Source organism: Nymphalis io, chromosome 4, assembly GCF_905147045.1.
Source record: "Nymphalis io chromosome 4, ilAglIoxx1.1, whole genome shotgun sequence".
NCBI lineage: Eukaryota > Metazoa > Arthropoda > Insecta > Lepidoptera > Nymphalidae > Nymphalis > Nymphalis io.
In genome coordinates this window covers 10779300-10838001 of record NC_065891.1, presented here as the reverse complement: position 1 = coordinate 10838001, position 58702 = coordinate 10779300, and the positions used below count along the sequence as shown (strand labels likewise).

At 31.9% G+C, this 58702-nt stretch overlaps 3 protein-coding genes across 4 annotated transcripts; all 3 read right to left on the bottom strand.

The window, feature by feature from the left end:
• Positions 1–16914: 16914 nt before the first annotated feature.
• Positions 16915–24390, bottom strand: LOC126781836 (cytochrome P450 CYP12A2-like). Its single transcript, XM_050506917.1, has 10 exons — positions 24155–24390; positions 23634–23758; positions 21002–21141; positions 20771–20889; positions 19482–19598; positions 19116–19394; positions 18875–19031; positions 18182–18394; positions 17931–18102; positions 16915–17591 (listed from the first exon to the last, which is right to left on the bottom strand). Exons 1-10 carry the CDS (start codon positions 24211–24213, stop codon positions 17434–17436), a joined length of 1539 nt encoding a protein of 512 aa, XP_050362874.1. The 5' UTR covers positions 24214–24390; the 3' UTR covers positions 16915–17433.
• Positions 24391–27805: 3415 nt separating this feature from the next.
• LOC126781839 (cytochrome P450 CYP12A2-like) lies at positions 27806–41801 on the bottom strand. 2 transcript variants are annotated; one of them, XM_050506939.1, is made up of 11 exons: positions 41600–41672; positions 37977–38039; positions 36874–36992; positions 35152–35282; positions 34619–34740; positions 30101–30217; positions 29686–29964; positions 29226–29382; positions 28871–29083; positions 28278–28449; positions 27806–28012 (listed from the first exon to the last, which is right to left on the bottom strand). In XM_050506939.1, exons 2-11 carry the CDS (start codon positions 37994–37996, stop codon positions 27861–27863), a joined length of 1482 nt encoding a protein of 493 aa, XP_050362896.1. In that variant the 5' UTR covers positions 37997–38039; positions 41600–41672; the 3' UTR covers positions 27806–27860. The 2 variants fall into 2 exon arrangements, with proteins under 2 accessions (XP_050362896.1, XP_050362895.1); XM_050506938.1 differs by lacking the exon at positions 37977–38039 and having other exon boundaries at positions 41600–41801.
• An 8556-nt stretch (positions 41802–50357) lies between these two features.
• On the bottom strand, positions 50358–52224 carry LOC126781844 (carboxypeptidase Q-like). Its single transcript, XM_050506949.1, has 3 exons — positions 51928–52224; positions 51662–51791; positions 50358–51594 (listed from the first exon to the last, which is right to left on the bottom strand). Exons 1-3 carry the CDS (start codon positions 52137–52139, stop codon positions 50512–50514), a joined length of 1425 nt encoding a protein of 474 aa, XP_050362906.1. The 5' UTR covers positions 52140–52224; the 3' UTR covers positions 50358–50511.
• Between the last annotated feature and the right edge of the window lie 6478 nt (positions 52225–58702).

Sequence of the window (58702 nt, the reverse complement as noted above, 5' to 3'; positions counted from 1 at the left end):
TATTCCTTGTTATTACTTTGGCTCAGTCAACCGTCAAATCGGTTATCGCAATATAAGGTATTTTTGTTAGGCTATAATATAAATATTATATAAGGTTCTTTACAAAGGGTGAGTGAGTCAGTGTAACTATATAACATTCCTTGTTATGTTAGGTCCTCGTTATGTTATGTCTCGCTCTCGGACATAGCATCAATTTAAGGTTGACGCATTGGCGATCTAAGAGAGAGCTTCTTAATATTACGTACAGTGCCAAAATCAATGGTTGGTGATGACAACATACCATCTTGTTTACTGGTGGTAGGGCTTTGTGCAAGCTCGTCTGGGTAGGTACCACCCACTCATCAGATATTCTACCGCAAAACAGCAATACTTGATATTGTTGTGTTCCGGTTTGAAGGGTGAGTGAGCCAGTGTAATTACAGGCACAAGGGACATAAAATCTTAGTTCCCAAGGTTGGTGGCGCATTGGCTATAAGCTATGGTTGACATTTCTTACAATGCCAATGTCTAAGGGCGTTTGGTGACCACTTACCATCGGGTGGCTCATATGCTCGTCCACCTTCCTATTCTATAAAAAAAAATCACGTGGCCATTTGCCCTTCTGCCTACCTATTATATATTCTATGAAATATATATTAAGTTGGACTCCTGTAAACTTTTGGAAGACTTTCGATTTAATAAACAACAATATACAACTAAATCACTTCAAAACTGCGTAATATTTAGGAGTTGTGGGTACTGTTTACAATTTACATCATCGATGTTTATTAGAATATATTTGATAAATACCTAGTGTATACACTAGTTTTGAAGTGTGCTTGAAAATTGTGTTAAGTGGACATTATAATAGCACTCCAGCGATGTTTTGTGATAACATTTTATTTTACATGATTCTGGCATATAGATATTGAGGAGGATATTAACGATAAAGAAATGTTGGATATTAACGAAAATGAATGAGGACTTTTCAAGACATGATACATACATGAGCTGTTTAGTTTTCAGAGCAGTTAGCACCATGTTTATAACTAGTTATGAAAGGATACAAACGAGTAGAGTATTCATCAGTTAGATTGAAGCGTTACATGATTTAGTTTTATATTTATAGATGGAAGACAGATTGGTAAATTTGTCAATTAATGGTACTCGTAAGTAGTCAAATACATTATGTTGTTAACCGTGAAATAAGAAGTTATTACTCTTGCGTTTATTTCGATATTTCAACTACCATAGTCACTTGATGTGTAAATTTGAATCCTACGTTAGAAAGAATATTACAACTTATTACATAATCGCTAAAATAATTTGAGGATCGTCTGGAAGAATCTTGCGACTATCTAGCCCGCCACTAGTAAGCCATCATCGTTATTGTTCCGTAATTGGTAATAAAGTTGTTCACATAAATATATTTATTTGACAAATATTATTAGGATATACACATACTTGTCATGGCTAAAAAAACAGTTGATTTTGTTTCGAAGAAAAAAAGATTTACTTCATTTGGTGGCAATGTGCAATCCCGTCTGGGTAGGTTATATAGCTCATTCTTTTTTTTTCTTAGATTATTTCGGATCATGTATTTTATCTTTACCCAAGATCTATTTGAGTCCGTTCTACCTATCGACGTAATTTTGCCAATTTTGCTCTTGATTTTAAGAAAGCGAAAAAAAAGAAATAGATTTTTCAAATGATTTCAATAACATTGGTAAACAACGCATATTTTCAAATCTTTTTTCGAAAATATACGACTTCATTTTTTAAATTTTAAATTCTGAGTTTGCTACTAATTTTATTCATCTTTAAGCGTAATTTGAATAGAGCTTATATTATATATGAAAAAATGATACATAGTAAATAAAAAGCAATATTAAATATGTTACTGAGCGCGCAAAACGGATCGCATCAGTGACTTCCCAGCGGACACGGATGAGGACGTATCACTGGATCATTAGCGCGTGACAGTTCTATGCAATTATTTCCTCGGAATATACTGCAACTTTGCAACTTCACCCGGTTTCTAATTGCTACATTATAATATCAAACCTGTAATTCCATGCACATACAGAAAGTACCTGTATGTATTGTAACTATGTGATTTCTTTATATATGCATGATATATGAAATATTTTATTGAGTAGGTAATAAGCCTTATTTCATTTTGTTTTTTTTAAAGAGGCTTCAATTTATTTGTATGTAACTAAGATTATCTGTGAGATTCTATTATATAATGAAATGTTTAAAAATGTGTGTGTTACTTTGCGGAGATGAAAATTGAGTGTTACAAGTTTGTCTTTAATTTGCATGTTTAAACAATGTTTGTAACAGGTTTTATCAAATGATTAGTACTGTGGATATACATAATCTTGTTGTAAAAATACTTTGATGCCAGTGAAAGTTTTTCAACTTTGTTAAAAACATCCCTAAGAGAATCTCAAGCTAAAAAAAATACAATTTCTTTGTCTGTGTGCTTCAAAGTAACCTTCTGTTAAAATAAACAAAGTATACTAATCGAGCAGTTGTCTGATTTTTCTTAATACGTATTATGCATGATGGATGACGAATGAGAATTATATTAGAGCTTTGAATCTAAAGTAGTAATAAAACTATATTATATAGTTATCGTTATCGCTGACATAATTGTCAAGATGATGTTAATTTAATGCCGGCCGATTTCCACTATGGTGGCCGTTCTTAAGCGAAATTAGCCAACTGCACAGAAGATATTGTAATGCACAAGTTTGTATGCATATACGGTTGCAAACTTTATTACCTAAAACTTCTAGTATCATAATATGTTAATTATACGGTTAATTAGAAAAATTAAATAAATATATCTGACAGGAACGGAAAGCGCTTTTCACAGCAAAACAGCGTAAAACTGTCAGCTTCTTAACCTATTAGGAAGTTAGTATTTTTTGTTTCAGCATTTTTTAGTGACCCACTACATTTTTACGTAAATCTTTAAATGATTGTGATGATAATGGGTGGGCCGAGATGACGCCTAAGTCGTCTCAACATGGACCTCTCTTCTCGTGCTCCTTTTAGAAATGACCATTTCACGGTACGGTACAGAATACAGTCATCAAAACTATATAAACGTAAGTCACCATGTTCGAACTTGACATAGAGTTATTTAATCATTTCAATGTTTTTAAAATTTGTACGATTACTGTTGTCGTCGTCTTTACCTTCTTAGTCGAGCAAGTTTTTTTTTCAATAAAACTATTTTCTTAACTTATGAAATAAAATAATTATAAATTGGAATAATTGTTGTATTTTGTAACAGTTTAATAAATATACTCCTGAAATACATTTTAATTTCTTCTGTGATTAATAGGCCAATATGTCAATCTAAACGATGTATTATATAATTAATTGTAGCCATTATGTATTTAATAGACCCATTATCCAGACGCTTCAATATATTATTTATATAATTGCGATAATTTCAATAAATAATTATGCAAATAGTAATTAAAACAACATTATCACTTTTGGTAATATTATTTTTTCTGTGTTTTGTCAAACGAGTATCACGGTTTAGTATTTGAATACTTTGAATCTTTCCGCAATCGTAATTAATTTTAATAATAAAATGAAATAAATAAAAGGTCTAAACTAAAACAAAAAGAGCACCCAAAAACATTATATAAAATATTAACTACAATAAATTATTTGCAATAAATTTGATAAAGATAATCGTTATAACGCAATATAATTGTATTATATTAAGCCTTGTTGAGAGATAAACAATACGAGAGTAGTTATTTCCCGTTTCTGATTCGGTCATTCGGCAAATACAATCTTGTTGCTAATGGATTTTCAAGGAGCTCTTGTAGGATCAGAGTGCAGAATGTTAAAATTTAGTATTATAGCAGATCGCGTCTCGAACTTAATGGACAAGGATCGAAAATGGAATGAACGTCGCCGATTTTAGTAGAAGCTTAGTATTGTATATTCTTAAAAGCGTAAATAGATTTATTTGACAATTATACATTGAGAATACTTTAAAGGATATGGAATTATTCACGTTTAAAATTTATATATCAATAATATGAGCCGAGATTTTCAGTGGTTAAAACGCGTGAATCTTAAATGATGATCGTGGGTTCAAAGACGGGCAAGCACCACTGAATTTTCATGTGTTTAATTTGTGTTTATATCCCGTCTCGTGCTTGACGGTGAAGGAAAACATCGTGAGGTAACCTGCATGTGTTTAGTTTTTCTGAAATTCTGCCACATGGGTATTCCACCAACCTGCATCATATTATATGTTTATTATTAGTGATACGACTAAAATTAACGGTTGATTGTAACGCTAAATTTTTTGATCAATTTGACGTTTGAATATATATTTGTATATATTTTAATGCTAAACAAGATTTTTTTTCAGAAATTGTTATAAAGTTGTATATTTTGTCAAAGTTCAAACGAAACCTTGGTGAACTAAGCTAAGTATTATAACAAGTGTAACATAAACAAACTATATGTAACTATATGAAGTACACTGTAATGCATAATCTTAGAAAGTGATCTATCAAGACTATACGGGCCGTTATTTTAACGAAGGAAAACCGCAAACGGTAATTAAGACTGTCTAGAACAAAAGCACGCGGTTGCTGAAACCGAGACATTTAAATTATGTTAATTTTCTTCAGGCTATTGTTTATTTCTTTATTGAGTTCATCAAATTATAGGCTATTGATAAATAAATACATTTTTTAGGTTATATAATATTTAAAAATAAAATATACAAACTATTTAATAAGTCTATTAAGAAAATAACAATCTTTTAAATAAACAATATTGTGATAATGAAGCGAACGCATAACGCCACGTCAGATTTCTAGTGACGTCATAATACAGTCAATAAAATTGAAAATCAATGACGTATAAAAATTTATATTGATTAATTAATTTTTATTATTTTCACCAGTACAAGTACATAACATTAAGAGAAACAAAACTTACGAATACCCAAGGCCTACTTCGCAAACCAGTTTTCTATGAATAGTATTATTTAGAATATTAAAAAAGTACATTTGCACTTGCATTCAGCAGATGTAATCCTCGATATATCTGGAGATTTTCTAAAGGAAGATAATCTTATAGGTTCTATTTGTAAAAGAAAAATCCTCTGAATGTATTCCGATATCTTCGAATCCGCGGATTGGAAACGAATTTAACGTTATTGCGGTAATTTTCAAATATATCACCAATATTTATTTTTGTCTATATGGTTCACCCCCTAAGTATTCTGAGGTTATAAATAACAAGAAAAACTTTTCTCTTAGAATATCAATGATGACAAATGAGGTACACAGGAACAGGAAAAAGAGGTCATCTCAGTAATACTTTGTTTTACGTTGTAATTGCTTGTCATCTGTTACGAATTTAGTATGTTTACGATACTCTGCCAGGATTCTTCATACAAGTCTCAACAATTAATGTATAAAGTTTTCTTTTAATCGGTCTTCATTTCTCGTGGTGTTAATGCTTTGTGCAAGCTCGTCTGGACTACCTACTCATTATACATTTTACCGCCAAGCTGCAATATATGGCATTGTATTCAGGTTTAAAGTGGGAACACTCTTTGTTACTTATACTTATACTTACGTATAATTGAAAAAAATATCTTAGTTTCTAAGGTTGGTGGCTCATTGGCGTAGTCCTTTATATCTGTTGTTAATATTTTTTAAATGCCAATGTATATAGGATATAATGACCACTTGTCATTAGGTGGCCCACATGCCAGTCTGCCTACCTAATACAATAAAAAAAGACTATGAAAAGCCGATCTGGTATTGGAAGACTTTTCACCACCAATTAAGTAAGATGGTTAATTATTTTAAGCGTTTAACGTGCTTATACGTTGATTAAATAGAATCGTTTAGGATGTATTTCATGTCTTTCGTCACCGACGTAGTAATATTCCATCTAAGTGAATATATTAATTCAGTTTTTTAGAAAAAGTTATTAAGAAGACCCGTTAAGAAAAGCATACAAATACATTTTGTTATACAGGTAAATATCAAATCAGCATTAAAATTACGTATTTACTATTGAGAAAAAATTATTACTGCTATAATACTTGTAAAATAATATAATATAAAAATATTGTTTTGATGTGGTTAATTCGATATTGTAGTTATCGTAGGTGTGAGTACTTCATAAAAACGTTCCTTTTTAGTCTTATATATTTCGAGGTGTTGTGCCGTCACTTGGATCTTTCAAAGCGTTTTAATAATACGAAAATGAGCAGCGAACCGCTATTTAATAAGGTCGGGAGGTTCCTTTCCTCGTGGTAAATTCTCCTACAGTTTAATAAATTGTGATTTCCATTCTTGGAAATCTTTATAGTTGATTGATGTTATTTGAGTAGCTAGAACGATGTCTGTTTTTATTACGCCTTGATCTGATATGATTATTAAGTTTTATACACAATACGTAACCTTAAATAGTTAATAGTTGCATAGCTTTTGTTTTTACTTATTATAAATACATTTTCACAAAGTAAATAAACCTACTATTGTGGAAAACCAATATATATATATATATATATTGCAATAAACCTATGAGGCTAAATAAATAAATTCATATGGGCAAGTATGACTTGCCCTCTGAGGGTTCTATAATAATAAATATTAATGATATTTGGATATTTTCCTTAACTATAAGAATCTCATTATGTTGAATTTTAAGTTTATTAGTCCATGCTAGTAGGCTGTAATGGTGAGTTAGATAATTAATAACAGGACGTGTGTCAGTTGTGGGACAGAGAGTTTTGTCCGTCCGTTGACAATTATTAAGTATCTATATTATATTTGTTTTAAATTATGTAAACATAAAAAAGGTTTATTTTTTATTTCAAAATATCGTTTCGTTTTGTATTGAATATTTGAAGTCTTATGTTATTATCTTAAAGCATAGTTTTTATGGATAAATTAAGTCATTCTTAAAAATTATACTAATAAAATTTTGTGGCAAATAAACTTCTATCGGTACTGATGATTGTTGAATATAGAAATAATTGAGAAATCTACAATTTATGTTTATTATACAAATATAAACGTTTAATGAGCGAGATCGATATCATTTTGTTTTTATTTAATTTGTTATTGCCATATTATTAACAAATTTGAAAGTTTTTTTAACAAAATTATATTCATCTGCTTTGGTTTTGAAATCTCATCTCATCATCTCAGTCATTGATTGAAGAAAAATGTTTATGTAACAGATGCTATCGTTCTCAATCTCAATGCAAATATTCCATGCACAAAGCTTGTTTGTGCAATGGCTACTGCGGGTATTTGCAATTTAAATTACACCTTCACTTCAGGACAAAAGGAGAAAACTGCGCTCAGCCCGCGGTCACATCCCATCTGCAAATCAGATCAACATTGCTTTGTATTCTGTTGCAATAGAAGTCAAATTACCGTTTAATTTCAAATGTACCACTGTTTTATTCTAGCAAGAAATAAATTGTACTGGGAAATGAGAAATCTCAATCCTACAACAAAGGAAAGTCAGACTAATCGGTACTATGTTCATGTTTTGAATATTTGTCTATTATTATTATTATTTAAATTATTCCCAGAAGATAGAATACGCCAATGTTAACCAATTTCTTGCTTTGCTTTGATTAATTATCATTTACCGTAACAGCCTGTGAATGTCCCACTGCTGGGCTAAAGGCCTCCTCTCCTCTTTTTGAGGAGAAGGTTTGGAGCTTATTCCACCACGCTGCTCCAATGCGGGTTGGTGGAATACACATGTGGCAGAATTTCAGTGAAATTAGACACATGCAGGTTTCCTCACGATGTTTTCCTTCACCGTAAATTATCATTTAACCTAGCAGTATGACATTTAAAAGCTGTCACTTTTATTTATACATTAATAAGCTAAGTGATTTTTTTTTCAAATTTCAATCGATTGAATAAAAAGTACTGTTGAAATTTTTACGAGTCAGCATAGCAGCATAGATTTTTAATACCACTGAAAGCCATGTTCAATATCGGTAATGATATCGCGTGCGCCAGTCACCACTTACTCCGGAAGGTGAACTTGCCCTTGACATAGGAATTACATCAATGTCAACATTAACTGGCGAATCATGGGCGATTTGATTCAATTCGACATATTGCTTGCGTGTCGTGAAGTAGCGTTTGTTCCGTGAGTCCTATTTTATTAAGACAGTTTCATGGTCGAGGCCAAAAAGCCAAGTTTATCGAATGTTTTTTTTTATCAATTAAATGACACTTGTGTAATAAATGTTGATGGGCTATACATATTGTTTAAAGAGTAAATAGTTAAACAATGTTTAGTCTTCTTCTTTCGAATGCCAAACATTGATGACAGAAAGAGATAAAAAACAGTTTTTATTATGTATAATACACTATTATGTATAATAACATTCGCACAAGATAACATTTAAAGTAACGCTAGAAATATTTAATTTTTAAATAATTATTGTGTAGAGTTTTTACGTTTCTATACTTAATTTTCTTGTTGTCCGGTAACAAATCCACTGTGAACACGACGGCTTTTGTACATATAATGTCAGTGTACACTTAGATCAAGTGATGAGTATTCATCTCGACAATTCGCCTTAGGATATTGTCGTATATTTTATCCGTAAATCTTGTTACGCTAGTATAACGCTAAGAAGACATATTTATTTTAATTCACTCTATCTTCCTGATAAATTTTTTTAAATACGTTATCTTTAAAAATATTGAAAATAAGTTCATATCAAAGTTTGTAAAACTCATCATACATTTTTTTTTCAATCTTTATTGTTTTTTAATAGGCCCTGTATAAACAGTTTCCTGGCATTGCGCCAAGTTTTGTCGTATTATTGTTATTACTTCAATCTAAATCTGATACATAAATCTTAATCTAAATCTAATAACTATAATTCACTATTTTTACATTAAATGATAATATCTAACAACCGCGAACCATTACTGAAAAACCACGACACAGAATTACCATTTAAAATAAAAAATATTTTTGTATCAATAGCTAATGTTTTACGTTTAATTGATTTTACAAACCCGGGCAAGCACTACAGAATTTTCATGTGCTTAATTTGTGATTATAATTCATCTCGTGCTTTACGGTCGGAGTTGTCATAATAGCAGTTTTTTTTAAATTTCTGTTTAAACGTTCAATTTAGTATTAGTGTCAGTGCCTTTAGAGAAAGATGCACCATCTTTTATTATATTGATTGAGTTTAGTAGTTTCAATTGCCTCGATATTTTCATTTTTTGTTTATTCCAAGCTGCATCGCAATCGAAAACAAAGTCATGAGGAAGAATCAAAAGCTAGTTCAATCTATTACAGTCTACTTACTTATATAAAAGCTAGACTGAAACTCACTAAAAATGAGTTTGTTGACCCACAGGGCGTTAGCACGTACTTTTACCGCTTTCCAATGTAGCTAGAACTTTAGCGACCCTTTTCTTTGAAGGCGTTAGAACACGTTGATTGAAAAATAATATATTATATAACTGTATGAAGTACTGGTATTTGTATAGTATTCTATTTAATGTTTGATTAAGCCCTTGAAGCACCATTATGTATAATCACAGCTTTACAAAGAGGCATGATATGTATGATTTGTTGGTAAGTGTCGATCTACTTATTTATTATATTGGATAAAAGTACAGTGGTTTAGCAAACGAATTGTTTTGAAAGTTTTATACTTCGTTTCGTTAGTTCTTGTCATTCGCTAGAATTATGAATAATGAGAACAATTCGCTGATTGTAATTGTTTACGCTGCATAAATTGGAAATAGGTCTTTAAAATGAGAAATTCCACGAATTACGAAAGGATGAATTATTGAGTGGGTGAATTTATAGATCTAAATTAAAATTTTGTTTACTCTTAGAAGTTATGAGTAAAAAGTAAATTTATATTGTTATTGTATTATTCTTTATTCGGGAAACACAAATAAAAACAGAATGGCCATGAATAATTGAAATTATTTAATTACAAAATTAAAAAGCCAATGAATTAAATATGTGGTAAATTTCATAATAAATTAAAACATTAAGTATATAAAACATAAAAGTAAAATTAATTCAATAATCGAGTAATATTTTATTTTATTACAGTTTTTCTTTTGGTTTGTATATCACACTTGTTACAAATTGAAAGTTTATACCTTTGGAAGAGGTTTATATACTTTTTGAGTTTACAGTTCTTGTTTAAGAATTCGCTGATTTAAATGTAAGCAAATTTTGAAACGTCAGAAAAAGAAATGATTAATTGTTTAAGTTTAAAAAATGATTAATACGAGTTATTGATTAGGACTTTTACCAAAAACCCCAAATTAAGTATAATAGCAATTAATAAAAAATATTGGAATTAAAATTTAAACTTATATTTTAAATTGCTTTATGTTAATCATATTAAAATTTGGATAAGTCCCGGCTCCTGCTTTCACCACGAACATCGCGCCAGAACTCTAAATTTCATCTTCAACGCCTTCATGTCTGGAAATTGACAACAGTGCGATTTTTTAGGTATTTCCTGCCTCGCACAACTACTCTGTGGAACCAGCTTTCACCGGCGATTTTTCGAACCGATATAATATAGAAACATTCAAGAAAAGAGCGTACTTATTCCTTAAAGGCCGGCAACGCACCTGCAAGCCCTCGGGTCTTGCAGTTGTCGTAGGGCGGTGGTAGTCATTTTCCATCAGGTGAGCCCTTTGCTCGTTGACCAACCTTAAATAAAAAAATTGACTCGCACGTCGTGTCAATAATAATAAAAAAACATATTTCTCATATTCGCTGCGTTTTTTTTTTCGGGAAAACTCCTAAGAAATAAATACATATCTAAAACTCTTTTTAATATCCTCTCTTAAAAACGTTATATCTTTTCTAAATATTTATGTTTTGAAGTGTAAACTTTAATAATATTGACGATATCCTTGAAAATAAAATGCTGAGTAAAATGAAATAATATAAACCCAAGAACATGTCTTCTTCTCTAACATGTCTGATTTATGAAATATATTTTTAAGGTGTCGAATAAGCGAGGAAAATAAAAATTAAGCATGAAACAATTTTATGAGAAGGCTATCCCATTTTATTTCTATTGTACCCATTGAAACGAAAGAGTGTTATATTGTATCACATTTCTATTGTAGTAACCGCACAAAAGGTTGGATATATCAAGTGTGACGTGAGAGAAAATTTAGGAGACTTTAAATATTACTGAGAGAGCCTTCTAAGTGTTCTGCTTTGATTATGCATTTTCTACAAATACTTATGTCATGTATATTCTCTATGTTATAATGGCTATTTTCACGCTAGCAAAACCAAAAGAACCATCTTTTTCATTTTAAACTACAATCAATCAATCAATCAATCAACAGCCAATCGTTGTCCACTGCTGAACATAGGCCTCTCCCAAGGTGCGCCAAAGCTCCCTGTCCTCCGCCTTCCGCATCCAGTTGGTGCCCGCCACCTTCTTAAGGTCGTCGGTCCACCTGGCTGGAGGGCGCCCTACGCTGCGCTTGCCGATTCGCGGTCTCCACTCTAGGACTCGTCTGCTCCAACGGCCATCGGTCCTACGACATACGTGACCAGCCCACTGCCACTTCAGCCTGCTAATTTTGCAAGCTATGTCGGTGACTCCGGTTCTTTTCCGGATAATCTCATTTCTGATCTTATCCTTCAAAGATACTCCGAGCATAGCTCGCTCCATAGCACGCTGAGCGACTTTGAATTTGTGGACTAGTCCCGAATAAAAATATAATAAAAACTACAGCTGCTAGCTAATCATTTCAAATTTTAATTATGACAATAATATTTAAATTTATGACAATAATATTTAAATTTATGACAATAATATTTAAATTTATGACAATAATATTTAAATTTATGACAATAATATTTAAATTTATGACAATAATTTAAATAGGTATTATGTACGTTAAAATGGCAGGTTGAAGGCGGTAAATTAAACATCTTGATGTGTTGATAAAATTATGCCACTTGTGTATTCACCACGGCGCATTTGTGCAGCGTTATGGACTAAGCTCCAGCCTCAGCTCTGGGACATTGACTCGCTGTTACTTACTATGAAATAACTATATCTGATTCTCGTTGTAATATTGTCATTAATCAACAAAATAACATGTTGAAACCATTTATATTGCTACTACTTTTTATGCAGTTGATTTTTATCATTTATAATCAACAGCATTCTCTTTGCTTCATTTAAAGTACGCGTTAACGTTATTTTATTTTTAAAATAAACAAAGATTGTCCAAGCAGTTTGCTTTGTTTATTAATTAAAAAATATTTAAATGAGACAAAGGCCATTTATTGATAAAGCGATTCTTGAGTATTCACAATTCAAACATAAAAGATGCTAAAACGAGTAAAATTACGGCGAGTTATGCTTTGTCCACAAATCGAGTTTTGAAGAATTAACAGTTAATATCAATCTTACTTTGTTACGATGGAGTTTAGATAAGAAATAAAATGATAAGTTATAATTATTATGTCTACAAATTCAATCGTTTGGTATTGACAGATCAAATGATTGGATTTAATACAATTATCGCCTCTGTATAGTTCAATTCGTTGCTGTGCATACAGAACGTTTTCACACTTGGCGAAGGGTTTAGTTCATATGACATATGTATGAATAAATCTGGAAGTTTGTTATAACTTACTTCTAATTGCAAGTTATCGTATTTGGATGGTAATATAATTTTATATACAATGAAAACATTCTTATATATTTTTTAAATCCATGCGTTCTCTCTCATTAATTGATTTTAGCCTATCTTTGTACTTTCACTGATTAATTTTAAATTATTTATCTTCAAGTGTTTCCATATATTTTTCTTTGTTAGGCAAAATATCTATAATTAAAAAAAAATCGGGAACAAACAATGATTATTAGACTGTCATCACTATATTTTAAGGGATTTAGTTTTGATTGGCTGGTGTGACCGAAATCGGTTGGGAAACCAAAATCACATATTATGAGACGTGTTTTGAATTAAAAATAGTACAATTGTTTCTCTGACATCTTTGTACTTACGATTACTATAATATTACTGGCTAAAGGGTCTTCGATTTAAATACTACGATTGTTGTTAACGAGTTTTCATTGTACATACTACATTTGAGGCAATATGCATAAATGCTTAACTGGTCTTGCCTCAACGTAAGCATGGGTGAAGCTATTCAAATTATGAAGCGAGAGAAACAAGGACGTGTAAATGGCAGGCTATTTTAATATAGGTTTATGAAAATTCAATATTCCACAACGGCTTTAACCTGATAAAGCACATCGATGTACAAAGGAAAATGCCAACTATGAAGGTTTCATTGTGACCATAGTATGATATTAAACATTATATTCAATATAAAATCTTAGATAGTTGTAAATATATACTATAGAAGAAATGAAATATTATATTCAGTACACGGGTAAGCTCGTAACGTATTTTTTATTTTTGTTTTTAAATTCACTTAAAAAATATTTCAGTTATAACATAGTGTGTTTCATAGCAGTAACCAATACAGCTATGGAATCTTTTTACAGTTCATTTCAACTTTGATTACATTATTTAGGATGATCTATATCTTGTTTTAGGTTTTAAATTTTATACCTTACTAGTTTTAGGGCGTGTGTGTGTGTGTATGTGGGAGTGTGTGGGAAGGTGGGGAAGTGCTAGGTACCCGATGTTATTTTGTGTACATCTGACGTGTACTTATGCAAAAACCTCAGCGATTGAGTTGTTAAGACGTGATAGCGTAACAAACAAACTCACTTTCTCATTTATAATATCAATATTTCATACAAACTGCCATTCCCTATTTAAACTAAGGTTGTGCATTTTCACTTCAAAAATGACAAACTTCTATTCGTTTTTTCCTCATTTAAATGTCGAATACGCTTATGTAAAACTCAATATGAGAGACTGAACAGAGAATCCCTTAGGGAATGTTTTTTCAAAAATCCTAAAGTAGTTAAATTTAATAGAAAACTTGTTTTGATGTCGAAACTGTCTTTTTTAAATAAAAACAAATTAAATTTAATTTTAAATTTACCGTCTCAAATATTCACAATGACAAATACATGCATTATCATGTAATCGTCTAGTCGCACGCATTTGGCTTGCGAAATGTTATTTCCGCACGCAATACTTTTCTTTAACAAGTACAAAAAAAGACGTTTGAAGACGTGTTCATATGTTCAATTTCTAAATACTTTTTATTTGAGTATTTAATTTCTATACATAAGCTTCAACTGCAATTACGTCTTAAACGTACTGAAAACTACGAAACTGCGTGTTAACTCGACGGTATACAAAGTTAGCTACATTCTCGCTTAAAAGGTCAATTTAAATAAGTTTTTTTATAGGTCAAATAGGCTTAATTACTGCCTTGTGAGGGCTAAAAATATTTTCTTAGAAAGCTGTTATAACTTTGCTTGAAATAAACGAATGGGTTTTTATGATAAAATAGTGACAAATCATATACAGAAAGCCACGCCAATGTACCTTGGCCTATGTTATTATAATAGCAGGATAAATAAAAAGTAACTATTTATGTAATCGAAACATGTTTAAATAATTAAATATATAATTTTTTACAATACCATATTGTATCAATATTGATTTAAAATTGACTATTTTTATAAAGGACCGTTGATGTTTTTGATTAACTGCAAGAAAATATAGTTTATCACAAAGTACCTACTGACTGTAATAAATATTTATAGTAAACTCTTGAAATGAACGTCACATTTCAAGAGTTTACTATACGTTCGTCAAGAAAATTATATAGAAAACAAAACACAATAACTTAAAGTAAATCCTAGATAAATAAGCACTGACAATTATTCAATACCAAACAAATGTGATAAAATAACAGGTCCTTATCTACACAAATATGCTTTATGGGCTACATCAAGAAGGATGCTGAGAGGAGCATAATTCTCCAATGTTACCGTATCAACGCCACCGAATAGATCGTTTGTTATAATGAGAGTCATTTTTTTTTGTTTGCTTCGAGTAGTTTCTTTAACACATTTATTTGATAGTTGGTACTTTACCCTTTTATCCGGTTTGTACTGTATGTACTCTGAATTGTGTGCAATATAATATCGTTACTTTTAGTATGTAAAATTTTAAGGTCCAATTTCAATTTACAATTTTTTTTTATAGTGTCGTTTTTTGCTTATAAATTGAATGCTATAAAAGCTAATTTATTCTTTATTTACAATCAAAGCAGAAGATGAAAATGTGTGATGATTAACTTGACTTGGTGGTAGGGCGTTGTGCAAGCTCATCTGGGTAGATACCACCCACTCATCAGATATTCTACTATTATTGTGTTTATCATATTCTGTTGTTGTTCATATTGTATTGTTTTATTCCGGTTTGAACATAAGATCTTAGTCCCTAAAGTCCCAAAGATGTCCTTATCGACACGATGATAAGATTATCGACATCGGCAAATATCAACACGATAGGTTTCAGAGCAAACAATATTAATTTATTGCAATTAGGAGCTCTTAAGCGTGGAGTTAGTAATTTTAGGTTTTCATATATGATGTATAAATTTATTTGATTATCAGATGACCATACATACATATATGTATGATAAATAAAACAACAAGGTATATAACATGGAAATACTTGTCGCTTACTCTCGGTAGAATTCCAAATGGTGGTAGTTTTGTCTTTAACTATTTAGTAAAATTACGATAAAAAATTGAATGTATGCATGTAATGTATGTATGTAATGTGTAAGTATAATTTTAATTTTCGTTAGAATAGTTTTATAAATAACGAATAAAAATATGTCAATATATTATTATATGTATTGCCAAAGTTTTCTTTGCTGCTAATATATGTAATGGTGGAGTTAAGAACAATGTATTGCGTGATCTGCTTACTCAAATTTCTTATAGACTTAAATGTTATTTATTATGTTATATTATGTTGTAGCCTACTTTTAATATAACTATAAAATCATTTGTCTGTTACATATTATGATAGAACAATGTCCTTGTAATTTTTTTAATGTATATATTAGAATGGTCTGAACGATAAATAAATTAAGTTTTTAAAACAGGTTATGTATCTAAAATATAAGCAGGTCTATCCGTGTAATGAATATTAATTTTATATTAGTAATAATTATGATATTGTCTTAGCCTTTGGTTAGCAATCTCGGAGGCAAGCTATCTGCACACGACGATTAGTTTGTGTAAGTGTATCAAATAATTACAAAACTTTGAATTTAAGTTATCGAGAAGTAGGCGTTGAAGTTATCAACATAATTAATTTATTACTATAAACGTTCTAACTACTAATGTTAATTTCTTGATAAAAAATTATCATTTTTTTATGGTTTCTTTCGAACGAAGGATCTACAACCAATCCAAACCAATAAGTCATTCGAAATAATTAAGTAATTTTTAAAGAGCATTTTATGCATGTTCGTGTTGTTAATTAAAAATTTTCATTAGAATGTTTATATTGGAATTTTATTTGAATATAATCTTGAAAATTTATAAAGTGAACCGAACGAAGGGTTACATTGACGTTGTTGGCAAAGTATTGCTTTATTGTTGATTTCGAGTCAACCGTATTTATAATTACTTCAATAGATATTGTTAAAAATTGTTTGAACTTCCTTCTTTTTCATCATTTCTTCTTTTCCAATAATTGTTATAATTGATATGATATATGTGTATACAGGTTATTTTGTTACAATTTTATGATTACATTTACGTACATAAAAGAATTTCTTGGATGTGTTTTAGGAAAAATAACTTTATCGCTCTTTTAGATTAAATATAACAGTTATCTGCTTAAACTTCGTCAAAATATTTACGAAATAAAATTTTGTAGAAAAATTAAAAATTGTGTAAAAAACACCGCTTTATTGAAAAAAATTACAATTAGAGTTATATATTTAATAACAAAAATAAAATATAATTAATATTTATATTACATTTAATAATATATCACAAATTATGTTTTTTGCGTTTATGGACATAAATGCCAAAAATTAATTGTATTTTTTAAAGAATAATGGCAGAGCTGATTTCAAGGCATTATTAATATTGCTTTATCATTAAGCGTAACTTGAATTAGGTACGACAATACTCCAAATGGTTAGGATCAAACATGCGATTTTTACATTGAGCTATGATGATTACATTGAGGTTTTATTAACTAATGCTCCAGCAAGAACATTATACTCTCCTTTATATTGCTCATTAGAGTGTGAGGGACAATACAATCAAGGAAATCATAACTCTGATTGTTTCTTTTGCAGCAAATTGGCAGTCTGGCTAATGCGTTTTATAATGACAATTTTTATTTGCTATAACGTTGCCTTTAGCGTTTTACATTACATAAGTAAGTAAATGCCATTGAAATATTACTTCTTAACATCCTTAAATACGAAGTTGAAGGGTCCAGTGATGTAGTTGAGAGTACTAGGCTTAACCTTCAGCGGTGGTCCGAACCATTCTATGTGGAAATTCTCAATGACCTTAGTTAGGAATATTTCTATTTCCAATTCAGCTATCCGACGACCTGCAACATTATATAGAATAAGTAACTGTAGTGCGGAAAGAAAACACATCATCTTACTTTACGTCAACAATAATGTACAAATACTACTAAATATTTAAAAATTAAAACATTGGAAGCGAATCAAATGAAATAAAACACTTGATTTGCAAATGGTTTGATCTGCACAAGATATTTTAACTCAACCACTGTTTAGAAAAGCCTCTAGTCAGAAAGTTAACAGGATTTTATATAATAATTATATTAATTATCTGTGAAGTAAAATCATTAATTAGTGTTCTTAGCACTCTTTAATAGGTAATTTTGAGTACATCATTGTAAACAATGAAAATCCTAATGTACCAATACAACTGCGTACTCCAAATCCGAATGGACTAAATGCAAATGGATGTGCGTTGCTGTGATGCAACGGGTCAGTTTTTTCAGTAATCCATCTTTCCGGTATAAATTCCTTTGCTCTTGGGAATTGCTCTTCCATTGACGATAAAAATTGATGACCAAACGACACATGCATCTGTAAATAGAGAAGAATACTTTCATTCTTCTGAATAAATATTCAGAAGAAGTAATAATAAAAATTGCCTTGTTCTTACATCTTTGGGTATTCTGTACCCCAAAATATCGTATTCTTTTGTTGTCTGTCTCATGTTTCCTGCTACTACTGGGAGCATCCTCATCGACTCTTTTATGCACGCTTTTAGGTACGATTGATCCTTTTTTTCGGACATAATTTTTTCTCTTAGTTTGTTTTGCTTTTCTGGATTTACAGCCAGTAAGTAAAGAATCGCTGTCATGGTGTTTGCTGCCTAAAATAAGTGTAAATTATTTAGGATTTCTGGTAACTACGGATATGTGAAAGAAAATATTTTCTTGTATTTACGATATACTCAACCGTATTCATAAACGAAACTTGGTCAGTGTGGAAGAAACGGTATGCTAAGGAGTAATAATTTCTTATAATGTAAGTTGTCCTTCGCATTCAATATTGATTTGCGGTCTGACTATTTTCGTTGTTAAGTTTACTTCGGTCTTTCTTGACAGATGTGCGTATGAAGTAAATATAATTTAATAGTGTACTGAATATCTAGAATTATAAACCGTGTATGATTATTTTTGTGATTTTGGTGAAGCTTCATAAAATGTCTGTCGAGTTACTTTACCTAAGTGTCACATTAATCCTAAATAGCGGACCTAATGCGTTCGGGTGCACTATGTCTTCTCATAGTAGTATATCATGGTTGTGATTATTATATGTTATATATAGTATATTATTTACAATAACTTACTGTGTCAACACCAGCAAACAACATGTCACTGGCCATGATTACTGCAACATTTTCGTCTATTTCCAGAAGTTTTTCCAAAATACCTTTCTCTTCGATTAAATTTTTATCTTTAGTTTGAAGTTGTTTTATCGCTTTTCCAATAAATAATTTACTTAATCTAAAGAGGATAAATTATAAAAAAAATTTCTATAAATGTATAAGCAATTATATGTAAAAAGAAAACATATTTAAAGATATTTACTCTAGTTGAGTTTCATACAACTTCATTGCCTTTTTAAAGGTTGGTGTTGAGATGTATCTCCAAAGGCTTGGCTTAAAATCAATTTCTTCTGACGTTTTAAATATGTCGTGTACTGTCTGTATTAATTTTTTTTCAGGAGAATCTTCTGGTAGATTACGGTCAAGGCAGTTAAGACGACCTCCAAGGGCTACAACAGCAATGGATTCCAAAGCCCACAAGTTCATCTCCTCATCGAATTTGCCTTCCAACATATTATTTTCATTTCGTATAAGCCTCATTCTAAAAAGTTTAAAAATATTTATACATACATGAATTAAGATTAAAGTAATAATTTTATGATGTAAAGTCAATATAATAATATTATACCTTTTAACCATATCTTCAGCAACTTCATTTAAGCTGTTGCCATATAGTTTTATAGTTTTAGTTTGTAACATAATAGGGTTGACAGTTGATCTGAACTTCTTCCACGGTTCAAGTTGCCTAAAAATAAAAAAAATATAGCGGTATTATTTCGCTGCAAATTCTTACTAATTAATATTAGTAATAATTAAATTGAACATAATTATAATTAAGTTGACATACGGTGCCGAAACGTGGACACTAACTGCGGGACTAGTCCACAAATTCAAAGTCGCTCAGCGTGCTATGGAGCGAGCTATGCTCGGAGTATCTTTGAAGGATAAGATCAGAAATGAGATTATCCGGAAAAGAACCGGAGTCACCGACATAGCTTGCAAAATTAGCAGGCTGAAGTAGCAGTGGGCTGGTCACGTATGTCGTAGGACCGATGGCCGTTGGAGCAGACGAGTCCTAGAGTGGAGACCGCGAATCGGCAAGCGCAGCGTAGGGCGCCCTCCAGCCAGTGGACCGACGACCTTAAGAAGGTAGCAGGCACTAACTGCATCCAGTTAGTGCGGAAGCGGAGGACAGGGAGCTTTGGCGCACCTTGGGAGAGGCCTATGTTCAGCAGTGGACAACGATTGGCTGTTGATTGATTGATTGATTGAATAATTAAATTTAATTATGCGTTTTTTCGTTGGTCAAAGTGTCTTCACGCAGCAACGGAACATCGGTTCGACGTCACTTTTTGCATGAACAATGAAATAATAATATTTCACTGTATGGAGGATATTATAGTTAGGTAAAATACGTAATAATCTATTTTATCCACGAACCAATGCAAGGTTTGATCAAGGTCGAAATTATAACATTTAAATTGTTTAAAAGTTGAGGTTTTGTTTTTTACATAGATATACGCTGTGAATTTATTTGCATATATTAAATCTCCACAGCAAAATTTTTTCTTGTATACGTATTGTTAAGACTTTAATATAGGAATTATAGTTTTAAGAGCATTTATATTGAAAGAAGTTAATTGCTATTAAATATATTCGATAATTAATGAGATATTGTTTTTTTATAATTGATGATATTTTTTTCCAGGTTACAAGTACAGGCAGGCTGGTTAATAAAAATTTTTATTTACACAAATAAACTACTAAAACGATAAAAGGTGAATTCATCTTAATATCTTTCAACTATAAATCAAATATTTGTATTGTCATTTGTCATCAGCAACTTTTCGAACAAGGTTGACCTGATAGTATATTTTTGTCATGATTAGACGTTTTTTTTGGCTATTGAAGACTTACTCAGTGATTAGACCTGATGATTTATTCGGGTTACGTTCGCTTTTCTTATAATACTTCCTGAAATATTCCAAGCTTTGAAAACTTATGCGAATTGGCATCCAATTCTCGTTACGAAGTATCTGAAAATTGATATTTTATTTAATATTATGATATGATACAACAATATAAGCTGTAGTTTACAGTAAAATATCTATTTTATATGGTAATAAGGCTTTGATATGAAGTACTTACATGAGCCGAGGATTCAGCGTCGAACAAAAATATTATAGTGGGCGAACCAAATGCTCCGTCTAGTTTAACAATTGGCCCAAAATCCTGGTATAATTTTTCGAGTATACTTATAGAGTTATCAACTGTAGAATGTAGTGACCCTAAAAATATTGACTTAGAATATTTATTTTTTTATTTTGAAATCCATATTACTTTTAAATTATTTAATCATTTATGAAGCTTATAAAGAATCTGAGTTATCGTGTGTTAAGTAGTGGTCAATGATTTTTTAATTAGTAATGTTGTCTTCTGAATGTGTAAAGTACTATCAAATATGTTTGTTTTTGCAATAATATAATTAATTTACATTTTTATATAACAGTAAACAGTAACAGCCTGTTAATGTCCCACTGCTGGGCTAAGGCCTCCTCTCCCTTTTGAGGAGAAGGTCGTGGAGCTTATTCCACCACGCTGCTCCAATGCGGGTTGGTAGAATACACATGTGGCAGAAATTCAATGAAATTAGACACATGCAGGTTTCCTCACGATGTTTTCCTTCACCGTTAAGCACGAGATGAATTATAACCACAAATTAAGCACATGAAAATACAGTGGTGCTTGCCCGGGTTTGAACCCACGATCATCGGATAAGATTCACGCGTTCTAACCACTGGGCCATCTCGGCTTTTTTATATTTTTATATATTTAAATAATAATAAGGAGGACCTTTTTTATAGTTTAATTAGATTAAAAGGGTTGAATTTTTTTCTATAACTTTTAAGTACATCTTTTATTTTTGTCATTAGTTATAAGGTTATCTTTTAGTTTTGAGTTTTCATTAATAGTTAGTTTGCATAAAGTATAGTAATAATAATGTCAGTAGCAGCCCAGAGTCTGAAAGTTGGAAGTATGTACATACTTCCAACTTCCAGACCCGTGCCTCGGAAAGCACATAAAGCCGTTGGTCCTGCGCCTGAACTCTTTCCGGTCGTGTCGGATTGCTGTCCAATCAGATTATGAGAGTTAGGAAATAGAGAGTGCACCTGTGTTTGCGCACACACTTGTGCACTATTATATCTCCTGCGTAGTTGGCTAATCTTTCTTGAGATTGGCCGCCGTGGCCGAAATTGGTCTGGAGGACATTATTACAAAAATTATCCATTCCAGCTTAGAATGAGATGTCAATTTCCTATTAATGTTTGTTTCGCAATGTCATTAAAAGTCACAAGGACAAACATTGAAGAAAGTAGGCATTGATTTAAATAAGAGCTGCGTTACACATGGGCAACATACGTAGCGTGTTCACGTGTAAGTCATACCAAATATATCGTTGTCCTAGCAAATCGAAATACTATATCTAATGTAGTATAAAAGTATGTATTACAATAATTCAGTATATCAATTTTTTTTTAATTACAAGAATAAGAATAATCACATTAATATTATAAATACGAAATGTTGAGTGTATTGAAAATATTTTTACTTCTTCACGCTTCATCACAGCTAAAATATGATACAAGTATAAATTATATATTTTGGTCTTATTATCCTGTTTAATCAGATTTTCGATAAAGATGCGGGCGATGCCGCAGGCAAAGTTTAATAATAAAAACATTTAATAAATTATAACGAAAGGAAATGCACGATATCTTAAAATAACTTATTGCTATATTCACGGTCACGATTAGTTTTTGTAGAATAGGAATGGAATATTTAAAACATTTATATATTTATAAGATTTAAAATGACGATTTTTTTTTTTGTTTTACAACTTCTTAACATGTCGATGCAATTAAGCATTTTAAATGCAAATCTGTTTGAATATGAATGATTTTGTTAGTTTTGCTAAACTAAAATATAATGTTTTTTTGTGAGATTAATATTCGCGCGTCTTGGGTGTAGTCTGACTCGTATAGCGTGACGGCAAACGGAATGTCGTTTTATTTTGCCGCCATTTTTTACCCTATCAGCCGCTGCTCTCTACTTCCTTTTATGTAAGTATCACGTAAAGTATAATCCCACAAAAACATAAATGTGAATTAAGAGCCAAGTTCAATATTATGATATACGCCTTGTTATTGACTTCAACGACAAAAGAAGTGAGTTCAAAAGGGTGCCAAGTTCAATGGTCAGTCTCGAAATTTATTTATAACAACATAAAATATCATTTCTTCTTATAACTTAAGAAAATATATTGAAGACTAAGATCTGATTTGGCTAGTTCTCATATATAAATTATTATTAAGTACCTACTAAAACAGTCATGGAAAAGCCTTATGTTTGATGGCTAGTTTCTACCAACAAGCCAAATTTGCGGAAGAATAAAATATGAAATTACAGCTTTAGAACTTCCAAAGGCAAAATAATATTTTGAGGGGGTCAAAAGCGACTCCAAATGGGTCGTGTAAATTACACACGGTGCTGCTTGCCAGTTCTGTTAGCTTGAATTTGGCTTGTCACGCTACCAGTGTCTAGATATTGTTTTAAATGTATTAAAATATACAGAAAAATATATTTAGTCTATTAACTAAATTATTTATTCTACTCAATATTTAGTTATTGGTTTTCTTTAATGATTTAAATAACCATAAATTTACATGTATCAAAATTGCAGTGCGTCCCGTGACCGAGTACGTTTTCATCTCAAACATACCTCCAGGAAGAAAATGATGTATTTGTCCAATCAGGGGTAGAGAAGAAGGGCCAGGTATTTCTTGCCATGATTTTAGTTCCAAGCTATTCTCGTTACTAACGGCTGTATTATTTACCGTCACTGACCTTTAAAATATATTTAGCTTTGAGTATTTTTATAAACACATAAATTTATAATTTTTATACACAGATAAACCAATAAGATATAATACAAATACAATGTTTAGTTTTCTAGATAAAACAATAATATTAAATATGTTTTACTACACTTATTAGAACAAAATGAATATTTTAATTATCAATTTCCCTTTTAATTTGATTAAAAAATATACATATCAAAAATATTTATTTATACGTATATTTTAATATAATATTCATGTTTATTTACATTCTTATTATATATATTTATATTTATATAGTCATTTATTTTTAAAATATAAATACATAGCGTATACTTATCTTAATCAGACTATATAGTTTGATTTAAAATTTTATAAGGAGAATTAATGAATTATAACTTACCTTACGAATTGCTTATTTATCACAGCCAAATTTATAGTCGATCTCCTAATTGATTGCATGTTTTATCACTATTTATAAAATTACACTACTACTCCTTACAGTAAATGAAACACAATGTAAAATTTTTATCTCTTATTATCTTTTAATCAAGAAATATCAACATATCTACATCTAGTTACATGTGGATGTTTAATGGTACGAACAGGTCGACGTATACAAAGCGATTATTATTGTTATCGACCTTGGTCGTCAATTTGTATCAAAATAGTTATGTTCAGTGTTACCAGATCATCGTCAGGAAAATGCAGTGTTGTCACTTCTAAAATACAGTGTTTATGAAAAAATACAGCGATCTTTGAAATAAAAAATACAGTGTTTTAAAACTTTTAATTTTATCAGTATTCAGGTAGATTTTAGTTGCTATCACCGTCATCTAGAGCTATATCAATAGCCCTCTTTTTCATTATTAAACATATTATCAGTAAGATAAAAGTTAATGCAACTGGCACTCTGGCGTTTGATAACTTGATTTGCCAACATGCTTGTCCTTTAATTGTACTTTTTACGAGCCAGTTGCGTTTTTTAGCTTTTATATCATTAATTTCTACACAGCAGCTATATTTATTTAGAAAAATAAAAACTAAAATGCAAAAACTGAACAAGTATTAATTACCTACTAACAAAAATAAAAAGTCGGTACCTATATTATGTAACCAATTCGAATTTAAACATTCTGGAATGTTAAATATAACATCTTAAAAATCTCCACAATTTGGTCGTCTTACATTTAACATTCACTGGACCACTGAATAAATAACTATAGGTGCGTTCCGTCCGTCGAACAACTAAGTAGCAGAACTTTTACCAATTCGCGTTCCATTAGCTTTTCGTAGCAAAATCTGACTGATGTTAATATTTAGCGTTTAAAATTATTATAATAATATAATAATAATAATATTCTGGGACATTTTTCACACACGGCCATCTGATCCCAAATTAAGCTTGTACAGAGCTTGTGCTATGGAAACCAGACAACTGATATACTACATATACTACTTTTCTTTTGTAAATACATACTTATATAGATAATTACACCCAGACTCAGGACAAACAGACATGTTCATACACACAAATGTCTGTCCTGGGTGGGAATCGAACCCACAACCTCCGGCGTGAAAGGCAAGTATCTACCAACTACGCCAACCGGCTCGTCAATATAATATAATTATCAATACTGTCAATTGTGTTTTTTAAAAAACAGTGCTCTTTGTACGTTATATTTTTGTTAATACAGTGTACAGTAGGTCGCGAGAAAATAAACTGGATCAACTGTAATTACAGTGCATCTGGTAACATTGGTAATGCTTGTTTGCTTCGGTAATATAAATCGCCGTGATAATAATACTAGCGTGCGTGATGTAACATCTAAAGCGCAGACAGTGAATTTTTCTTTTGTTTGTTTATGTTACTACGGAAAATGAGTTTACATTAACCAAGTACTATTTATAAACAACCCGTATTAATAGACTATAATTATGATTTAATGTGAAAAATATTTGCGACCAAGATAACAAATTTAAAAAACAGTCGCTTGCAATAATTTTGGAGACTGTTTGAGTCGTATCTCCAGATACGTAGATATATATATATATATATATATATATATATATATATATATATATGTATACGTATATGTATAATGCGATACATTCGCCTGATCCAGCAATCCAGTGACAGGTAGGCGACGGTTTTGGAACCGGTCCTCGACTACTCTCTTTTAGAGAATAAGGTTTGAGCATATCCCACAATGCTGCGCAAGGAGGTTATAAAACTATTATTGAGATAGTGGTTTTTCAGTCATTGTAAGAAACACGATTGATTGCTGTTTTTTTTACAACAAAAAATAAATATCGTCTTTGAAAATCAGAATCAAGCCATAAAAACAAAGCCAGGCCGTTATAAAAGAAATAGGAGAATAATCAAAACATTGAGCGAAAGCAATAAGTGATAAAGGATAAGAATTGAGGAGAAAAATTATATATCACACTAGTTCATATGTACATTGTAATAGCAATGTCATATGTGCATTGTTTTATTTATTGCAATCGGTAAAACATGTCGGTAGATAAATCATAATTACGCTGAAAAGACTTTCAATAAAAAAAATATTGTACAAAATATCGTGTATAACATTGGCGCTTATTTAAATGTATACAGTAACAGCCTGTAAATGTCCCACTGCTGGGCTAAGGCCTCCTCTCCCTTTTTGAGGAGAAGGTTTGGAGCTTATTCCACCACGCTGCTCCAATGCGGGTTGGTGGAATACACATGTGGCAGAATTTCGATGAAATTAGACACATGCAGGTTTCCTCACGATGTTTTCTTTCACCGAAAAGCACGAGATGAATTATAACAGAAATTAAGTACATGAAAATTCAGAGGTGCTTGCCCGGGTTTGAACCCACGTTCATCGGTTAAGATTCACGCGTTCTTACCACTGGGCCATCTCGACTTTTTAATTTTAACTTATTTAAATGTATGTAAAATTAATATTTTTAAGTAACAAAATTAATGACCAAAATTATTTCCTTTTTTTGTTTACAGTAAGTTATTAAATATTTTTTTTTATTGTCTGTGATAATAATTAACTCTAAATATTTAATATAATATTTATAATACCTAATATACCTATACTATATACCTATAATACTCTTTTAGTTAATACTTTAGACTTTTTAATTATTTATTATTATTAAATTTAATAAACGTAATACCGTTATGAATTCAATAATTTTCTGTTATTTGTTCCAAGTACTGACTTTTATTGTTTATCTAATTTTATTATACTTTTTTTTTGTTGCTGAAAACAGCAAATGAAGGGGTGGTATGTGGGTATCACCGGCGCTGAAGCCGTCGGAATATCCAGCGGTATCCTCTCCGTCTGTTCGGGGGGCGCCACGGGATCGCTTGCTGCCGTGACTCCCTGACGGTCGCCCCACCTCCATTTCTAGGAGCCCACCTAGCCCCGGTGGCTTATAAGAGGGGGGGGGGGTATTCTGAAGAATATTGTATACTTCTTCTAGCTATAAGATGATAAAATTAATATAAAGCTCTCGTTTAATCAGAGCCGCAGCGACTGGTTTAATAAATAAATATATATTTGATGTATGTGTGCATTAACGAAACGAGGTTTTTCGCGGAAAGAAAATGTAGAACGCTAAAAAAATTTATATCAGTATAACAATAAAACGAAAAGGTTTTACAAAAGAAAACCTAGAGGCAGCCCTATATACATAAAATGTTTTCATTATTTTTTTTCGAATTGACCTATTGTTGGCCCAAATGCTCAACAGCATCACCAGATGGGTGCTATTCTTAAAAAATACACAGCCGGATCTCGCTGAACTTTGGCTTAGGACACCGTCGATATCGGGAGGACATTGAGTGTGCAATATATATTACCCAGTCATGCGCCTAAGCGCGGAGGGGTTGTGCTGTTGAGGGTTCTCGAGGGCCTGAGGGCAATCGCGCCGGCGGGATTGGTGTGTATTCACTGTGAAATCTGACAAGTTAGAATTGGCAGATGTAATTTAATAGTCGGTGCCTCTTTAGGATGCCTACGGATCGAAATACAAAATAAACCAAAACATATAAATTAGAAAATTATTTTATTATTTCTTTATGACAGCCTAAAAATATATAAACATTAAAGATCCTTAAAAACAAAGTTGTAAGGTCCTTTAATGTAGTTGATAGTACTGGTGTGGATCTTCGGAGGCGGTCCGACCCATTCAATTTTGAAATTTTCAAGGACCGTAGTGAGGAATGTTTCAATTTCCAACTCAGCTATACGTCGACCTGTTCAAATTTTAGTTACCCGAGATTAATCATGTAAATATATTTCTAATGCCAAAATATTTTGCAATGAAACCAAGCTCTTATTTTTGCAGTCGATTTAACTTGACTTATTAATTATTATTAATTCTAATTAAGGTATAGCTTTAAGATACTTTGACCAGTGAGCAGTAACCATAAACTTATACCCATCTTGCAAACTTTGAACAAATCTTTGAAACAAACGTACATATATATATATATAAATGAAATATATCGTAAAATTAACCTATGCAACTTCGAACACCGAATCCAAAAGGGTTATAAGCAAATGGATGCGTGTTTCCATGATATAGTGGATCACCCTTCTCCACGATCCATCTTTCAGGAATAAACTCTTTCGAACGTGGATAATATTCTTCCATTACAGATAATGCTTGATGCGCAAACATAATGTACATCTGAAAAAAATATTTATCAAAAATTAAATCCGTGCTTAAGAACATTTAAAGTTTGAAAATACTTACTCTAAAAGTAGCATAGAGAATCAAGCTTATGAAAATAATTAGGGCATCTCTGTAACGTTAGTGTTAGCATATGATATATGCAATTATTAATATATAGTTAGATTTTTGTGCTCAATATATACAAATTATAACGCAATATAAATTACTCAATTAGAGTTAAAATAATAAAATGTTCGTAATTTTCTTTTTGTGGTAGATACCACATTTTAAGTCAGAAATTGCTTTAAGATTAATTGAGATGAAAATAATGCTGTATGAGATTTTTGTACATAGAACATCTGCTACTGTATTCGGTATCTGCTAATAATATTAAGGGACTTTATTTTTATCCTCTTCTAAAAAAACGAAAACCTACCCCTTTAGGTACTTTGTATCCAAAAAGATTATATTCTTTGCTAGTTTGCCTCATGTTTCCTGCGACAACTGGCATCAATCTTATAGATTCTTTTAAGCATGCTTTCAGATAGGGCTGTTTTTCTTCTTTCGACATGATCTCTTCTCGTAGTTTGCTTTGTTTATCTGGGTTCGAAGCTAGATGATAAAGTATTGCTGTTATTGTGTTAGCCGTCTAAAAATGACAATTACTTTTTTTCAATTTTATTTCACATTGTTTATTATTTTTGTTTTTATATGGATTGTTTATTCAAGTTTATATTATAAGTCTTTTATTTGTATGGATTAGATTTGCTAATTTTATGCAAATAACGTACTGTATCAACTCCAGCAAATAACATATCGGTTGCCATAATGACTGCAATATGTTCGTCAATTTCAAACAACTTTTCAAGAACGCTTTTTTCATCATTAGAAGACTTTTGAGTATTTTTAAATTTTTTCATAGCTTTTGTTATGAAGAATTTACTTGTTCTGAAATAGTTGAGTAGAATAATAAAACAAGCAACACTTTTAAATGATGGTAGATAAGAAAAAAGATCTTTATCATTAATATAAGTTAGTTATCAGAAAATATAAGTTCACAGAAAAGTATGTGTTTTTTAACTTTAGGTAAATTCAAATCTTATTATTAAATCGCAACTTTTAATAAAACTAAATTTATTGAATTAATTCTAATCATAATATTTATAAAAATTGTATTTTTTATTTTTTTTTGGAGTAAATAACTCTTAGCTTTAGATTATCAGTTAAAAAAATATATTGCAAAAATATTACTTCATTTGTTCTTCGTAATATTTCATCGCTCGGTTAAAGGTTGGTGTTGGAATGTATCTCCATAAGCCGGGTGCGAAGTCCAATTTGTCTGATAAAATAAATATATTATGAACTTGATGAATTAGTCTTTTCGCATGAGAGTCGTCTGGTAAATTTTCATCCAGGCAGTTAAGACGCCCACCAAGCGCTACCACTGCTATGGATTCTAGTGCCCATAAATTCATCTCCATGTCAAATTTTTCTGTAAGTATGTTCTTATCATTGCGTATTCGTCTCATTCTAAAAAAAGATTTACAAATATATAATTCCATTCGAAATAACAGACTAAAGTCACCAAATGTTTACCGATTTTGTTAGTTCCAGGTTACGAAAAACAAAAAGCATTTTGGCTAGCATTGTTAGTAATTAAACCTACCGCTTCACCATATCATCTGCCACTTCTTTTAGAGTTTCCTTGTACAATTTTATGATTTTGGAGTGCAGCATAATGGGATTGACCGTTGATCGAAATTTTTTCCATACCTCACCTTGACTGAAATAGATAAAATTGAGATAATAACGTTTTTTCTATTTTTACAAATGGTATCATATTTTATTCATCATTATGATTATCATCATCATCATCATCAACTCTTCGTCGTCCACTGTTGAACATAGGCCTCTCCAATGGCACGTCACTGAACTCGATCTTCAGCTCTCAGTCTCCATCTGCTGCCAGCCACTTTGAGTATATCGTCCACCTAGCCGGAGGGCGTCCTACCCTGGATTTGTATATTTTATTATAAAAATGAATATGTATCAACTAAAATCTGATTGCGTTAAGCTTGAAATTATTTAATATATATTTAAATTATCAGTTATCTTTTATATCTTCTTCTTCTTTGTTCAACCCCTCTTCCCAGTTCAGCTGGGGTCGGGTCTCCTTGTACATCTGCGCCAGAGAGCTCTGTTCTGGGTTGTCTGTGTACTCAGATTCTCTTTCTGGGCCTCTTTTTGTATGTTTGACCACCAGGTTGCGGGCGTTCACCCTCTTCCCCGCGGTCGGTCCAGGATATTTAAGGCTTTCTTGATAGGATGATCATCGTTACGTCTCAGGATATGGCCGTACCAGCGCAGTCGACATTCCTTCAATTTTTCCACAATTGGTGTTACCTTGAACGATCCCCTGACATACTCATTCCTTACTCTGTCCAGCCGGGTGATTCCTCCCGCCCATCTAAGCATTTTCATCTCACTTGTATGCAGTTGTTGTTCGTGTGTCTTTTTGATGGTCCAACACTCTGCCCCATAGATCATGGATGGGCGTACTACCGTTTTGTACACTTTTCCCTTTACACGAATGGGCATTCTATGGTCACAGAGAACACCCGAAAGCGATTTCCATTTTATCCAGGCAGTTTTAATGCGGTGGTCCACGTCCTTATCGATATTTGCATCAGTAGTAAGCACAGATCCAAGATATTTGAAGTTGTCTACTTTGGGTAGTGCGCGGTTGTCTATGTAAATATTACATCCCGTCTCTTCTGTCCCTCCATAGTCACACTCAAAATATTCGGTCTTACTTCGACTAATGCGTAGCCCTTGGTTTTCTATTTATGTCACCCACCGGTTAAGTGATTCCTGTAGGTTTTGTGCATTTTTCGCTACTAGGACTATATCATCTGCGTAAAGAATACACTCTGGTGCTGGTTTTTGTCTGCCTCGTGAATTGAATAGCAATGGGCTCAAGGCAGTTCCCTGATGTACTCCTACATTTACGTGGAAGGGCTCGCCAAGACCCACTGGACTTTTGACGCGCGTTTTGGTGTTTATGTACATATCTTGTATTAGTACCACATAATATTCCGGGATGTTTTGAGCTCTCATAGCCAGCCAAACTCGATTTCTGGGTACCCTATCGAAAGCCTTTTCTAGGTAGGAGATACAGATTTTCTTTGTTTGAACGATGTTTCTCCATCACAACTCTAATTAACTGAATGTCATCGATGGTAGATTTGCCAGGCGTGAAGCCGTATTGGTTCTCAGTTATACGGGTATAGTCATTTATGCGTGCAGCGATGATTCTTTCAAACAGTTTCAGTGTGTGTGATGTGAGTTTTATTCCCCTGTAGTTTCCGCAATTCGCAATGTCCCCTTTTTGTTTATATATTGGTGATAGGATGCTGTTACGCCAAAATTCAGGGATCTTGCCATCTTTAATAATAGCGTTAAAAAGCTTGGTGAGCCAGGGTGTTGCAGATTCTTTCAGCTTCTTCCAGAGATCTGCTGGTATCTGGTCAGGACCAGTGGTCTTATGGTATTTCATTTTTGATATGGCCTTGCTCACCTCCTCCTCTAATATAGATTTTATAGGCCCTTCAACAGGCGGCATATGGGGCATTTTTTGACTCGAAAACTCCTCGTTCATTATTTGTTCGTAGTATTCCTTCCATCTTATGTTTATATCCTTGTTCGCCATTAGTAAAACACCCTGGGAATTTTTGATGTATTTGTTACATTTAATATCGAGAGTAGACCTATGGCGTTGTCGGGCTATTTTGTAGATAGAGTTCTCATCCTCGGCTTTTTCCAATCTATCATAAAAATCTTCTCTAGATTTTGCCATGGATTGTGCTACAGCAGATTTAGCTATCTTTTTAAGATTCTTATACAGTAGGTGGTCTTCTTCCAAACCCGATTTCTGTCATGCTTTAAATGCCTTTCTCTTTGACTTTGTTATGTGTTGTGCACTTTCATTCCACCAGGACGTTGCTTTACTTATGCGCAGTGCTCCACGTGAAATACCCAGGATCGCTTTTGCCCTTTCCAAACATAGTCTTTCGAAATCAGACCACATCTGGTTAGCTGATTTGTCGGTCTCAATGTCTTCTTTCATATAGGCGCGGGCCAATTCTAGAAGCGGTGAGCCCTTGTCGGAGTGCAGTTCTTTCCACTTAATACTGTCTGTTCTGCTGATGTGTGTTGTTATAGGTTTGGGTAGTTTCATAACTGAGACGAGAAGCCTATGTTGTGAGGCATACCCATTGCCGGGAATCACTTTACAGTCCTTATAAAGTTTAAAGATGTTGTTGCTGGCGAGGATATAATCTATTTGTGAGTTATATTTATAGCATTTGTAGGTCATAAGTTGTTCCGGTTTTTTTTGGAAATATGTATTAATTATTTTTAGGAAGTGCCTGGATGCGAAATTAAGAATTCTTATTCCTTGTTTATTTCTAGTGCCAAATCCATAGCCTCCATGGATGTCGCTATAAAGGTCATTCTTTTCTCCTACATGTCCATTCAGGTCTCCTCCTATGTGGGCATGTTCTGTTAAAGGAATATTTTGCATAATTTCGTCAAAGTCCTCCCAGAAATCTTGCTTTTCTTGGTCAGAACATCCCGCTTATGGTGCATATGCAGAGATTAAGTTCAAAGGCGGTTGGCCGTCCATTGCTAGTTTTATGCTAATGAGTCTGTCATTCTTTCTATCCACGTTGATTATTCTTGTTTTCAGGTTTTCATCCAATACGATACCTACTCCGTTTCTTTTGGTATCAGTACCATGGTATACAAGCTGGTAGCCATTTACGATATCCCTGGATTTTGACCCTTTCCATTTCGTTTCTTGGACGCAGCAGGCGTTTATTTGTCTTGCTTTTAAAATTTCGCTTAGTTCTGTGCTGCGTCCCGTCATTGTGCCGAGGTTCCACAATGCGAGTCTGAGTTTGTCAAAGACTTGGATGCGAAATTTGGTTCTTGTCTTTAGCGTCGCTTGTGGGGAACGCCCTAGCATGTATAGCATTCTTCGCATCTACGTCGCTTGAGGGGGACGGGGCATTTAACGTTCTCATCTTTAGTTTTGCTGTCATACAAGGAGTTTGAGTTTTTGGCTAAAGTTTTACGGCCAGTTGCCACCTGACGCCAAGGTCGTACTTCTCGTGGAGACATGCGGGCGCCGCCGTTGGCCTTATGCAGGCTCTTCCGCCGCCATCCCTTTTGTGCGTCCCAACCTAAGCGCACAACACTAACTACATCCTTTGCTCCATACATTTGAGTAGGCCTGCAGCAGGGGTTTGGTAACGAAGTGTCCTTCTCCGGCCTGTTGGTCCACGGGAGGTATTTTATTTCCCTCCTACCTGGCATACCTGCCGAGTCCTCCCCTATCCGCCACCTGGGGACGCGTTCTCTAGGGGTGAGACTCCCCCGAGAAGTGAGGCTCCCCCGAGAAAGAATCAGTTATCTTTTATATATAATAATAAAATAATATATATATATATATATATATATATATATAAATGTCCTTAAATATATCCTTAAATATTAATGCCCTCCAGACAGATTTCGGCCACGGCGGGACAACTGTTAAGGACATATTATAGTGCACAAGTGTGAGCGCAAACACAGGTGCACTCTCTTTTCCCTAACTCTCATAATTCGATGAGATAGGAATCCGACACGACCGGAAAGAGTTCAGACGCAACCAATGACTTTACGTGCTTTTCGAAGCACGGGAGTGTATACACTTCCAACTACTAAAGTCCCGGCTGCTACTGAGAACTTTTAAAAAAAAAACGCAATAAGTTTTTACTGGCCCGACCTGACACTTGAGCCCAGGACTCTACGGTCTGCAGTCTTATATCTAGCCACTAGACCAACGAGGCAGTCAAAGTCAATAAATACATCCTGAAGCAATGAGTATTCGATTTTGTAATCAAATCCTTCAATCCATCCATCCAAATTTATGTTAATATGTGCTAAATTAAAAACGTCGAAGGACGAACTTACATATATATAAGCTAGTTACCTTCGCAGGTGTACGCAGAAATCAGAACAACTGACCAAAGTTTCATCATAATCGGATGGATGATTTAGGAACGCATAGAGGACAAACATTCGTTTTTATTCATATACCTAGAAGTGATTAAATTTATGAAACAAAAAAGGGGATTACTCTGTTATCAAACCAGTTGGAGTATCCGGGGGATACCCCTCTTTCGTTAATACTTTCGTTCTGAAATATTCCAGGGATTGCAATCCAGGACGAATTGGCAACGTGTTTTCACTCCGCAATATCTAAAAGAAAACTTATTGTCATCATTCATCATCATTATAATCATCACGTCTTTAATTTATATCCTTTTTACCAAACATAATGTCAATCTTATATCAATACCAATAATAGGAATACTACGTGGTAGGGCTCTGTGCAAGCCCGTTTGGGTAGGTACCACCTACTCATCAGATATTCTACCGTTAAAAATTAATACTTAGTATTATTGAGTTCCGGTTTGAAGGGTGAAGATGAAATGAGCCAGTGTAACTACAGAAAAGGAAAATAACACCTTAGTTTCCAAGGTTAGTGGCGCATTAGCGTTAAAAGGAATAGTAAATATTTCTTACATCACTAATGATTATGGTCGGTGGTCACCACTTAACATAGTGGCCGTTTGCCGTTCCGCCTATCTATAACATAAAAAAACTCACATGGGATATAACTTCTGGGTCATACAGTGTTATCACCGGAGGTGATCCAAAGAAGCCTTGAAATCTGACAATTGGTCCGTACTTTCTATAGTTTTTTTCACTTAGAAGATCACTGCGCTTAGATAAGTATCCTGGAAATCATAGGAGTATAAGTAAAGGCATTGCTACAATTTTTACAAGTATTACCTAACCTATCTATGTTATTTCATTGGAGGAAAAGTACTCTTTCAGTCGCTACTGAGCTTCTTGCCGGTTCTTCTTTAAATCTATTAGCTTTTAATTTAATATTTTAAAGTGATGATTCAAAAATGCTTTTCTCTCTCGGATTCGGAACTCGGAAATTCGGACTTTTTTATTACAAAAACTTTATAATAGTGCTTACAATAAACAATTATTTCACCAGCTAAATATTATTGGAAAAAATATATAGTAAAAATTGTTGTCATTTAAAATGTAAGCAATGACAACATTTAAATATAAATGATAATTATATATTCGCCATCTTAGTTCCATGTACTTGTTTGTTTATTTCAGATTTGATAAGAGTTATAATATCATGTTTTTATCGCATTTATTTATTTTATGACAAGATAAGAACTCTTTAAATAATGATAATATATTATTATTTTTAGTATAAAATACTATGTGAGTTCAACATTGTACAGATTTATTGAATATACATAATTTACTAAAAGATAATCTAAGAAATTTAATGATTTTTATCTAGATTTAATATCTAACAAACTGTTGAAAAACAAGTGCAGAATATTTTAATCTTTGAAAAAAATTAAATTATACAATAGTACCCTTTTCGAGCCGAGATTAGAACACGTGAACCATAATCGAAGATCGTGGATTCAAACACAGACAAGGTCCATTAATTTAATGGCCTTAGTTAGTGTTTATTATTATTTTCTCATTTGGCGGAGGAGAAAAATAGTATGAAAAAACCCACATTGGACGAACGTTAATTCCAATTTTACTATTCACGAGCAGATAAGATCTTAGTCTAGCAGTAGGAATTTTAAAATTAAAAACAAATCTAACATTATAATTTATTCGAATTTAATTGAAAATTTTATCACAATTTTATTAGTATGTTGTTTTTTCGGATTAATAAAAAAAATAACTAATGCTATTGATATGGAATTGAATTTTAGTTCCTTATATTTGTCACACACTTAACAAACACACACTACACATAGATTTATAAAACGTTATTTGGTTAACAAATATAGTGTGCTTTATGTTATGACATAATACCATCATTTTAGGAATTATTGACTATAAAACAATAATGTTGTCCCCTTGAAAAGTGAGTTCGTATATTTGATGTGTTCTTGTGACTTATTACAACCGACTCATTCACAAAAACCCCAATAGTTTTACGACATCAGCGTATCTAATTGGACAAAACACGTCAGAAGCGCTTTTGAAATTTTATTTCTCTGAGCGAAATATTCGTTGGACCATTTCCAAGCGCTATATTTATATTTGTTTACGTTTACTGGTGAGAACATTTGCTTATCAGTTTTTTCAACATCGATCAATTAGTTTTGTTAAGAATAATATGATATAATGTAATTACAATCACGTGTAGCAAAACTTCGCGTAATACTTAATTCTTCGCATCTGTTTAATGTTATTAATACAGACATAATTCCTCAACATTAGGTAGGTAGCTTATAAGTTATAATAATTATTATAATGAAACCAAGTTACCTCCTGGTAGGAAGTGATGCAATTGCCCAATGAGAGGTAGCGACGAGGGTCCGGGGATTTCCTGCCATGATTTAAGGTTTTCAGTTGTGTTCTCCTCAACATTATTTAATGACACTGATCTGTAAGTAGTTTATATAGTTTTAGGTTTATATAATTGTTACACTTCTAGCTAAATATATATTAAAAACGAAATCGGAACGTCCGTCAATGAAACGTCCAAAATTTATAACATATAATTATTATTTTTTTGTATATATTACGATGAGTCATCTATAACAATTAAGAGATACGATATGCTAAGTTCGATTTGTATGATTAATTGATGTCAGATTATGGTTATTTTATGAATTATATAATTTTTATTTAACTAAAATATTATTTAATAATACAATTTAAGTTCATGGATTAGCAACTAGCAATATATATAAGTTGATGTGCTGCAGCGGCATTTAACTATAAAATGGATAATATAAACGTCCTTCAAGAAAAAATACATGTATATATGTATGAGACCTGAGAGCTCTTTTATTGGTGGTATAGCTTTGTGCAAGCTCGTCTGGGTAGGTCCCACTCACTCATCAGATATTCTACCGCAAAACAGCAGTACTGGGTATTTTTGTGTTCCGGTTTGAAAGGTGAACCAGTGTTATTACAGGCACAAGAGACATAACATCTTAGTTCCCAAGGTTGGTGGCGCATTGGTGATGTAAGCGATGTCTTACATTTCTTACAATGCCAATGTCTATGGGCGTTGGTGACCACTTATTTTCAATTAACACGTTTTATTGTCCCCGTAAAAGTGTGATGTTGTCGCAGGTTTCAAATATGAAATTGTGTTATGATATTTACTTAAAATATTGTATAATACATACTCGTTTATGTCGTACTCATACATACTCATTAACTTCAATTAAGATTCATGTATATATATCGTTATCATTATGATAACAGAGTATCATTCAAAATTCCTAGAACACATGAATCTTAATCGAAGGTTTCGGGCTCGGTCAAGTACTAATGAGTTTTATGTGCTTAGTTTATATGTAATTCATCTTGTGCTCTGCAAGTTTGCATAAAGAAAAAAGAAAAGTGAATAAACCTACACGTATATGATTCGCCACATCCACTACTCCAGTGTTCGAGTAGCATGGTGTCACACCTGAACCCTGAATCATATAAAACAGTACTAATTGGCGGTATAGTAAAAGTTTTGAATGTTCACATTTTTTTATAACCAGTGAAACGGAAGTTTCTAGATTTTTGTGTTTGAACACAGGTCTCTTTATAATTTAACACTCGCAGCCATGCAATTGCTGAATCGCAATTTTGGTAACAATTGTTATGTTAAAAGATTCGGAGGTTGGAAAGATGTTTCTTTCAATGTAAGTAGTGAAAAGTTAAAACTGATTTACTATACGCGTGTAAGGTTTGAACAAAAGAATATAAATATATTTTAAGAAAAAGATACGAATGAGTTTCCTGGTCAATGAAGTTAGAATAAATTTATTTTATATATAACATTTAAATTTGTTTTTTGCACGATGAGTCGACACACTCATAATTTATCCGCTTGTTTTAAAAATTTGTACAGCTATTGTTGTCATTTCCATGAAAGTTTCTATGGTATTTCTATCGTATCCTTACTCCTATTAAATGTATATGTAGTGAAAATGAGTTTGTTTGTTCATTTATTTGTTACGCTTTCACGTCTTAACAATTCAACTGATCATCATGAAATTTTGCATAAACGCTGTCTAAATTACCGAAAATGTCCAGGGTACCTAACACCTCTCCTTCACGAGTGTGCGGCGAAGCCGTGGTTGGTAATTCGTAATTATAATAAAACTAGTAATTCGTATGTATAAAGATGTAAGGTATTATTTAAAGAAATCAACAGCAATCAAAAGCCAGACAAAAACACGTTTGCGTGCGCGCGTTGTTTAACGTTTAATAAGTGATGGAAATAATGACATAATGATTTCGACTTTAAATTGACTTTAGGGGCGTTGACACCGAAAACTTTACATCTTTGGAATGCCACTATTTCAAACACAAGAACAGAAACAAATATGGTCATATACGTTATCAAGATTAGAAAAACGTGACCCTTGAAAAACACAGAAGTAGGTGGAATACGTAAATCATCAGCTTCGATCGACCTTCAAATACGACAAATTCGAATATTGATAAAGTTTTATGAAAATTATATGCCTTCGAATTATTTCTCTCAAGAATATACTCTTATAAACAAAGGTCCGATACTAAACTATAGTAGCGATAATGTAATAATTTACATATATACGCTTAGTATAAACCCTGCTAATAAAACGAGATTGGTGCCTAATTAATTATAAAAAACAACAAATGTCTTAAAAGTGAAGTATTATATTATATTGTAAAAATACCAAGTAATTAAAGTAATTAATAAAAGCCTTTTTTTTATTTGTTTTGAGCATCAAAATATAGCATATGATATTTTTATATTATGATAATTATAATGAATTAGGTCTATTTAATAATTTCAATTATTTCTATTTCTTTTATATAAACAACATCCAAAACATTGTATTAAAAAGTGACGTTACTCTTTACGTTGATAAAACTTCTCTGTTTTATTTTGGTAACTCTATCCATACCATAATTTCAGAAGCCCAAGAAGACATAAATAATTTAAAGATCTGGTTCCGATATAACTATAACTATAACTAACAATAAATACTACTAAAACAAATTATATAACTTTTTCAGCAAAAAATAAGAAAATAACACACCACAAGCCATTAATGATAAATAATCAAGTTAATAATAAAGTAGGGAGTACTTAGGATTAATTTTAGATAGCCACTTTACTTGGAAACCACATCATGACAAATGAAAAGCAAATTAACATCATTAAACGGAATTATAAGAAATATTACTAGATGTCTTCCACGGTTTATAGCTCCCTAATCAAACCACATTTAGACTATTTATTAGAAATCTGGGGTACAGCTGCCCCAACAAATTTAGCGCAATTACAAGTTAAGCAGAACAAATTAGTAAAAAAACTTTTTAATTATGACTTTTTTACATCAACTCAAAAAATTTACAAAGATAAAAAAATAATGAATGTCGCTCAAACTTGGAATTACTTTATTTGCTTACTAATAAAAAAATTTTGGATAAAAATATACACACAGAAATACAATAGAATAAAAACCATCAATCACAAAGAATAAAATTAAGAAACGCTAATAACATAAAACTATTAAAACCTCGTACTATTAACTATGGGAAGAAAAATATTATGTTTGACGGAGTAAAACGATTTAATAATTTACCAAAAAATATTAAAGAAGCAAAAAGTATGCGTCAGTTTAAGAGACTATTCAAAATATATGTTCAAAGCAATATAGAATAACACAAATACATAATATGAAACAAACTGTGTAATAATGTAAAATAATTTATTAAATTTAATAGTATAAAAAGTAGTAATAAAAAATCAATAAATAATAATAAAACGAGATGGCCTAGTGGTTAGAACACGTGAATCTTAACCGATGATCGTGGGTTCAAACCCGGGCAAGCACCACTGAATTTTCATGTGCTTAATTTGTGATTATAATTCATCTCGTGCTTGACGGTGAAGGAAAACATCGTGAGGAAACCTGCATGTGTCTAATTTCATTGAAATTATGCCACATGTGTATTCTACCAACCCGCATTGGAGCAGCGTGGTGGAATAAGCTCCAAACCTTCTCCTCAAAAGGGAGAGGAGGCCTTAGCCCAGCAGTGGGACATTAACAGGCTGTTACTGTTACTGTACAGTCTATCGACAATAATGAAAAGTTTTCACAGATACCCTCTTGGAAATTGTATTTTTCTGTTTTAATAATATCATTTATACATGCTGCTTTGCCGCACCGCTGGACAATTGTTGTAGTAATACATATCTCATGTTAGTGAATTTGTTTCTTGATGAGAATAAAAATTTCTTTAACTCGAATAAATAAAATCAAATTACAAAAACGTTATGTCGTCCCTTAAGTTGATAATTAACTTTTAATTTAACTTTTTTTAACATTTAAATGTTATAAAAAATGCTTCGAAGATAATCAAAAAGAATTTCAATTAATGTATGTCATATTAAACTTATTTCATTATTACCAATTAAAAATGAAAACGTATAAAAATAGGAAATGCAAAAGGGCACGAACATATCTATATTTTATCTATACATAAACATTTAATCAATAAAATAAAATTAGTATTAAATTAACGAGAAACATGTTTTCATATGTTAGTCGAAGCAATTAGTATGTTATCACTTATGACTAACCGGATCAGGATCAAGTTACTAATCTTATCTTCGAAAAAGTAAGAAATTATCTGTTAAGTAAAACAGGTTTTTTGTCCTCTGTATCTAACATATAAATTTTGGAATACCAATTATGTTGATATGCTATTTTGATGCGCGTATATATAAATTGGTGTTTTATTATTAGTCAATGTCGCATATCACATTTCGACTTCTTATGCTCATTTTCTGTTACACTGATCGTTAAATAATAAATTATAGGTTCGCTCTGATGGAAAAAAATACATAGTCAAAGTTGTATATAACGCATATCTATAAGTATTTGGAATAATTGCAAAACAATTTAGATAAAAAACAATTGATGAATCTAGAAATTCTTTATAGATAAATTAAATAAACATTTGTTTTAACGAAAATATAACTCACCTTGTGAACTGTTTATTGACATTAGTCCAATACACAGCTGATCTCCGTAGCGATTGCATTTTTCTAATATTTGTTGCAAGCTTCTAATTCATTTACAATTTCTTTTTAATCACACTCCTATGTGAAATATTTGTATTATTATTTACGGTCAATGTCACACAGCCGTCGCGGTCAGTCGTTACGAAACGAATATTCTTATTTTACTTCGAATAACATATGATTTGAACTTCTAGCCTTGGTTGAGTTATATAAACGCGCAGATATGATTCTCTATGGATATCATAATCTAAATAATATATTTATAAAAGTAGACTAAATAGTAGATTTTGCGGAAAATTTAAATGTTTAATTTTACCTTATTGTATTATCGTACATATTTCAATAGATAACTTAAATTTAAGATACAATTGTAGATTCGCTGTATTTTTTTTTTTATATAATAGGAAGGTGGACGAGCATATGGGCCACCTGATGGTAAGTGGTCACCAAACGCCCTTAGACATTGGCATTGTAAGAAATGTCAACCATCGCTTATAGCCAATGCGCCACCAACCTTGGGAACTAAGATTTTATGTCCCTTGTGCCTGTAATTACACTGGCTCACTCACCCTTCAAACCGGAACACAACAATATCAAGTATTGCTGTTTTGCGGTAGAATATTTGATGAGAGGGTGGTACCTACTCAGACGAGCTTGCACAAAGCCCTACCACCAGTAGAATGTTGTAATAATAAAATAAAAAAAATTGCTGAATTGCTATATTGGTATATATAAAATTCACATTTTTAGACAATAGCAGCTGCACGTCTAACATACAGATTAATTAATTGATGGATGAAGCAAAAACACCTACTATGTATGTTCAATGTAAATATTTTTAACAAAATTGAATGTTTTACCTTAATAGTTACGTCGTATAAAGCTACCAATCCAATGTTTGAAGTTCGATCTGGACTCCTGAGGCTATATTAAATTGTTCTGTTTTTATTGAGTTGGAAGATAAATAGGAATTGTATACTTTAAGCTATTAATGTAAGCGATCTATATCATTAATTTTATGCATAATATTTCGATTTAAATCGTGTTTATGAACACCTTAACGGATTTTCATACGGTTTAGATGTATAATTGGTTAAAATTTTGTGTAAATTGTCTGAAATAGGACGATGATTGGTAAGATGTTGGAACAAATCATGCCACCTGCGATATTGGAATGCGCCGATAGACTTGTTATATTGCCCGGGATACCGGGATATAGTATTTAGTATACGATAAAATCATCTATCCAGTATACGGGTAAAACTCGTGTATAATATACGAAATATTGGAAAAAATGGAATAAAAATTGCATAATTTCTTTTTCTATATAATTGTTATTGTCTTAAAATAAAATTATTCAAAAAAATGTGGGAAAATTATAATTTTTTTTTAAAAATTAATTAAATTGATGATTAATAATTATTTTTTGAAACACATACGTGGAACTGATAATATCGGCGATGGTAAGCTTTATTAGGACTTCTACTTAATTTGGTTTAATTTATTCAGTGTTATAGGGATAATCCTGCTCGTATGTTATCGGCTGAGGGATCGCAAAGGGTCGAACTGTTTACCCTTTTTACTTGATTGAATATGTAAGTTCTCCGTAAACCAGCAAAACTAACTTATGGTTTTCTTCTTTACTTGATCCTATTCATCACATATTCTACCGCCTAGCATATTTATAATTGTTGTGTTCTGGTTTGAAAGATAAGCGAGCCAGTGTAACTACAGGTTCCCATGGTTGGTAGCGCATACACGATGTATATGGTTAAAATATTTCTTACAGCGTTAATGTTTAAAAACAGTGGTGACCACTCACTATCAGGTGGTCTACTAATAATATAATTACGTCTTACACGAATACATTGTGCTTATAGCCAGTAAATGTGGAATAGTAAAACTGTGTCATTCTCTTTATGTAGTGATTTACATACACGTGCCAGTTTTGTTTACCATAGTTTTGATACCATCAAAATGACACAACACAGCGCGTGCATTTAAACAAGTTTAAAATAACAAACATAATATAAAACCTATTGAAAATGTTTTGCGATCGATTGTAATCAATCGTGAGCACAAAACGTAAGGACGCCTTCAAATTTGCGGCAAAAACTTGCTTTCAAAATCCATTTATTTAAAAACCGTTTGACTGAATCACTTCATCGATCGACGAGTGCGCGATGGTGCGCACGGTTTTTGTTTAGTCTATACATAAATACAACTCAGGTTGAACAATTTATTGATAAGTTTGAGTCGTGTATATGATTTCGAGATACAAGTGCTACACTTGTCAATCAAATTGAAAATAAAATAATCGAAATTATAATAAAACCTGGTGGTGGGGCTTTGTGCAAGCTCTTCTAGGTATCTACCACCCACTCATCACATACTCTACCGCAAAACAGCTGTACTTGGTATTGTTGTGTTCGGGTTTAAAGGGGGAGTGAGCTAGTTTAATTACAGGCACAAGGGACATAACATCTTAGTTCCTATGTTGGTGGCACATTGGCGATGTAAGCGATGGCTTACATTTCTTACAATGCCAAAGTCTGGGCGTTGGTGACCACTTAACATCAGGTGAATCATATGCTCGTCTGCCTACCAGTTGTATTAAAAAAACACCAAGTGAGAGTTTCTTCGTGAGAAGTTCATCGTGAAACTGAATTTACAATATTACTACTGATCAAGTCAGCGACAGAAGCGCTGCAGCTGCGCTGCCTGCGCACGGCATTTTATTGCCAAGCACAACAAAGAAAATTGCGGTGGATAAATCGAAATTGAAATATATTATATCACCAGAAACAGCCTACAAAGTGCAAATCTTACCAATGATGGCTCTTTCGAATAGAAGGTAATTGAACCTCGCTTATCTAATGGTCACACGTGGTCACATGGTCACACACATGTTCAAATTTGGCTGATTTTAATCCGAGTAGTGTCGAATTACAAACGCAAATGAAGCAAGTTAAAAATCACAGATATTTGCCCGGTTATGAAACGGTATTTTTTGTTAATATATATGAGATAACGTAGTCATTAGAACAAGAGATGGCCCAGTGACTGTGACACTGGGCCATCTCTTTCATTAGGTATCAGTATTTGAGTATTATTTAAACGACACCGTAACTTATTAACGACGGGACAGTGTGGTCAGTTACGTTGACGGCCAGCATAAATCTGTAGTCACGTTTCGTAACTGTGTCGCTGCAATAAATCTCAAAGTGTAGCTACCTAAGTTACAAACCACATTTTAGACTATATCCCGTCTAAATCACTATTATACCTATCACTATTATATTATACCTAAATACTGCTTCATTGTTGCAATCTTCACAGAAGGCTGCATAATTGATGACACAAGCCCATTTGGGTTCATTTAGTAAAAGTAATAGTACTATAAAACTTATAAAAGCAGGAATCAAAAAAAGTGAATACAATAAAAATACTGAATCTGACTGAGCATATTAAAATCTATTTGATATAGATTTTAATTTGCTACGTTTTTACTTGTTATATCGAGTTATTATTTCAAAACAGATTTCCTTTTGAGCAGAGAACAGAGGTAACTTTATTTTAGTTTATTTTTCAGTCAAGATTTATCGCAAGCGAATAAAAGAAGTAAGTCATTACGTCAGCGGTCTACGGACTCAGCGAAGTGAAGCTTTTGTAAGAATTCTGCAATTTATCTAAATTCAAAAGAAAGAAATATTTTATAGTTCGTGAAATACGAAATATTCGAAGAAGTCGTTGGAATAAAACAATATCATACCTCTTATATTTTATATGTTTACATATTCTTGTCCTCATATTTCGAGCATGTTTTTAAATGTTATGTATACTGATATTATTAAGAGGTTAGTAGTTAAGTAAATACATAGAAGTTGCAAAATATTCCAGTTTAATATGTAACAGTTTATTAAATTTGTTTAGAGGGTGATTAGTTGAACAATGCTGTGCCTTTTTCTTTTTAATTTCTAATCAATAGCATCAGAAAGAGAGAAATAAGTGCTTAACTTAAGAACGTTTAAAATAAGGCCGACAGTTTCTAATATTTTTTTTGAAATATCATTAAAAATAATAACACTTATATAAAATTGAATAAGGAAATACCTCTATAAATAACTAATGAAAATTCATAACCAAAGTAAAGTGTGGTCTCACAAAATTCATAAATAGATAATATTATACTCGTAATATGAATAAGATTTTGGAGTTGATGAGATTATGATAACAAGAAATAATTAATCATATAAGTAGATTTATCAGTTATCAGTTTATTTTATACATTAAGAGATAGCCATAATTACAATTGTGGATATTGTGCTAATTTTCATAATAAGAAAAAAAGATTAATTAAAAAATATTCACATGATGTAAATGGAAATTAATTTTTGGATACCGTGGTGTTCTAAGCCCGAAAATTTATATGTCTTTTGGTTTAGTAGTTACTTTCAAATTAGGCATTACAAGAACGTATTTTAGTTTATTAGTATAGATAATATAAGTATGATGAGAAACCTTTATACCACAATAAAGGCTACAATTGTAAGTGAACACGGAGAATTAAAATGAACTAATGGTCGGTATATCACTCGGAAACGGGAACCATAATAAGGGACATACAAGATGGGTTTCAATCTGCACGAAAATTGAAATAGATCTAGGGACGAAACCTCGTTATGGGACCTTTACTATTATCGAGACCTTCAGGGCTTTTGAAATTTGGGAAAAGGACAAAGTTTTTCTTTTAAGGTTCGTGGATGTGTATAAATTATTCAAATGTCATAAGAGGAAAGGACTCGTTTGTTTTGTTTTCGTTAAAATAAAGTAGCTATGAGATATTTTGTATGTATTTAAAAATGGTAGAAGCTAATATATATATATGTATGTATATGTATATAAATATATCTATTAAAATTTGCCGTTATGTGTTTTAATTGATTTCTTTTAATTTCATCCTGGAATCATATGATTACGTCAGATTAAAAAATTACAGGTTTGAAGCTAAGTCGAGGTCCTTCCATACGTATCATGGATCGTGGTGGATCAAACCAAATGTGGTACTAATTCGGAAATCCCAAATAGACTGACAGGGTAGTGAATAGTAAAGGGTTAGTTGACCAAAAAATCGCTTACCGATTATTTTATACGTACATCCAAATCCATATTACATGGTCAATACTTCACCAACCTTGAAGATTGAAGAAGAGAACTAAGATATTAAGACGAGCCAGCTGGCGTGGTTGGTAGATACTTGCCTTTACGTTGAAGGTTGTGGGTTTTGTTGATTCGATTCCCATTCAGGACAGACATTTGTGTGCATGAAGATGCATGTTTGTTCTGAGTCTGGGTTTAATTATCTATATAAGAATGTATTTACAAAAGAAGAGTAGTATATGTAGTATATCAGTTGTATGCTTAATTTGGGATGAGATGGCCGTGTGTGAATATTGTCCTAGGATATTATTAAATAAGTATTTAAATATATATATTATATTTGTTTATGTACAGGCCCAACGGACATAACATAGATCTTTGTTGAAAACCTTTAAGAACAAAAATGAAACAGTTTCGATTTAAGAATGTTTTTTGTAAAAATTAATAATTAATTAAATGCTATATGCCGAGATGACCCAGTGGTAAGAACGCGTGAATCTTAACCGATGATCGTGGGTTCAAACCCGGGCAAGCACCACTGAATTTTCATGTGCTTAATTTGTGATTATAATTCATCTCGTGCTTTACGGTGAAGGAAAACATCGTGAGGAAACCTGCATGTGTCTAATTTCACTGAAATTCTGCCACATGTGAAATCTACCAACCCGCATTGGAGCAGCGTGGTGGAATAAGCTCCAAACCTTCTCCTCAAAAAGAGGAGAGGAGGCCTTTAGCCCAGCAGTGGGACATTCACAGGCTGTTACGGATACGGATACGGACGGATAAATGCTATTTGCATGTAAATATTGACTAGTATATTCAAATAAAAATTAAAACAGAATTGTTATAAGTTCTTTGTTTGATTATCAACACGAAAATAGCAGATTTTTGACATGTATTGTAGTGGTTCCTAATAAACTTTTCAATTCGTTCAACTTCTCAATATTTGCAAAAGGAAATAACCAATAAATCAATGGAATTGATTTATTGCCAAGTTATTTGAACTAGCCGACCATCATAAATCATTCACAGATGTTTTTTTTTGTTAAAATAGCAGATGTTTGTTTATGGTTTTGGTAAATATTTGTTTAAATTAACGTCGTTTAAATATTCATATTTAACGCTTGGTGTTTATTTAAACCTTTTTTATAAATAAATAAACGAACGGGTGCAATTAATATGAATTTAATGTATCGTCAAATTAGAAAACTATATTTAAAAGTATATATAATTTTCTATCTATTGAGTAATTACTTTTGGGGTTAAGATAATTAAAATGTTGTCACTAGAATTTCCAAGTAATGTATCAACAAATTAGAAAACTATATTATAAAGTAAATATAATTCTAAAACAGTATTTGTTTATGTGGATCGCCAACAGTGGTACATAATCACGTTCAAAATACGCTTTACATTAACTTAAGACTAACTATGCATAACCGATTACAGAAGAACACACCATTCCCAAACACAATTACAAAAAGAGGTAACAAAATATACAAATAAAAAAAAATTAAATATAATATAAATTATAAATAAATATGAATTAAATATAATTAATAAGAAATATTTAAATTAAAAACAAAAACAGAAACAAAAGGTAGTAACTTATTTAATTTTAAAACAAATTAAAATTTTATACTAAAAGTATCCGCTTTAATATGTCTATTGTAAAGTAATTACTTTTGGGATTTAGATAAATAAGATAGTTCGGTGAACCTAACATGCTCCCACTAGACTGTTCAATCAATCAAAACCAATTAATGTTTCTATCCCTCACAGTCCTCACTCTGGAATATAATATGAAATGTAATTCGACGTTTGAATATCAAATAAGGCTATGGTCTCCTATTAAGTGCTATATCTAACGTCCGCTTTCAGCGTAAACTTACGATACATATTTCAGTCTCGACCACCATAATAATCAATAAAAAGTGCTCACGAGTTGTTTTTTATTATGTTGACACTTTATATACTCCAAGACCCCAGGGCAATTTTAACGTACATGTAGCACCTGGTAGCTGAGAATTGGCCGTCGACCCAAACTAGCGGGTATGTATACGTTCACTGTACACACTAATACTACTCCATTGTACATATTTTGTCCATCAGAATAAAAGTCAGGTCTGGGGGCTCTGGGATCTTGCTCTAATAATGTCGTTAGTCACGACAGTTATGCTGCATTAATAACTATAACTAGAGACGTGACGTCAATATACCAATATCAACGTTTTAAAGAGAACACAACAGCACGTTTCTGTAGTAAGTACCGTAACGCGGCGTACGGTACGATTTTGTCAGCGGCCGATGGCGTTTATATGAGACCACAGGCTAAACGTAAGCGTTGGTACACAGAAGCTGTATGCATTGAATCAACTTTGAATTTAAATCGATGCATATTATAATTATATTTTTGCTATTCCTTTGCTGGTATTTAAAAAAAACCTGAGTAACATTAAAACACGATTAAATCCTATTATGCTTTCATCAATTTACACCAAACTGTGTTGTAAATAATAATGAAAAATATACGATTCTTTTCTCTGTTATATAATATACAAGTATGAATAATTAATATGAAAACATTGGGTAACAACAAAATATGGTCGGGTGAGTACGAAAACAATACCGCTGACCGAATTGGAATTTTAATTTTCAACCATAATCAATCGTAGCGATCAAAATGGAAATGTATGAAAAAAAAACGAACATTTTTTCATATAATTTAAATTAAAAAACACTACTTAGTTGAAGCGGATTTTTAGAATTTCGTTCGAAAAGAATATTTTAATATTAATAATATTACACTAAGATTTTGTAAAAACATTAAATTTAAACGGATAGAATAATTTGTGAATGGTATAAATGCACTGAAGATGTGAAATAATAGAATGGGCGCTAATACCTTACCCTTATGAAAAGACACGCACATGTACTTCTACTTGTGTAACTCGAACGCTTTATCAGAAATATTTGTTATGAGCTAATTAAGCGGGGATCTCTACTCAATCTAACCATTGTATGATAAATGATGCTATTCGTAGAAGAGATTATTATAAGATGTGTATTACACGAACGAACACTTTTTCTTAATCCTCTATAGACTATACCGAATATATTTATAAGAGAACTAATAAAGATTTGTAATCAATCTTTTATAAAAATAATATGAGAGAAGATCCATAATAAAATAGCTAGCTAGCGAGCTAAGAGTAATGTTCTAAGTTTAATTATATTATACTAACACAAATTCGATATAGAAAATATCTTGCTGGTAAAAAGCATATTTATATATATGCTTAAATATATATTAAATATATATAATTGGGATTTAAAACTAAGAACAGTTAAGTTAAAACCTAATTTAAAAAGCTACAAGAGCTTATATGGTAGAATTACTCGTTGGTATGGAATACGAGTCAGCGCTAGTCTTCTCTTCGTTCTCAGAATAAAGCAATTCCATCTGAAATCCCAAAGCAATAGCTTGTAAAACGTGTTTATATTTCCTAATTTATGTATATTAAGAAAATCCTAAAATTAAAGAAAGTCAAACATCAAATTAAATTAAAAATAAACACACACTTTTTATTTAAATATTGTCACTAAAATTTAAGTACAAAAAAAGTACAGGGAAATATCGATATAAACCAAAACGAAATCATTATTTGTGTTTACATTTTTTTCTAAAGCAATAGTATTTTTTATCGTATATATTAATCTCGTGGAATTGGCATCGGTATATCTGCAATAACATAAGATATAGCTGCCCAAAATGCGGCACAATTTATTACATGTTCCCTATTTTGAGCTGTCAAGGTATCAGCATTTGTATGATGGTACAAAAAGTAATTACGATCTTGATTCAACAATGATGCTCCGGGAATTCCACTATTAACAAAAAGTGACATTTCTGATCCTGTGTTATTAACAAATCTGATCTTATCAATCGGCGAAAAAAGTGTCAAAATGTTTGCAATCAAGCATTTTGCCGATCTAGATCCAGCTACTTCTAGGCCCAAAGGTTTAAAGGTTCCTGCATCTGATTCCAATATAAAATTAATGTTATGTAGGTCATTCAAATGTCTTCCTATATACGCAGCTCCACCAATTAGGCCCTCTTCTTCCGCTGTCCACAAAATAGAGCGTATAGTCCGTCTGGGTCTTAAATTCAAAAATTTCAATATCACAGGTACAAACCAGCTAATCATCATCCCGCCACCGTTGTCGATAGCTCCTTGGCCAACATCCCAACTATCTATGTGACCTGAAACTATCACTACCTTTTGTGGTTCAACACTTCCCTGCAGATTAATAATAGTATTACGAGATATTTTTTTACTCATAGTACTTGACATAGTTATGTTTATTGTAATTCTTTCTCTATAATCATATAATCTTTGAATGTAATCGGCATCTTCTACAGTAATAGCAGCCGCTGGTATCTTTTTTACATTTTGCTTATATGCTAATGCACCTGTGTGAGGAGTATACAACGAAAAAGGTGTAAGACTTCTAATTAATACTGCAACGGCGCCCTTTTGAGCAGCTTTTACTGCAGAATGAACTCTGTATTTTACGGTTTCCCGATATGAAGTAAATCTAGCATTAAGTAAAACTATTTTTCCTTCTACATTATCGATTTCATCCAATTCTTCAAAGCTGCCAACAACAATTACATCCGCAACTAGGCCATAACGAGGAGTTTCAACGCTGGGTCCTAGACCAATTGCTGAGATATATTTTAAACGAGGATGTATCATTTTTACAGATTCAAAGACCCGTTGCCAATGTGGTACCTGCAATCAAAGACTGTCTCATAACTTAACCATAAAAAACACCTATATTGATAGTGTAAATATATACCGTAACATTCTCCGTAAAAACATTTTTTATTCCACTGTGGTATGTTAGTTGGTTCATATAATCTATTGCATTTTCCAAGTTCTTACTTCCAGCAGGACGAGCCCCAAACGTATCGATGAATGTTGAATATCTATCATAAAATTAAAGTATTTTTATACAATATAAATTTATTTCGTTAATTTAAATATTTTACGAAAACACGAACATAATGTCTAAAGGTGCGTATTTAAATAATGCTTAATATATATCAGTTCGGTTTTACTTACTTTTCATAAAAATCCTCTGAAATCATCTTAGATTTAACCGTAGCCATAATATAATTTATAACAGGTTTATAAGACATAAGTCTCTCTAATAACGGCATATTGAAATTGCATTCATTTCTAAGAAAGTTTGTTTCTTCGTCGTCTAAATCACTTTGTTCTATAACTTTTGTATGACATATAAAAATGATTGCCAAAATTGTTTTTAGATACATTTTTTTTTACGTTTTGAAGATTCTTATAGTTTTTGAACCATGACCGATTAGAGTTAATTGAAAAGCGTTAGCTTATGTTGGAGAAGGAAACAAATGTGTTAAAGATTAATGGTTTATTAAGAAAGGAATTAAGATGAAATAAAAAAAATACGTTTTGTTTTAATTAGAACTTTATTACAACAGCTCAAAGGTCATATTTGAACATATACAAACCAAAACTAAATTAGATACTAATTCCACAAGCGTGAAATATTAGATTGTGTCGTTAATTAATCGTTTCTGATGGAAAACAAAGTGCTGATAAAATAAAATCGTATTACAAAAATGATATGAAAATTTATGCTAACACTTTTAAGAAAGAAATTATGTTAGGATTTCGTTTAAGTAATTAGCTTAGCATAATTGATAGAATCTGCATGGGCATCTGCGGTAAAAAAACCTCGTAGCTTTGTTAAAATCAAATCGTTAAAATCTTATCGTTTTATATACTACTGGTGGTAGGGCTTTGTGCAAGTTCATCTGGGTAGGTACCAACTATTCTAACGCAAAAAAGGCAGTACTTGGTATTGTTGTATTTCAGTTTGAATGGTGAGTGAACTAGCTAATTACAGGCACAAGAGACATAACATCTTAGTTCGCTAGATAATTAAGCGATGGTTAATATTTCTTACAATGCCAATGTCTTTGGGCGTTGGTGACCACTTACCATCACGTGGCCCATATCCTTGTCCGACTACTTTCTTTAAAAAATCCTACTAGTTAAAATCCCCAATGTATTACAAGTTGTCTACTTATTTCTCATATTCATTATTAGTTTCTGCTCGCAGTATTGTCTGCGTGTGAGTGGGAAGTTAGGACCCTAATGTTCCTTTCTGTATCCTTTTTTTTAACGCTGGAAAAACACATTACGCGTTTCCCCCACGGGAACAGTGAGGGGGTATGTGGGACTCGCCAGTGTCCAAGGCGCCAAGTGCGCCCCGAACATCGGGATACCCACTAAAAAACCAGCGGTATCCTTTCCGTCTTAACGAGGAGTGCCACGGGATCGCTTTCGCATGCTACCGTGGCGTCCTTTCTGTATCCTTGCATTTCGTATGCAAAATTTCATGATGATCGGTTCAGTAGTTAAGACGTGAAAGCGTAAAAAAACAAACAAATAACAGTCTAATTTTCGCATTTATAATATTAGTACAGTAGCAAATAATAAGTTAATATTATAATACAATTACAGTTATTTCAACAGTATATAATTTATTAACGAGGTGACATAACAACATTTATTTACAATTATGAATGAATATGCAGTTTTAAGTTATTCAATTAAGACTAAGTGAGAACAGAAGATGTAGAAGATGTTAAAATATTTCCATTCGAAAATCGCTGAACAAAATTATTATATACATATGATATCAAAACACCGCAGTAGTTGTTCTGCTTGTGTATGTATACCAAATGTGGTTCTATTGAACGATATAATAGTTAATGTACTGCAGCGCCGTCAAGTGGCAAGTTACGACAAAGTGTATATTACTATATATATGTATGTATGTATGTGTGCTAACTCTATTACTCTCTTACTGATATACCGAAAACTATTAATATTAGCAGGTCATATGTAAATTTTTCATAGATTTTTGCTGTAAATAATATTTGAGCTTTATATTAATTTTGCTCTGATAATAAATAACGATCATTATGATCTTCGTAAAAAATTATAATAGTAATAGTAAAACCAGTAAACAGCCTGTGAATGTCCCACTGCTGGGCTAAGTCCCACTTTTCTTTTTTTGAGGAGAAGGTTTGGAGCTTATTCCACCACGCTGCTCCAATGCAACCCGCATTCCATTGGAATATACATGTGGCAGAATTTCAATAAAATTTGACACATGCAGGTTTCCTAGATGTTTTCCTACACCGTCAAGCACGAGATGAATTATAAACACAAATTAAGCACATGAAAATTCAGTGGTGCTTGTCCGGATTTGAACCCACGATCATCGGTTAAGATTTACGCGTTTTAATCACTGGGCCATATCGTTAATAGTAATGAGTGTCTTGAATTTCTTTAAAAGATAGCATTTTTGGAATATAATATTTTTATTTTAAATTAATTTGCCATTGAACCATACAATTCAAGTTATCGGTATTTAACAAATGAATATAATAAAATTAAAAAAGTAAATACAAAAGTAGTACTAATAAAAAAATGTTGCTTAATATCACAAATTCATGTAACGTCGCAAAACAAATTGTAATAAATTAAGCGTTGGATTGATATTTGTAGCAATGTGGAAGGTTTGTACAGAAAATTGTATCGAAATGCATTGAATATTACGTATTGAGATTGAATCATTTGTGTATCGGAATGTTTCGAGTGCAGCTGATATCAAAGGGATGACAGAGTTTCAGACAAGAATAATACAAAGATCAAATACTATTATCGGAAAAAGAAGAATAAATAATTTTTGTCATGGTTTTTATTTATTTTCTTAATAACTTGTCGGTTTCAATTTCATTAACGAATTGTTTATAAAGTTATAGTTTTTGATCGTTGTAATTTATTGCTCTCACTTTATTAATAGTTTAGTTATGAAGTGAATATGCATGGCTATTTTTCTTATTGATTATTAAAAATACAACTTCTGTCCGTACGATTTGTTTATCCGATTTAGTTGAAACTTTTTTTTATAGAATAGTTTGGCGGACGAGTATATAAGCCTGACCTGATGGTAAATGGACCACTGCCCATGGACATTGTCGTGGTTAGGAATATTAAAAATTCCTCACATCGCCAATGCAAAATAAATAAATAAATTAAACGTATTTTTTCTATTACATTTCTTTCGAAGTGAACTTGAAAAGTGAGTTGATGGATAAATCATGTTTGTCGTTGCCACTGCCTACAACAAAAATACAAGTGTCACAGTTATTCATTGACCAATACGAATATTTGTAATGTGCAGAGATTGAAAACTGAACCAAAAAACTAGCAACCTACCATTAAGTAATAAAAAAGACTTAGTGGTAGTTGTTGGCCGCCAAACAGCAAATTCACTATTATTGTATTCCGGTTTGAAGGGTAAGTCAGTGTAATTAAGGGACATAACATCTTAGTTCCCAAGGTTGGTGGCGATGTAAGGAATAGTTGACATTTATTACTGCACCAATGTCTATAATGTGGACAGCTTACCATTACATGGCCCATTTGCCCGTCCACCTATCTATTTAATAAACATACCTACATATTATATAGAATGAAGATATTTTATATTAAAAATCATTGTTATGAAATTGATCAGTGAATATAATACGTGACTATTTTATTAATAAGGAATAGCAGATATACAACGGCTTCGATCTAAATAGCTTTTCAAGTGTGGAGGCATTCCTGCACACTTCCTACTTGCGGTGGTTTATAAAGGTCACGTAGCTTATCATATCTGACAGTTATAATAACATATTTAAAAATCCTAGAACTGAGTGTGGTTATTAATTTTAGTATATTATTTAATACACTTCTCTAAATATAAGAATATGAATTTAATCTTTAGATGTATCCATAAAAATGTGTATTAATTAATACGAGTACAGTTTATTTTCATAAAGGCTTTTTGGTTAAGTTCTCGATATATAAAGAAAAGTATTAGGCATATTTAAGAATTCCGTACCTCGTTATAGTTGTTATAAAAAGTAATATCATTCCGCTTAGAAGGAAACCATGAAATTATTCTTTTCCGTAAAATTCTCCCGGTCATTTGTAGAAAAAATAACTCTTTTGACTCGTCTCCTCTGTATAAAAATAACAAAGTTTTAAGGAACTCGAACTGACTTTTGCTTTTTAAAATACTAATTTACATCAACAGATTTTAGCAATTTATCTTTGTCGCTTTCTTTTTAAACTTTCGCACGAAAGCGTTCTTTTTAATGTTTATTTTATTTATTTAACTGAGTAAGATCTTAGCTCGATCTCGTTAATTAATGTTTAAGATGTAAGTTGAAAGAAGGGAAGAAAAGCCTTGCGCCTGTTACCGTAACCGTAACCGTAACAGCCTGTGAATGTCCCACTGCTGGGCTAAAGGCCTCCTGTCCTCTTTTTGAGGAGAAGGTTTGGAGCTTGCGGTGCTTGGTGCCTGTTACACTGGCTCACTATTCCTTCAAACTGGAACATAACAATACTAAGTAGTTCTGTTTAGCGTTTAATTTAGTATCAACATCCGAGATATTCAATATCAGATATTGATTGTTACTATTAAAAATTGCAAACAAAAAGTTTATCACATTACTACTATCGGATATAATAGGCTAATTGACTAAGTGCTACTTTCCTGTAGTTGATTGCGTGGGTTCATAATTTATTTTCTCCGGTAATTTAATTTAGTACTCCGTTATTCACTTTTTATAAGAAAGTGTAATAGAGTTGTGCAAATCGCAATATAGGCGTTATGCAACTATAACGAATTTATAAGATACACTTTATTTATTTATTAATTGTGCTTGAATCGATTTTAATTTAACATGTAAAATAGCGGCCAGACGCTTGTCAATATTTTAGCCCTAATGCCACATATTTTATTTTCGTTATATAGAAGAGACAATTGTTACAGTATGTAAATGTCTTACTGCTGCGCTAATGCCTTTCCTCTGTGGGTACGTATATATATATGTGGCAGCTATTTATTCGACACATATGATGTTTCCTCATTGCCGAGCACATGATTGAATATGAACACAATGTAACCAAACGAAACGTACTCGCAATTATCGGTTAAAATTCAAGTGTAGAACACGTCACCACTGGGAAAATAATGAAATAAGTAAACTGCTTCATTGCTTGCTGCAAATGGCTTCGTGATAAGTAACTGTAAAAATAGCTTTTGTGCCAAAGCCTATTACGATAAGAGTAATATGTTATAGCACCTTGGTAATTAATTTACCTTCAGGAGTTTTCATGTATTAAATTTTGTATACTATAATAATACATTTGACAAAATTATAAATAACGTTACACGCTTTATATTCTAATCAAAATCTGTTTAATTTGAACATTTTTCGTTTTTATGTAATAAAATAAAAATTTGCTTAAATATATTTTATACGTTAATTTAATTTTTAGTATTAAGTGATGGCAAAATAAGGAATTTAGTAATTATATTATTATCAATCTTATATTTTTGTTTATAAGCTTGTAAAACGCTGAGTTCCTTTACCGATTGTTTTCAGGTCTAGATATTTCCTCTACGGTGAAAGTATTATTTTAACTACTTACTTATTTTAAATTAACTCTGGTACTAAACACAAGTACTTAATAAATGGTTTGTTGTAAAGCTTATTAGGTGGGGAAGCAAATGAAACAATTGATTTCCTAATAAAATTAAACATGCAAATATAACGAAGTACTTAAATCGGTTGCCGCTTGAATCGGTAGAGATTCCATTTTTAAAATTTATTATACTACATATATATTTTAATTTTTTTTTTTAATATCCTGGGACATTTTTCACACACGACATCTGATCCCAAATTAAGCTTGTACAGAGCTTGTGCTATGGAAACCAGACAACTGATATACTACATATACTACTTTTCTTTAGTAAATACATACTTATATAGATAATTACACCCAGACTCAGGACAAACAGACATGTTCATGCACACAAATTTCTGTCCTGGGTGGGAATCGAACCCACAACCTTCGGCGTGAAAGGCAAGTATCTATCAACCACGCCAACCGGCTCGTCATATATGTTATGTATGCATTGTAGTTTATTAATTATTTCATGAGTGCAGTTCTGTCTTATACAAGTTTTTATCAATAAACAGCACAAATAATTAACTAAATTTATTTTATTGTCTTGAATATTAATTTTTAATTATAAAATGATCTGAAATATAGATTTAACAAATACATTTTATACATTTATTACCTTAAATTGAAAGTGGTTCAAAACTTTGGGTTGTATTAATCATTGGACTGGAGTCCGCGGTTTGGTCGATCCGTTCCAATTCTCGTACTGCTTCGCAACTCTAATTCGGAAATATCAGAACACATTTCGGTAACCAATTTATCATTTAATATTATATTCTGATGATAGTGGTTAGAACGGGTGAATCTTAACCGATGATCGTGGGTTCAAACCCGGGCAAGAATTAATTGGTGTTTATAATTTATTTCATGCTTGACGCTGAAGGAACATCGTGATGAAACCTGCATGTTTCTAATTTTACTGAAATTCTGCCACATATGTATTCTACCAACCCGCATTCGAGCAGCGTGGTGGAATAAGCTCCAAACTTTCTTCTTTCCTCAAAAAATGAGAAGAGGCCTTAGTCCAGCAGTAGGACACTCACAGGCTGTTACTAAATAGTATAATAATAAAAATAGCTATGCAATATTGTGCACTACAAACATTTCCTGATCAATATTATGTAAGCAAAGTTATTTTAAGAAAAGAATATTGTACATAATTAGGTTCTGTTTTGACTATATTTATTAAAAAATAAGAAAAGCAACAAGATGGTAGGTAGTCATGTAACGTGCGGTAAAAGACTTTGACTTTTAGTAA

Bases quoted from the DNA above. Each gene is read 5' to 3' on its own strand.
- LOC126781836 (XM_050506917.1), bottom strand. From the start codon at position 24,213: ATGCAATCAATTAGGAGATCGACTATAAATTTGGCTGTGATAAATAAG. The intron at 21,142-23,633 runs GTATGTTTGAGA...CAATATTTTTAG, and splicing joins ACATCATTTTCTTCCTGGAG to GGTCACTACATTCTACAGTT. The intron at 18,103-18,181 runs GTAAGAACAAGG...CTCTATTTACAG, and splicing joins GGTACAGAATACCCAAAGAT to ATGCATGTGTCGTTTGGTCA.
- LOC126781839 (XM_050506938.1), bottom strand. From the start codon at position 41,658: ATGCAATCGCTACGGAGATCAGCTGTGTATTGGACTAATGTCAATAAA. The intron at 34,741-35,151 runs GTGAGTTTTTTT...GTTTTCTTTTAG, and splicing joins ACCCAGAAGTTATATCCCAT to ATATTGCGGAGTGAAAACAC. The intron at 29,084-29,225 runs GTACGTTATTTG...TGTCATTTTTAG, and splicing joins TATTTGCTGGAGTTGATACA to ACGGCTAACACAATAACAGC.
- LOC126781844 (XM_050506949.1), bottom strand. From the start codon at position 52,139: ATGTATCTAAAAACAATTTTGGCAATCATTTTTATATGTCATACAAAA. The intron at 51,792-51,927 runs GTAAGTAAAACC...ATTTTATGATAG, and splicing joins TCAGAGGATTTTTATGAAAA to ATATTCAACATTCATCGATA. The intron at 51,595-51,661 runs GTATATATTTAC...CTTTGATTGCAG, and splicing joins TTTTTACGGAGAATGTTACG to GTACCACATTGGCAACGGGT.